The sequence below is a fragment of the Pistacia vera genome, unplaced genomic scaffold (assembly GCF_008641045.1).
Source record: "Pistacia vera cultivar Batoury unplaced genomic scaffold, PisVer_v2 Contig200, whole genome shotgun sequence".
NCBI classification, from domain to species: domain Eukaryota; kingdom Viridiplantae; phylum Streptophyta; class Magnoliopsida; order Sapindales; family Anacardiaceae; genus Pistacia; species Pistacia vera.
This window is the reverse complement of record NW_022196003.1, coordinates 361,505-413,800: the sequence shown is the minus strand read 5'-3', so window position 1 is coordinate 413,800 and position 52,296 is coordinate 361,505. Positions and strand designations below refer to the sequence as shown.

At 33.0% G+C, this 52,296-nt stretch overlaps 3 protein-coding genes across 4 annotated transcripts; 2 read left to right on the top strand and 1 right to left on the bottom strand.

The window, feature by feature from the left end:
- Positions 1-5,484: 5,484 nt before the first annotated feature.
- On the top strand, positions 5,485-10,371 carry LOC116128466 (disease resistance-like protein DSC1). Its single transcript, XM_031414188.1, has 8 exons — positions 5,485-5,822; positions 6,707-6,881; positions 7,114-7,332; positions 7,873-7,884; positions 7,974-8,154; positions 8,295-9,305; positions 9,481-10,107; positions 10,193-10,371. Exons 1-8 carry the CDS (start codon positions 5,485-5,487, stop codon positions 10,369-10,371), a joined length of 2,742 nt encoding a protein of 913 aa, XP_031270048.1.
- Positions 10,372-12,255: 1,884 nt separating this feature from the next.
- LOC116128635 lies at positions 12,256-12,880 on the top strand. The gene has a single exon (XM_031414391.1). It carries the CDS (start codon positions 12,428-12,430, stop codon positions 12,632-12,634), a length of 207 nt encoding a protein of 68 aa, XP_031270251.1. The 5' UTR covers positions 12,256-12,427; the 3' UTR covers positions 12,635-12,880.
- Positions 12,880-18,270, bottom strand: LOC116128634 (probable potassium transporter 13). Of its 2 annotated transcripts, XM_031414390.1 has the most exons (10): positions 18,071-18,270; positions 16,827-17,058; positions 16,482-16,730; positions 16,073-16,123; positions 15,554-15,814; positions 15,415-15,467; positions 14,992-15,106; positions 14,178-14,432; positions 13,829-14,091; positions 13,366-13,737 (listed from the first exon to the last, which is right to left on the bottom strand). In XM_031414390.1, exons 1-10 carry the CDS (start codon positions 18,110-18,112, stop codon positions 13,504-13,506), a joined length of 1,755 nt encoding a protein of 584 aa, XP_031270250.1. In that variant the 5' UTR covers positions 18,113-18,270; the 3' UTR covers positions 13,366-13,503. The 2 variants fall into 2 exon arrangements, with proteins under 2 accessions (XP_031270249.1, XP_031270250.1); XM_031414389.1 differs by having other exon boundaries at positions 12,880-14,091; positions 18,071-18,265.
- Between the last annotated feature and the right edge of the window lie 34,026 nt (positions 18,271-52,296).

Sequence of the window (52,296 nt, the reverse complement as noted above, 5' to 3'; positions counted from 1 at the left end):
CATTCAACAATTGATTACTCATTCTATTTCGCAAACGATGTTTCACAAAATTTATTGTTGAAAATCTTCTCACACTAGCAGTGGCAACGGGTATAATCAATACTAATTTCATCAACAAATAATGTATACAATTAAATCCATTTTTTCATAATACTTGTAAAACAATTAAAATTAACTCCCATTTAAATTAAACATTTTTTATAATAACTATAAAAATGGGTCGATTACAATGTAGTCCTAAGAACCCATCTTCTCCATTAAAAAAAAAAAAAAAAACAACACAATATCGGTCAATACATATTAGTGGTTCCAAGGCCAACTCCAAAATATCTTCTTAATTCTCTAACTTCAATATATCATCACAAATAAAAACAAATGCGATCAATTTGTGGTCCCAATGGCAACTTCATCTTCCTAAATCCTTATATATAATTTAACTTTAAACTTTCAAAATGAAAAAAATGCAAATATAAAATGTATTAATAGTACCTGACAAATTAAAGAAATTTAGAAGAAAACTACATTTACGGGGATAAAGAATTAGGAATTCAGAAGAAAATTGAAATCTAGATTGTTAAATCAATTATGAGCAATAGACAAAAAAAAAAAAAAAAAAGGGTCTAGAAAGTATACACTATGCAGCCTGAAAAGAAAAATGAGAGTTTAACTTATTTACTGAATGGGAGTTTTTTTTTTTTTGCAATTTACTTTTCATTTAGGGGCAAATTTGTAAATCTATTTCAAAAAATTTTAAAACCTCCTTGACGATCCCCCCGCGTGTATAATCACCGAGTAAACAAATAACACTTAAAATATAAACAATTTAATTTGTCAATTAAATTAATTTAGTTTGAAACCTAAAATAATGGGATACATATAATAGGTTTGGTTTAAAATTGGACAAAAAATACAAATTAAAATTGAGTGGTGTTACTCAACCCCCATTCAAACTCTTCGTAAGTTCCAAAACTTTTTAATGAGATTTTTAACTTTTGAAAATTCAATTAAGTTTACAAGGATAATTTATTAATTAAATCAGAGAAGAAGAAAAAAAAAAAAAACATAATTATATTAAATAGATTTCTCTTAGAATGTTAGGGTGTTTAAAAGTTTTAAGAACTAGGAAAACTTTTTTCAGAGTTTTTGATATTGAAAATCCCTTGTGTTAATTTAGGTATTTACAATATAATTTTTTAATTTAAAAAAAAAAAAACTAATGATAGGCTTAAAATGTGTTTATAACACCGCTCTTAAAATTTATAGATTGAATAACTCACGAGTCACAACCTATAAACAGTTATCCATTCCAACCTATTTGTAAAGAGCGGTGTTATTTGTGCTCCCACTAAAACTCTTAATAAGCCCCTATGTTAATTAAAATTTAATAAAAAATTTAAATTATAAATATCTCATGTTCAATTCCATAATTACCCATTCCATTAACATCCTTCCTCTCCATCTCCTTTCAAAATTCCTCATAACCATAAGAAGAATAAGTTTAGTGGGTTTTATTTGATTTTGCGGTAATTAGATTATGGTAAGAAATTTTAATCTTGACTCCTCACATACATCAATTTCTTAAAGATTTTTAAACATTTCCTTAATGTTGTAGTAAGAGTCTCAATGTTTTTTTGACCGACTCTTGCCTAAACAGAGTCAAAGTGTGTTGACTAAAGTCAACAAAGAAAAATTAGGAAAGGGTGATTGTTTTTCAAATTTATTATTTCGGAGAACAACTTTTTCACTTTTTATCATAAACTACCTTCAAAGTTTAAAATTGTACCTATTTTTGTTATTAAAATAAACCCTTAAAGTTTAAAAACTTCATCACAAATTACTGTTTGTATTAACTCTGTCACATAGTTTCGTTACGTCTACAAAATACTTCTATTTCAAAGCGGAAGTTATAATTTTCCCCTAACGCTTTTTTATAAGATCAAAGTTACTATTTCACTTTTCTATAGAATATTCTCTTAAACATTTTTTTTTTTTTTTTTTTTTTTGGGAAAAACCATGACAATATGAGAATGAGAACTAATTAAAGTGGATTTTATTGTGCTGATTACCCACACAAAATATTCTGCTGATATTTTCCAGGAAAATTGACATGGGCACGATTAGTAAAAATAAAAAAGAAAATAGTTGAGAATAAAATTTGATTAAAAATACAATTTGAATCCTTGATAAATTAATAATTAGAAAATGTAAATTTATTATTCTACATGTAGAAAAGTGTTAAACTATTATTTTTATTTTAAATTTTTAATCCTATATATATTAAGATTTGGAAGTAAATTCTTAGTAGATATAAATAGGATTTTGAGATATTATAGAAAATAAAAACAAAAATATGAAGAAAGTACCAATATGTTAAGAATATAAAACATTTTAATAACAAGTTTGAAATTCAACATGAATATCATTTCTAGTAACTCTAAAAACAGAAAAATTGTCAAAATGAAATTCAACATGAATATCGTGTCCTTTATTATTAAATCATAATAAAGAACATAAACTTGTCAAAATGAAATTGAAATATTATTTATAAAAAAATTAAAAATAGAAAATATAATGAAACAATGAATATTTAATTTTTTTTTTTTTAATCATCATATATAGTTGTCGCGGATCTACCTAACTCAACGAATATGTTCTTAAAATATTTAATAAATAATTTTTTTGACTTTTCAGATTAGAAATTTTTAAGCAAAAACATAATTTATTTGCATTATTGGAGCCCAACAGCAAATCCCTAAGATCCTTTCGGAAACACATCTAACGGCAAGTGAAATATTTGTGAAACTCGTCCTATAATCTTCTGATTTTTGCAGATTTTTAAAAATAATGAAATTGAAAAACCCTACAATCAAAACTAAGTTGGAGAAAAGAAAAAGTGATGCAAAGATTAAAATCATATATCCCTCATAGTTATGAGACTAACTTTAACATTCTTAGCTTCCAATGTTTTTTTTTTTTTTTCTAATTATATCATCAGTTTATCGTATCAAGAATGCTGGTCCAAATTTAAAAATAAATAAATAAATAAATAAACCCTACACTTATAAAGTTCTCATATAAAATATATACATTTAAATGATGCAATAAATATAAATAACAGTCACATAAATTCTCTCCATAATGGCCTTTATTATCTGGAAAATCCTATTAGTAAAAACGCGTATTATACGTGAATTGTATGACAGCCGTTAATTCGTGTAAAAAGTGTGTATACTTTTTATAAAATTTCCGTATAATTTGCGTATAATAAGGTTTTCCGTATAATCGCGAATTATCACGAATTTTGAAAGAAAAAAAAAATCTCACACCTCCAAAACGACATCGTTTGGTGGATTTATACAAATTAAACAGATCTGTTCAGTCATTCTTCTTCATTCTTCGACATCAGCAGTGCACCCAAACAACCATCATTCACCTTGAAAATGAACAAATCCATGAAAACATAAACTAATAGTGAGAGAGGGAAAATAAGAATGAAGAGAAGAAAGAAAAGATTAGAGAAGTGGCCCTCTAGAGTTTCTTAGTGGTTTCGAAAGTGATGAAGGTGGGGTGCTAGGGTTGTTAGATTTTGGATAGGGAAGTGTCATAGCAGTGTGAATTTGAAAGAATATTGGGGGTGGAGGATTTTGGTGGCGGGGTTTGGGAGAAGATAAAAGGGGTTGGGGCAATTCTTTTTTTTATATTTTTTTAAAAATTTGATTTTTTCTTAATTATTAAAATGGTTATTTATAATTTATACATTTTATTTATTTTATTTTATTTTTATAAACCTTAACTTTTCTTTTATTAATAACCTGATTTTAATAAAATATAATTTTTAATAGAAATTGAAGATAGGAGTTTAAGTGACTATTTCCAGTTAATGAGGTAATTAGTAATTACCATCTATTTGTATTTTAGGGCTGTAAGTAATATTAACTTTATAATAAATTTATGTAACTAGACTGACAAGATGTCTTTTAACCTTAAAACTAACGTAAGAATTTTAATATGGGTGGGAAAATGTAGATTCGCAAACTTTGGTTGAGAAAATGTCTTCGCCTATTAAAATATGTGACTCTCTATTATTTAATTGTAAAATAAAATTATTTCTTATATCAAATAAATAAATAACTATATAATCCAATTCTAACCAATAAATAATAACTTCAAAATAGTTTGTTAAGTACTAGATTAATTTAACCCTTTATCCCAAGGCCTGAAAAGCAAGAGCCTCTCACTTATCAGTAGCGTTAATTATCACATCTCATAACCCAATTCTATTATGACTTATGTTTGTTTAACTTGACACTATAGTTGAATCTTGGCTAAATATTATGTTTGAGTTTAAAGACTATAATTTAATATCAGTTATATATTGTGTATTTGTTATTAGTTATTGAATACTTTATATTTAAATGTTATGTTGATTTTAACCAGGTAGTCCATAAAAGTGTTAAAACTAAGATTGATATTGCCGTATTTTTCAAAACGTATTATTGATAATACACGATTAAACCCGTATATACCTATTATATTTTTTCCATATCTGAATTTATAGCTGAATTTTTATAAACTTTTTCACTCTTTACCGTATTATACCCATATAATCTCGTACTATTTTTTACAGTATCCTATTACTAATTAGGATCTGGTTAGCACTATTCCTCAGACTTTGTATACATAGAAGTTAGAAAACTCGAAATATATTATTAACAAAAAAAGGTTTAGCACGAGTGATATATTCTCTATAACTTTTTCTAGAAAACCTGGACAGTACGAGGATCAAAACTGATTAATTTATAAAAAAAAAGGTTTATTTTATTGTGCATTTGTGCTGATTACTCTGGCAAATATCTTTAGATACTTTCGAGGAAAATTCGGTACAATTTGTAAAGTAAAAAAAAAAAAATGTAATATTATATATACAATAATTTTATATAATATTTTTCATATAATATTACTGAAAAAATAATTGATTAGTTTTAAATTAAAATTAAAATTTTACATAATCACCTTTTATCATAATAAGAAATATTGTACGTTACATTATTTTCAATAAAACTGGAAAACTAAAAAATGAATGCCAACTGAGAGAAACTTCAGGAAGGCTTCTGATATTCTTTTTCTACTATTTTCCGCTTTTATATTTTCTTTGTTGAGCGTATAACTGAATAAAACTTTCTTCTTCTCTTTATTACTTTGAAAATTCTATAAAAGACGATTCCAAAACTTTCTTATCAGCAATCATTCATTAGAAACTCTAGGCCTGTTTTGTTTTAATTTTGAAAACTTGTTTCGTCTGCTTCGTTCTTGATTGATAATCGGTGGAAATCGATGCTGCTTCTTCTTTCACTGTTTCTTCCACACATCTTCGAGCGAAGCATCATGTTTTCCTTAGTTTCAGAGGCAAGGATACCCGCTACAGTTTCACCAGTCATCTCCATGAAGCTCTGAGTCGGAAAATGATTGCAACTTTCATCGACAATGACTCAGAGAGGAGATGAAATTTCACCATCTCTTCGGAATGCGATCGAAGTATCAAAGATTTTGGTTATCGTTTTCTCGAAAGGTTATGCGTCTTCGAGATGGTGCCTCGAAGAACTTGTGAAAATCCTGGAATGCAAGAACATGTATGGAGGGATCGTGATACCGGTTTTCTATCATGTTGATCCATCGGATATAAGGAATCGAACCGGGAAATTTGGAGATGGATTTGCTGAGCTTGAAGGACGATTTAAGGAGCAACCAGAGATGGTGCAGAGATGGAGGAGTGCTTTGAGTGAAGCAGCCAATCTTTCTGGCTGGCCTTTGAATGACAAGACGTAAGTTTCTTGTTTCTACTCTTTCATACTTTTCTTATTTCAGATTTTTTTCATTTGATTTGATGCCCAGCGTGGGCCAGTACCTTCACTGAAATTCAAAAAATGTCATTATCTAAAGGGTAATTTTATACTTACACACCAATTTATTAATTACTTTACTCATTGTTTATAAAATTACATATGATACACGTACTATACTTTATATTTACAAAGATCAGTAAAATGGTTAGTAAATTTGTGAGTAAGCATAATATTATTGTTATCTAAATTACATCCCCCCTTACTTGAATTCTTGGCTCAACCACAAGTCCAAACCAGTTATACATGAGGGTGAGCATGGGTAAAGGGTAGAACCGAAACCTAGGGTACCCACTCACTGATTTTGGGTAGGAACCGGAACCAGTCTCATTAGGGTCCGGTTCTGATTCTAAAAAATTAGAACCGAGAATTCTCGGGTACGTAAACATGAAACCGGGAATTCTTAGGTTCCTGGACTTGGAACCGGGAATTCTCAAGTATCCGAAACCAGAATCATAACCGAGGTTAGGGTAACAAGGTAGGGACTAAGACTAAATTGTAATTTTTGCAAACTATTGGGGAGTGTATTTATCATTTTTTTTAAGTAGGGGGTAAATGAAATTAACCAAGTACCCAGAACCGGAACTGAAACTTATGTTTTAGGTTTCGGTTCTAGGTTTCTAGGAACCAAAACCAGTCTGATTCCAAATCTTAGGAACATACCGATTCCGGTTCTATAAAAAAATACAGGATATCCAAAACCACTCACCCCTGGTTATACGATTCGAAATCAAAGTTCTTCATATTTAAATTTAAAACTACATTTCGGTTTACAAATATTTTTATTCTTTTTTAATATTTGATAGGTCAGAAGCTGAAATTGTGAATGACATTGTCGATGATATTTTGAGGAGATTGAGAAATGTTATGTGTCCGAGTGATAACAAGAACTTGGTTGGAGTAGAATCAACTATCGAAGAATTAATTGAGTTGTTATTGAGCAAAGATGTTTGCAACTTTGGGAATTTGGGGCACTCGGCGGTATAGGTAAAACAACTATGCTCGTGCTGTGTTCGATAAAATCGAATTGTTTTGAAGGATTCTACTTTGCTGAAAATGTTGGGAAGAATCAGAAATCCCTAATGGACTAGTTCCTTGCGAGAAAAACTTCTTTCTGCTATATTAGGGGATCAAAATCCCAACACAGGATGCTACATCACAAAAAAAAGGCTTGGTCTAATGAAGACTTTCATTGTTTTCGATGACGTAACAGATTTTCACAAATAGAAGATCTAATGAAGATATTAAAAGCATGGCTTCAGGAAGTCGAGTCATTATAACAACCAGAAATAAACAAGTGCTTGAGAACTGCAAAGTAGATAGAATCTACGAAGTTAAGAAATTATCTCATCCAGAAGATCTACATCTTTTTAGCCGATATGCTTTCAAACAAAATCTCATCCCAGAAGATTATTTGCGGCTCTCAAATAAGGTAGTAAATTATGTAAAGGTCTTCCATTAGCTCTAAAAGTGTTGGGTTCATCTCTAGTTAACAAGAGTGTAGAAGTTTGGGAAAGACAATAAGTAAACTAGAAGAAACTCCTCCTTTGAATATTTAAAGGTGTTAAAAGTAAGTTATGATGGACTGGATGGTGAGGAGCAGATATATTTTTAGATATTGCATGTTTTTTCAAATGGAAGGACCAAGATTGGTAATAAAAAATTTGAAGGCAAGTGACTAAAGGCAGAGTGTGGAATAAGTGTTCTCATTGATAAGTCTCTCGTAACTATATCATTAGACAATATGATAACAATGCATGATTTGCTTCAAGAAATGGGAAGGAAAATGTCCGTGAAGAAAAGGATATTCGCAGCGTAGTCGATTGTGGCATCCCAAGGATACTCATCATGTGTTGACAAAAAATATGGTGAGTCTGGTCAAAACTTAGCTTGGAATATGTCATTTTCATTTTCTTCATGCGTTATTTGAGGTTTATAAATGCTAACTATATGGTTTCATCTTGATTGTCAGGGAACTGAAGCGGTTCGAGGCATATGCATGGACATGTTTGAAATAAGAGATGTTCAATTAAATCCCTCACTTTCAAATATGCATAGTTTGAAATTCTTAAGGTCTATGGAGCTGTTCATAATAAGGTGCATGGGTTTCAAGGCCTGGAATTTGATTTCCCTGAGCTAAGAATATTTGTTGGCATAATTATCGGTGGAATCTTTGCCATGCAATTTAATCCCGAGAACCTTGTTGCACTTGAGATGCGCTATAGTAATCTTGAAGAACTTTGGAGTAGTCCAGGTATATGTATTTCATATAACAATCTTATGTTTGTATATATCAGATTTTCTAATTCGCATTAGTCCTTTTTTTTTTTTTTTTTTTTTTTGTTTGGGTGCAGGTTCTTGTTAATTTGAAATACATCGACCTGAGTTACTCAGTGCATCTACGTAAGATTGCGGACCTCTCACAGGCCCCGAATCTTGAGAGTTTGATTCTCGAAGGTTGTACAAGTTTGATTGAGATCATTTCCCCATCCACTCGGAAGCTCAATAAACTTGTTATTCTGAATCTAAGAAATTGCAAAAGCCTCCATGGTCTTCCACCGGGTATTCATCAATCAAATTCTCTTAGATTTGTCATTCTTTCAGGTTGCTCAAATCTCAAAACGGCTCCCAAGATCTCATGTAACACAGAACAACTTTGTCTGGATGGAACTGCAATAAAAGAATTTTCCTCTATGATTGAACGTCCTTCTAGACTAGTTCAATTCAGTCTTCAGAACTGTTCAAGGCTTGAAAGACTCCCAAGAAACTTTCATAAGTTTAAATCCCTCAAACATCTTTCTCTATCTTCTTGCTCAAATCTTGAGACTATTCCAGAGATCCCACGTAAGATAGAAGAGTTATATGTTGATGGAATTGCAATAGAAGAATTGCCCTCATCAATTGAGTCTCTATCCAATCTACAAACATTGAGTCTCAGGAATTGTTCAAGGCTCAAGAGTCTTCCAGATGGCATTTGTAAGCTAAAATCTCTCAAGTATCTGTCTCTCTCCGGTTGCTCAAACATCATGACAATTCCAAAGATCTCATGTAAGATGGAGCAATTACATTTAGATGAAACGGCAATAAAAGAATTGCCCTCGTTAATCGAGTATCTATCCAGTCTAGTCACTTTAAGTATAAAAAATTGTTCAAGTCTTGAGAATCTTCCGGACGAAATCTGTAACCTGACATCTCTCAAACATCTCTATATCTCTGGTTGTTCAAAACTCGACAGATTGCCTGATGACATCGGAAATCTGCAAAGTTTGGAGGTGTTTGAAGCTAATGGAATTGCTGCAACCAAATTACCATCATCCATGGAAAGTTTGAGCAACATTCGTGAATTATCTTTTGAGAGATGGAAAGGGCAAGAGCTTGTGCGTTCTCTTTCTCCTATGTTATCAGGTTTGAAGCTTTTNGGACATCGGAAATCTGCAAAGTTTGGAGGTGTTTGAAGCTAATGGAATTGCTGCAAGCAAAGTACCATCATCCATGGAAAGTTTGAGCAACATTCGTGAATTATCTTTTGAGAGATGGAAAGGGCAAGAGCTTGTGCGTTCTCTTTCTCCTATGTTATCAGGTTTGAAGCTTTTCAAGAAACTAAACCTGAATGACTGCAATATTACAGAATTACCCAACAGTCTTGGCGATTTATCCTTTTTGGAACATTTATATCTTTCTGGAAACAATTTTGAGAGCATTCCAGCAACAATCATCAACCTTTCGAAGCTATCTTCGCTCGACTTGAGCCACTGCAACATGCTTCAATCCTTACCAAACCTTCCTGGTGACATACAACTTCTGGTAGCAAATAGCTGCAAATCTCTGCAAACATTATCCGATTTGCCGATTCCAAGCCATGGCTATTTCAACGGTAATCTCAGCTTCATCAATTGCTTCAATCTGGACTGGAGAACGCTTACAAGAATTCTGGATTACGCTCTGTCAAATATGTATGAAAAGGCCACTTACACTCACAAGAGTCCTTTCAGTTACATGTGTTTCCGAGGAAGCGAAATTCCTGAGTGGTTTAACTTTCAAAGTACTGCATCATTTCTAGAGCTTCCGGCAGGCTCGTTGAATCATAATTTCATTGGCTTCACCTTCTGCACTGTGTTATCATTCCAGGATTATAAAGCTGGGACGTTGGTTGTTGAGTGCGAGTTGCTTCTGAAATGCGAAGATGGCTTGACGAAAATGGGGAGCGGCAGCTTTTTGGCTTGGAACAAAGAGTATGCGCCCTCCCATGTCGAGTTTGATTGGATATGATTGTCAAGTGAATGATAAATCAGAATGGGATGAATTCTCTGAGGCCATTATCAAGCTCAGTGTTACAAATGTAGAATGCGTGGTGAAGAAGTGTGGAGTCCGTTTATTGTTCAGCCAGGAGGAATCAATGAACGAATCCAGCTTATGTTTGCTCTCCGATGAAGATGAAGATGAAGATGAGCCACAGTCAAAGAGATTGTAACTTTTAGATTCCTTCCAAGGTGAATCCAGCTCAAGGTGAATAAGTCATAGCTCAGTTGAAGAAAAGAGAGCATGGTAGAAGAATTGTGGAGTTGTTTTTTATTTTTACAGAATCCTGCCTGACCACATGTTCTTTATAGCTTCATTCTTATTCTCAACTTTAATTTTTACATTTATTATAATCAATGATAATATACTTATAAATCAGCTTTGCATTACAAATAACGTGATGTATTAATATTAATTATATTATTGATATCTAGGCATACTAATATGATAGCACAAAATCCCACATCACCATAAATTTGAAGTATATATTTTATAAATTTAAATATATATTTGGTAATTGTAATTTACTCTCTCCCTTAATATCAACGTATCAGTTATGGTAATTATATTAACCAACAAGATTAACGTGCACTTGTTATAGAATTATTGAATAATACGAGATGATGTAATACAAAGTAAATATAAAAAAAAAATGAATTTAATAAAATGTTCAATAAAAAAAGATTAAAAAAAATTATGATAATAAAAAGATTAAAATTATTATAATATCAATTTATGTACAAAATATGTGTATAAAAAGTTCATTTATGAGCCACAAGTAAGGATATACTATGTAAATTTGCTTTTGAGGGAATTTCTTGACAGCCTCGAGGTTTTGTGAACCAATCAATCCCCAAAGTTTCAAAAACTAACATCAACACCCTAATATTTCCTTACATCTATATCAGCTTAAGTTTGACCAGATGTGACCAATGATTAGGAACTCGGCTCTTGTGACAACCCAGCCAGGGTCATGGTTTGACCGGTCTAACCGATTTGACCAATGGTTTCTTTCAATCCAATAGGTTTAAAATCTAGCAAACACACCCCTGTACATATTAGTCCCTTCAGGTTTGAAATCTAGCAAAAACATCCCTACAAACAAGTGACGATTAGCAGCCAATCGAACTTTAGGATGATGGGGGTTTTGGTGGGGAGATGCTGGTGAGGCAAATGGGGTGATTTTTGGCATTGATAACGATCAAAAAAAAAAAAAATCACAAAACCCTAAGAGTGGCCGACAACAATCGGCAAGCAATCAAGGTCGTGGATGTTGGGGTTTTTGGTGGAGAGATGTCGGTGATTTTAGGCACTAGAATCTGCCGGAATGAGGGAGAAAGTGTAGGAATGTGAGAGAGGGTGAGTGGAAGGAGCAAGGGGGTGTTTGTAATTTTAAGGACGATTTTCTACCTTTGGGATTAAACCGGTGAAGGCCTCTAATCCTAGTCTAACCGATTAACCGGCCAGGCCGGGCTGGGCCGTGCTCCTAATAAGTGCATGTGACTGAAAAAAAACAGATTTATAATATAAAAATTATTAGAATCCGGTGGCTTTCCACTTGTCATCTTCTCTTAAATATTTAATAAAATCATCATTAAGTATTTAATGCAGTTCTATATATGTTATGTTAAATTCTTTATTAAAGAGCTACTATCCTATAAATACATATCATTTTGATTTGTAATAGGTGCATTCCATTTTGTAAAAGCTTCATTCTTCCAACCTCGTTACAAGTAATCTCAAGTCATAAATTAATAGTACAATATCAATTTAGCCCCCCAATAGCCAATACAGCCCCACAATAGAGAAACTGCCTAATATATATATAATTTTTTTTTTTTTTTAAGAGCTTATGGACTAAAGGGTAGCTTGCTCAAACTTGAAGGGTTAAATTAATTAACCTGACTTTAATGGAAGAAACATGTGAAAATAATCATAAAGCATCTAAAAAATTCCAAGTTCATTTATTCAAGCCAGCTCATTATTCCCTTCAGTGCACGTACTTGATTCAATAGAACCCCACGCGTCACTACCCAATTGGCCCCACAAAAGTAGCCGTTAACCCTTAAACGTTAAGCCAACCGTTGTAATAATCATTTTCCAGAAAACACCCAACTCTCTCTTTATAAACACACATCCTTCATCTTCCTTCTTGCAACATTCACCCATCTCTCCATCTCTCTCTTTCTTCCTGCAGCAGATTTCTCAAGAATCTTGAAGATTTCAACATGGGTTTGGTGGTTGTGATATCTCTGCCATTCATTATCTTCTGCATATTGCTTGGTTTCGGTTGCTACTTCCTGGGAAGAGCCAAAGGGAGACGAGACCTCCAGGCAAACGCTCAGGTTTTCGGGGTTCCTGCTCCTCCACCAGGCTCAGCCCCATCTGCTTCTTCTCCCCCGCATTTCAAGCCTGACAATTCTGCAAATGTTTAAGCTTCGAAGTCCGCTTTCTGATTCTTTCATTCTTTTGTTTCCCTCTTCTGGGTTTGTAGAGAAGTAACTGTTTTGTGTGTGCCACTGAGACTTCATCTCTTTTTGTTTGCATAAAGTATAGAAAAGGCCTAAATCTGACATGTAATTTGATATCCTCTGGAATAAGATTGATCCAGTATATCTGTTTCATGTTTTGCTATACAAAATAATGTCTCATCGTGTACAGCTGCTTAGCAGCAGTGACAGGGCAGAACATAATAATGCATTTTATATATAACCAAAGAAAAGAATATAATTACAGTATGCCTAGTTCTTTTAGCTTCTTCATATTCCTACAATTGCAGCCATCAATAAATAAATAGACCTGTACGAGATCACCTATAGAGAGCGTAAAAACTGGAGTCAGGTTCTACGTAATCTAGTTAGTATTTACTTCAAATTGCAGTGAACCTGGACTGTTGCCCTACTTTCTGGTTTTCTGTGAGACTAGACTCGATAAGCCATTCCTACTTCTATGAGAGATGTGTGGGGTACCCCGAGTGCAGTTGCTGGACGCCGGCAGTTCCTTCTCAAGAACCCGTAGACAATGTTAATGACAAACTTCTTAATATATGAAGATGTGTCGGTTGCCAAAACACAAGTGTTGCCCATCATATATGCCAGTCCAGATTCCCTAGCATCCTCAAGTTCCTCCAGTTCCTTACTGCATACAACACCACGAAATCTTACTCTCTTCCGGTTAGTCCCTGTACCAGCTCCATTCCCTTGTCTTACACCACCTGCATCCCCCTCTGGGCTTGAATCAATCACAGTCATCAGCCCAGAAGTTCCAGTATCACAATCATCACCACTTCTGCGCAGAAACTCTGCTATGGTTTCAAGTAATTGATTCTCAAAAGCATGGGCATCCTTCCTGGCATCCTTATAACCATACCGGACAACACATTGAAAAAGACAAAACTGTGGTGGGCCGATGCGGCTAACAAGGAATCGCTGACTGACAGGAACTTTTGGAACTGTGAAGGACTCAATAGTAACAAATATGAGGATTTGGTGGAAGGCGGGGAAGTTGGTGACAAAGTGTGCAAACATTGGAGGGACCCCTGAGACCACATTGGAGTAGATTAAGCAAATGCCAGGAACACGAGTAACACCACAATGGGGTCCCAAGGTTAGAATCATATCCAAGCATACCTTGTTATGATTCTCAAATGAATGTTTCTTTATAGTTCCATAGTGCCAGATACACATAACAGAAAGAACTATGAGGGAAAATGTAAGAGGAAGCCAACCCCCCTTGTGGACTTTGGCAAAACAAGCAGCAACATACACCAATTCCAAGGATCCAAAAAAAACTACAAAAGCAAGAGCAGCCAAAACCCACCCCTTCCAAACCATAACAATAACAAGAAACATCAAGCAGGTGGTAACAAACATTACCGTGATGACCGCAAGACCTAGAAGAAAACAAATATGCTAAAACATTAACTTGATAGGAGATAGAGAAAGAAAAACAGAGCAAAGAAGAGCAGAAATATTGTACCATAAGCATTGCCTATCATTTCTGTGTCTCTGAAGCCAACAACAACAGCAATGCACAGAACCATCAAGATCCAGTTCACCTCTGGTATATAGATCTGCCCATGTATCTGGCCTGATGTGTGGATTATTTTGACACGAGGGAAGCACCTCAGTGCTCTACATTGGCTGATTATGGAGAAAGTAGCAGAAATAATTGCCTGACTTGCCACTACTGTTGCAAGGGTGGCAACGACAAATACTGGCCAAAATACAACCTCTGAAAAAAGAAAAGAAATACCATGAGAAGATACCCAGCAGAAATGCTGCTGCATCCCGGATAGAAAACTGAGTCAGTGATTGCTTTCGCCAACCATTCCAAATCAATAGCAAAGTAACTAATGATACAAGTTTATCCATTGTAGTAGCTTCTAAGTATGAATAGGGTACATTTAAGGCTACTAGAAGACTGTGATAAATATTTCTTTCACTTGTCCCTCTAGTTAACCCATCAAAGAAATGGCTACTCAACAAACACATACACCAAAACTATTAATTAGAGATTCTGCCTGAAGACTTTCGTGCCACTGATAATTTACAGTAAGAAACTCAAATTTCTCTCAATAGACCAATCTCATCATATTCTTAGCCAGAGAAAGCTGAAGATAGATTTACAAAACTGAGCCTGCAGTAGGGCCCACCATGGCTATCCTATGTCATTAAAAAATGAGTCAATGGTAATATATGCTGCGAAAGCAGATCGATATGTTTCTAGCCTTACTACAGTTACACCCAATTTAAGTTAAGCTCATATTTTCCTTGAAAATGTAAAAATTTACCAGGGATGGTTTTAAAGAAGCTTCTCTCGAGGTCCTCTGTATGCTTGGTGTAATAAGCAGCCTCACCCATATAGGCAATAATTAAACATGGGTAAACAACAGCAGTAAATGCAATCTGTGAGGTAAAAAAACATTGTTAAAGGAATTCTAAAAATCCGAAACAATCAAGGATAACTATAGCAAATGCATTCTCCCAATCAAAATCTAAATGCTAGAAGAAATAAAAATGAAACCTATTCTACTGGATATGGGTAAAAATTTTCTTTTAAAACACTAAACTAACAAATAGATAGAAGTATTCATGTAGAAAGTATGCATTCTAAATTTCACATAGATTATCCAATTAGAAAATACCATGTATGGGTCATTTTTTTTCCATCTTCAAAGTTTTAGAAACTAGAATAAATAGAAATGAGAGCTCACCCTAATAGAAAGCTGAGAAAAATGACCAAGATCAGCAAACATGGCCTCTGCACCTGATGAGCGAAGACTGATTTTCAGTATTTATCATAAAACTAGACTTGAATTGAACATGAGGTACCAAGATGCAAAACCAACAAACCTGTAATGCATAGAACAACTCCTCCAAGAGATCTCCATCCATCTTTTCCAGCCTTTTTGAAAAAGATATATACATAGTATGGTGAAAGAGCTTTGAAAATGCCTGGGTTCCAATGTATTATGTTGTATAAACCAACCAGACTAATGCATAAGAGCCAAGCTAACAAGATAGGAGCAAAAACAAAGCCAACTCTATGCGTCCCAAAATGTTGAAGTGCAAATAGCCCCACCAAAATCAGGCAAGCAATCAATACAGTATAATCTGCATGATAAAACAACATTAGCGAAGAGCCACTAGTAAATAATGACAGAAAATATTTTCATAATATTAGCTCATTCTAGAGGAAATTATATGAACTTGTTTTAGTTTAATAAGCAAAAAACTCCATAAGAATTTCTATTGAAACAGTGCACATAAACATATTACACCTCTAAGAAGTAGTAAATTGATAAACTACGCATAAAAATTAGAAAAATTGAGAACCTTCTAAAAGGAGAACAAAATGCTACTTTCACTTACTCTCATGTAGTCCCTTAGCCTTCACTTTTATGCCATTAACTGCAGAAAGGACTGCACACATGAAAAAAAAAAAGAAAAAATTAAAAGGGCATTACTCATTTATCCCATCACATTAAGAAATTCCTCACTCTCTCTCAGTACGCGCGCATGCATTAAATGCGTCAAGTAAGAGAAAGTTGTGCAATTCACACACACACACACACACACACACACACTGTATATGCATTAAATGCGTCAAGTAAGAGAAAGTTGTGCAATTCTTGGAAGCTAATACATCATGCAATAGCTAAAACACATCATATCCAATTTGATAGGGATCTATGGACAGAATCATAGCATAATGTTGTGTACCATAATCAATCTGCAACTTCACATGGAAAATATATGTAATATAGAAAAGAAATAATACCAGACATTGATGGAGTTAGAATGCCATCGCCAATAACCATGCTGGTTCCCAGAAGCACGACCAGTAGCAATAGAAGTCGCGAATTGTGATGTTTCTCAAAGAACTCCTTTATAAGCAAGCTTCCCCTCGTCTCCCTTAGGGGTGTTTCAGAATTGTAAGGAGAATACTCATCAGGTGTTGCATGAGGAGCACTTGAAAGACACAGCTTTGTGCGCCGACAAAGCAATGAATACAATGCAAAAGTTCCGCCTGCAGGAACGAGGCCCCTTCAGGAATCCAAAAACATGCAGACATATATATCTTTGAATAAATAAGGTGATAAATATGCAGGTCTTTTGGGAGCACCTTCACCATTGTCATCTGCTCCTAAGACAATTATAATGTACTTGCAGAGAGGGATTAGGGTCAAAGTCCAGAAAACCAAAGAAAGTACCCCAAGAATTACATCATCTTCCTCATGAGACCTCAACTTTCCCGAAAATGTGCTCTGGTAAACATATATCGGTGATATGCTCAAGTCTCCATACACAACACCAAAACTCTGGTATGCTAAGAGTAGAGTACTCTTATAAAATTTCTGCAAGTAAAACAAAAGCCTCAAACAAGTTACGATTTTTACCATCACTGCAGTACCAAAACTACTCATGAACTCACATTATGAACATGAACATGCCAAATAGCATCACACATACACATAATTACAAAAGCACTAAAGCAAAAGGAGAACAAAATGATACCGGCCCTCATCACTGGAAAATTCAATAACAGTTTCCAACAACATATCAATGTTAAATTTATTACTAAACTGATAATCATAATTCATGATCATATCCGTTCTTACTTCTTCTATCATATCACCCGAGTATCGAAACCACTTAGAAACTCACACATTGCAAACGCCCCACAAAAAATTCCAAAGTCAGATCACATATGCATATTCACAAAAGCACAAAACCAAAGTGGGCACTATAAGCTATTAGCCCAGTAAAGTTACTGTACAATTCACTAACATTTACCAATATCATATCAACTTTAGAAAATGTTACTAAACTGTTAATCAAGCTTCCTACGTCATTTAAAGTAAAAAGTGAGCATATTAACTCAGATCACACATACACATCATTACAAAAGCACTAAAGCAAGATAATCACAATACAGTACCAGCCCAGTTACGTTACTGGACAATTCAATAATACAGTGCCAGCCCAGTAATGTTACCGGAAAATTCATTGGTAATCACACTTTTTATCTCATTTAAACTGAAACGTGAGCATATTAAATCACATTCCGTCATTTATTCCACAATCACAATGCCAAAACCGTTAATTCCGGTAACGTTACAGTGATTCACATCCCCGTACGTTAACATTTCCACATAAAAATCCACACATGAAAGAACAAAACACCACACCATATCTAACAACCCATAAAACAAAAACAAAAACATAACCCGGAAATTTCAACCAAAAAAAAATCACTCCCTTGTGTGAAATTAGACCACAAAACAAAACAAAACAAAAAAAAGAAAAGAAAAACCAATATAAAGAATCATTCTAATAATCATATAAACGAAAAAAAATAAAAATTACCAGACGAGAGTCGGGGGGTGGGGTGGCGTTTTCGGGATCCATAAAAGAGTAAGAGTAAGACAAATGGCGAGGTGCTTGCAAAAGTGGAGCTAGAAGCAGAGTGAAAGGAAGAAAAAGAAGAAATGAAAGATAATAAAAATGTGAAATTTAAAAGAGCAATTTTCTAATTAAATGCGAAGAAAAAGAAGAAGAAGAAGGAGAAGAAGAGTGCTTTATTTAGTGAGAGAGAGAGAATTTGCGTTTATGGATTTTATAGAATGAGTTACAAAGCTTGGTCAAACAAGTTATTTCTTCTTTTTTTTTTTTGACCAAAAAGTAATAATTTTTTTTAATATTATATTATATAATCGTATTATTTATCAAATCAACTCGTTTATAAGAAATTTTAATTTTGTTGATATAAAATGTAAATAATAATATTTTCTGTTAAATTTCTTTCTTTTACGAAACCGAATTCAATAAATTAAAGAATATTACTAGTCATACATTATTTCTATTTCTTCATTTATAGGTGCAAATGTTAATATATTTTTTTATTTTTCATTTTAATTTTCAACTTTATAGTTACGTGATACTTGAAATTTTATTTTTTTAATGTTATTTTATTATTTATCATAAGAGCTTGTCATTTACTAATCTATAATTTTGATAAAATATAGTATCATTATTGACAAATAACACATTACTTAAAATGAGAAATTTGAGATATTAATTCGATGTAAAATAATAATATTTGATTTATTAATGGTAAGAAATATCTATGAATATTAAAGAAATACCCAAAATCTTCGAACTAAAATTATAGAATGAAAATTAGTTTTTTTTTTTGGATAATTTTTTCTTTATTCCTTATCTTTGATTCTCTTTTAAACTTTTTAAAATTTTGTATTTCGTAGTTTTATTGTTTAAGATTAGGGAATTCGCAGACTTGGTATTTTATTAATTTGAAATTTAATTATAGAAATAAATTAAAGAAGAAGATTAAAATTTGTGAGATTTTATTAAAAAAAAAAATTTGAGTAATTATTTTAAGAAATTGAGTTCATATATATTTTAGACCAAATAATTTGTTTGAAAGTATCTTTCAAAAATAGTTTTATTTCCCATAATATAAATAGTGAAAACATGATTATCATTAATACTTGGATAGTTTTAAAAGAATTAAGTAAGAAAAAATGCCTAAAATATTTAAAATAATTTTCAAGTCTAATACTATTTTCTAGATAAATAATTTTCTAACTATTATTTCTTGCATATTAGATAGTTTATTATTTTTTTTAATAAATGATAAAATAAATTATTGAAAATAATAAATCTTCATTTTCAAGAAATATCCATATTGGGTGATATTTGGAGAAGTCAAAGATTATATTAATTAATGTAAATACTCTTAAAGCAGAAAGAATATTCTAAAATTAGAACAATAAATTTTATATTTTCACATAAGATATTGTTTCTATAATTAAAAAAGTAATTAATAAATTTAATAGTAATGGCCTTTGATGGCTTTGTATTGGCATTACCTTTTGAAGTTGAAGCAATCCAAAAATAATTAAATAAATAAAAGAGAAGCTCTTACTTTAATGATATGAATTAAATAACACTAAGCAATGGTGAAGGTCACGTGGCTTGCTATCAAACTATAAGTCTTGCCTTACCCATAAATAAATATTTTAAATTTTCGCCTTATAGAAGTTTCAAAGAGCTTCATTTGTGCCCATTTATTTTTTATCATGTGGGTTTTTTTTCAAAAAATTTATAATATAAATTTCAATATTATTATACAGAAAATGTTAAATGGGTAATATTGAATTTTATTTGAAATATGATAAATGATTGGGTTATCAAGACACTAATTTATAGTTATTTATATTTTACAATCTGATAATTCAAAATGTGATAAAATAACACGTAAAAGAATAACAATATAGTTAAATCTCAATAAATTAATATTATTAGGACCATGAAAATTTATTGATTAATCGATATATCATTGAATTGTATAAATTAATAGATTATTAATTTTTCGAAACATTCTTTATTTATTTATTTATTTTTTAAAACATTAAACTTAATGTAGGTACATATTATGTACAATTAAGATGAAGTTGAAGACAATAGTTCTGTACTAGAGCCTGTCTCGCACAAAGATGCACCCAAAGCAATAATCAAATTGCATAATTTTCTCCTGTAATATGAGAACACTATACTAGATCTTCTTAATGCACTAAGAAAAGCTAAAAATGATGTCAAAAAAGACATCAATTCCAAGAGGAAATAAGTAACATTGGAATCATATTTTTCAAAAGCATCCTAATTGAGTCAATTTTATATATTAAGTAATGCTTATGTGTTTTTTTTTTTAATATATTATCTTATAAATTTAATGAATTATTAATTTACTACATTGGTCCCAAAAAGGGACTGACAAAAAATATTATTTAATCGAGATTTAATTTACCGTATTTAACTTTTTCTTCAAAACCATTGCATTGTAATGAAACATTAGTTTATATATAAAAAGGAAAAATTGACCTAATCTAACTAATAAATTATGACATAATTTGTTAGATTAATTACAAGAAATATAATTACACATTAAGGTTATCTAAAGTGAGTAGTTTACTAACTAAAATATTTTATGTGGTGATGAAAGTCCTTTCAAGTTACCATTGTGTGGTTTGGTTGGTTGGTTTTTTTCTTTTTTTTCAATAAACAATATTTAGATTATGGAAATAGTCTAATCTTATTGCATAAGTTAGCACCATGCCCGTAAGATCAAAACGTCTTAGGAGAATCCGTCTCTATTGAGTCTGAGATGGGCATATGACTGAAATTTGTTTGGTATAAGTTAACCATTTGACACAAATTATAACAGTTCTAAAACGGTTAATGACAAAAATTTACAACTATTTATTTAATATTTCTTGTTGTTTAACAAAAATGTTAATGGTTTATTCAAAATATTAATTTTACTCATAAAACGGACACGTTTAACTAACAATACGTTATTTAAGAGGGGCAGTGTTAATTTCTCAAAATTAAAAGGACAAAAAAAATATTTTTATATCAAACCTCAAAGGTGACTCATAATAACTCTTTAAAAATTCTAAAAATTAAACAACTAACCAATCAACTATCTCATACGAGGGGAACTACGTAACTCTAATTTTTAAACTATGACACATGTACAACCCATCAAAATCAGATACATAATCTTTGACTTTTCCAGTTTGCATAAATAGCAAAAAATATTAAATTATGTTGAAAGGTTGAACATGAAACCGACCATGAAACGCATTTATCTTATCTCATACGGAATATACTTATAAAACATAAGAGTATCATAACTTGATTGACTTTTATTTTTGATGATGTCAATTTATTTGGACTTTCTTGATTCTATAAATTATAAGATTATGATTTGGGTTTATTTCATGAATGATATATATAAAAGATTGATAAAATTCAAGCGTCTCGATATATATTTCGAATTTAAGTCTATTAAATACCCTATATTAAAAAAATATTGACAGTTTTACAAAGAGTTGTAATGATTCTTGAACGTATTTAACGGTTTTCAAAAATATTAGAACGCTTAATGTTTATTGATCCATTAGAGATTTACATGACCATCAAAATTTGTTGTTACAAGTTTATTATTCCCATCAATATTTTTTTCTTTTTTAAAGAGTGAACGACTTTTTCCCACAACAACACTTTCCACCTAAAAAGTTTCAAAATACCACTTTCCTACCCAACATTTATATTTCTTTAGTACCCAAAATACACTTAACTTTTTTAACTGACATTCGACGAGTTACTAGGAGTTAGTGTAAGAGGGTTTTTGTAGAGTGGAGGCCGGTGGATCGAATGGTGGTGACCAATTGAATATTCGTTGTCAGAATCAGTAAAAAATTAGACAAAAATAAGAAACTCTAACTTTGCGGTGATTGACAATCGGTAATAAATCAGATCTCGTGGGAAATAGATTTTGTAGAGAGGAGACCAAAAGTTCAAATGGTGGTACCAAAAAGAGTTTTCGCTATCGGAATTGAGTTTGGGTAGTACCAAAGCGTTAACTTTTGATGAAAAAGTAGTATTTTGAAACTTTTTTGGGTGGGAAAGTATCATTAAGGCAAACTGTAGGTGATAAAAAGTCATTTACTCTTTCAAAAAAAGTTACTATTAACAAATATTTTATTAAAAATTTATCATAATAATCTTATAAAATCAAAGATAAACTCTTAAAATTTAATAGATATATGAAAAATACATGAATATCTTCAAAACACTATACAAAATCTTATATAAAAATATCATGACTTGATGATAATATATGTTATGAATTCACGCGTTTAGACTTTTTGGATATATTTTATACAGATACCAAAAACAAAAAAAAAAAAAAAAAAAAAAAAAAAAAAAAAAAAAAAAAAAAAAAAAAAAAAAAAAAAAACACTTGGACAGGTAGTTAACCCAAAAAAAAAAAAAAAAAAAATCAAAATCTTCGAAGATGTGACAAAAATTGGACTTTTTTAATTTAATTAATGGGAAGCCACATTGACAAATGTTAGTGGCGTCGCAATGACACATATTGAAGATCTTTGAACAATTAATTTAATTAATCAATTAACTCAAAAATTTAATAACTCGATCACGATCACAGTCTCTGTTTCTCCATTTTTTTTTTCTAATTATTTACTAAATATAACTCTAGCAAGTAAGGTAGGGAGAAATAGAGAGATAATATAAAAAATAATAGAGATGAAAATGACTTTATAATAATATTCTATTTAAAGAGATAAAGAGTTTAAAATAAATAAAAATGACAATGACTTGGCAGTATTCCTTCTGCAAAATTTACCTTTTTGGGCTTTTTAAATTAACAAAGCTTTGGTTTGTGTAACTTTCTTCTAATTCCTTTTATCTTTTTCTCGTTTTATAAAGTATGTGCATATGTCATGTTAATATTAGGTTACAGTTGCGTCTTTCATGGCAATTTCACAGTAATTCTTTTATACATATTATAATAAGATATTGTTTAAATAATATTATAAAAATATTATTAATGGGTAATACAATTATTAAATAGGATAGTATTTGATTATAATTTATGTCTTTTTATGAAAATTGATAAGTTTATGGTAATTAATTTCCCTTCTTTAAAAAAAAAAAAAAAAAAAAATCAACATTCATAAAAAATTAGAGGTGGGCAAGGCCCAAGCCCAGTCGGTCCCAGGCCTGGGCCCTCAAGGATTGAGCCCATTTTGGGACCAGTCCTTGAGGGACCAGGCCCAAATCTTGAAAGACCATCCTAGGCCCATGAGTTTTTCTAGGGTCCAAACTGGTCCTAGGACCGATTATGGGCCCATAGGAACAGTCCCAGGATCGGTCCTATGGGCCTAGAAATTTTTTATTTTATTTTTTTGTAAAATTACATTTTAAACTTTAAATTTATTACTTTTTTATTATAGGGGGGTTTTTGATATTTTCTAGGGGTTTATGTAATTTGGGGGGTTTTAAAAATTAACGGGCTCGAGCCGTGGAGGAGGGATCAGCTTTGGCCTGGTCCCTCCTCCCTTGGGCTTGGTCCGGTCCTAGGACCCGGTTTTGGGCCCGGGCTAAATTCCCACCTCTAAAATCATCATAGTTGTTAACATGGTTAGAAAATTACTAAATCCAAGGAAGAAAATGTTGATTTCATGTAATTACATTGATTGTATTACTATTTCTTACATTTGCAAACTTGTATAAATTGAACACAATACAAAACTAAAATATACAAAAAATATTTTTTCTCATATTCATCTTCTAGGCATTCCGGATGTATTAAATATTAATATATATAATTTCTAGATTTTAACCCACCTTAACAGAAATATTAATGACTAAAAATATTAATGTGTAACTAGGTTTTATTTTAGCTGATTCTAACAGAAATTTTTGGATCCACCCCCTTCCTGGCATCTCTGATTTCTCTGCCGCTCTTGCCTCTCTCACCATACCCTTGACATAATTACTTGTTGAAAATTGGTATCGGATTGGGTTTGTTTCGAGATGCTTTTACATTGAAAAGAGCAAGGAATACTGTGGTTTCTTTGATTAATAATCTCAGAGCTTCCTGTTTATTGATAGATAGTGCAACTGATGACAAATTCGTTAAAATGAGCAACACGATGCATAGTGTTGCTGTGTCGATTGCCGAGGATGGGGGAAAGGTTTATGTTAAAATTCCAGAAGGAGCTAACTCTAGAGAAGTACTGGAAAGTACAATGTCCAAAGAAGATTTAACCCATTTGTCTGTAATTAATGGGGATATCAATGAGCTTCCTGAAAGGTTGGAATGTCCAAACCTGATTCTACTTTTGCTGCTAACCAAAGATCAAGATGGCTCTCTAAAAATCCCAAACAACTTCTTTCAAGGGGTGAAAGAACTACAAGTTTTATACAATAAAACTTTTCTATAATGATACTCTATATAGGATTAAACTCTATATTGTCATAAAAAATTCTAGTCTCAATTTGGGATAGTTATAAATAAGAATAAACTTCACATTGTAATAAGTTATAATTTTTCTAATTTCCGTCTTAAGGAAAGTTGCCTCTACACAGTAATAATTATCTGTATAGTACCAAAAAATATATGTTATGTTACATTAAGGATTTAAGATAAAATAAAATATTTATCTAAAGTTGTTTGAGATAATAATTTATATTTTAGAATTGTTACCACATTTTTTACCTTGTTAGTATTTAATAATTTGCTAGCATGGACACTTTCTTATTGAAGCCAAAATATGTTTAGCTTCTGAAGCATGTTTAGAGCTTCATGATATGAAACTTTTTGTATTTCTGTACTATCATCTTCAAGATTATTTCTTTTATATTCTTGTCTAATTGTAGCAATGATTTCTTTTTCGGTTAAAGCATACACGATTTGTTGCTTATTTAGATGATCGAGGAAGACATTAATATCTATTCGATTAGTGTAGTGAAATTGTCGAATCTGATCACTCAATTTTGTAATGACTCTTTTATTTTCTTGTTGAATCTAATCACTCAATTTTGCAATGACTTTTTAATTTTTCTCATCCACTTCATTTGCAACTTGCAATTCATCGAAATCTAGGGTCCTAATTTTGCAATGCTTAAAACCATTGGCAATTGTCTGTGGCTTTACATCAATTGACTATGTATCAACTGCATTTATAGTTCCATCAATAACACTTATCTTTACTGGTTCTAAGACACGATCTTCTATCTATTTCAAAAGTAGGCAATTGAAGCGCTGAATTGAAATCCTAATACTACTAAAATATGAATTAAAATCCTAATACTGTACTACTAAAACATAAATTAAAAAATAAGAAATCAAAACTATAATTTTTGTAATTACACCTCAAGTTATAACCTTCTTATAGTAATAAAATTAGTTGGTCACCATTATGACTATGAGAGGATGTTTGGATGACATCAACATACCAAAACCTTCTCTTATTTCTTGCCTAAAGAAACTCCGAGCATTGTGTTTGAAGGAATGCCGTCTAGCTGATGTAGGAATAATCGGAGAGCTAAAGGAATTGATAATTCTGAAATTTGAGTTTTGTGATTTTGAAGTGTTGCCTGGAGAAATTGGAGATTTGACCAAGTTAAAGCCGCTGGATTTGAGTAATTGTCCAAAACTCAAACAAATCAAACCAAATGTCTTATCACGCCTGTCCCGATTGGAACAACTATATGTGGCTAATAGCTTTCGTCAATGGCAGGGTGAAGCTAGTCTTACTGAGTTGAAGTAATTGCCTCACCTCAACTCTTTATACATACATATTCCGGACCCCAAGATGCCACGGAATTTGTTCGACCCTGAAAAGGTAGAAAGGTACAAAATACTTGTCGGAATAAAATGGAAATGGGATGGTAAATATACAACTTCAAGAACGTTGAAACTCAACAATAGTCACAGTTTCAGGAGTTCTGGGATCGAGATTCTGTTTGAGAAAGTTGAAGATCTCAACTTAGATCAACTGGATGGCGTTGAAGATGTAGTTGAAGTCTCCATTCTGAGAAAGGTTTCCCAGAATTAAAGCATCTTTGTGGGGGGGGGGGGGGGGGGGGGGGGGGGGGGGGGGGTGTGCGTGGTGGTGGGGTGGAAGATCTTTTATATATTTTTAACTCGGAGACAGTTCATTGTCACGCTGCCTTTCCTGTGTGTCGCTGTATATCCGTAGATTGATGAAGTTGAAAACAATGTGATGAGTTAGAGCATGTCTTCTCTATCTCCATGGCGAAAAACCTTTCACATCTCCAAAAAGTCGAAGTCACTGATTGCAAGAACCTGAAAAAGATTTTAGGTGATGAGGAAATTGAAGAGTCAACAGACCATGCTAATCAAAAGGTATGTCAATTTTTTAATACATTTCTGAGTTTGTTTACAGAACAAGAATTGTGTCTGCAGGTTGTGTTCCCAAAAAATTTAAGGTTGATTGTGAAGGGATGTCAAGTTCTGAAATTTCTGTTTCCATCTTCTGTTGTTGAATTCCACTCCTTGAATGCAATTCACATTGACCATTGTCGGAGTTTGAAGACATTCCTCTCCAAGAAAGAACCTGAAGAAATAAACTTAAGAATGACCCTATTGATATTCATCCTCTCTTTGATGAAAAGGTTATTTTTTTGCCACTAATTACTAAATCACTTTCTCAATTTTGTTGCCTATTTATATTCTGCTTTGTGTTGTACAGGTTGCATGTTCAAGCTTAGAGGAGAGCATATGGCACAATCAACTCCAGGCAGATTCTTTTTGCAAATTAATGGTGTTGAGAGTTGAATTTTGTGGAAAATTAACTGGTTCTGTTCCATCCGATACTATCGGAAGTTTATCAAAGAATCTGCAAAGACTTCACACCTTTCAAAATCTATAATTTGTAAAGGTAACAGAATATTGGAGTATGAAAAACCTCTTTCTAATCTCTATAGCTTCAGGTCCCCGCCAACTTAAAGAGCTTTTTTTTTTTTTAATATATTATCTTATAAATTTAACGAATTATTAGTTTTCTACATTAATTAGTTCAACAAGAGACTGACCAAAAAATATTATTTAATTGAGGTTTAATTTACCCTATTTAACTTTTTCTTCAAAATCCTTGTATTGTAACAAAACATTAGTTTATATATAAAAAGGAAAAATTGACGTAATCTAACTAATAAATTATGACATAATTTGTTAGATTAATCACAATAAATATAATTCCACATTAAGGTTAACTAAAAGTGTTTATTTGGTAAGAGTAGTTTACTAACTAAAATATTTTATGTGGTGATGAAAGTCCTTTCAAGTTAGCATTGTGTGGTTTGGTTGGTTTTTTTTTTTCTTTCTTTTCAATAAACAATATTTAGATTATGGAAATAGTCCAATCTTAGTGCATAAGTTAGCACCATTCCCTTACGATCAAAATGTCTTAGGAGAATCCGTCTCTATTGAGTCCGAGATGGGCATATGACTTAAATTTGTTCGGTATAAGACAACTTTATAAAAAAATAGTTAACCATTTGACAAAAATTATAGCACTACTAAAACGGTTAATTGTTTCACAAAAATTTATAATTATTTGTCCAACACTTCTCTTCATTTAACAAAAATGTTAATGATTTATTCAAAATATCTACTTTATCCATAAAACCGATACATTTAACTAACAATAACGTAATTTAAGAGGGGTAGTGTTAATTTCTCAAAATTAAGAGGAAAAAAAAAAAAAAAACATTTTTATATCAAACCTCAAAGGTGACTCATAATGACCCTTTAAAAATTCTAAAAATTAAACAACTAACCAGTCAACTATCTCATAAGAGGGGAATTACGTAACTCTAATTTTTAAACTGTGACAGAACCCATCAAAATCAGATACATAATCTTTGACTTTTCCAGTTTGCATAAATAGCAAAAAATATTAAATTATGTTGAAAGGTTGAACGTGAAACCGACCATAAAAGCATGTATCTTATCTCATATGGAACACTCATAAAACTTAAGAATATTTTTGTTGTTGTCAATTTATTTGGACTTTCTTGATACTATAAATTATAAGATCATGATTTGTGTTTATTTCATAAATGATTGTGCATAAGATTGATAAATTTCAAGTGCCTTGATATATTTCTAATTTAAATCTATCAAATACCCCATATCAAAAAAAAAAAAAAAAAAAAAAATTTTATAGTTTTACAAAGAGTTGTAATGATTCTCAAACATATTTAACAGTTTTCAAAAATATTAGAACATTTAATATTTATCGATCTATTAAAGATTTACATGACCGTCAAATTTTGTTGTTACAAGTTTATTATTCCTATCAATTTTTTTTTTTTTTTTTTTAAAGAGTAAACAACTTTTCCCACCCAAGGTTTGCCTTAATGGCACTTTTCCACCCAAGAAGTTTCAAAGTATCACTTTCTCACCCAATGTTTATATTCCATTAATACCTAGAATACATTTCACTTTCTCAGTCAGTGTTCGATGAGTTACAAAGAGCCAGGATAAGAGGGTTTTTGTAGAGTGGAAGCCGATGGATCGAATGGTGATGATTGATTGAATATTCACCGTCAGAAGCAGTCAGAAATCAGACAAAAATAGGAAATCCTAACTTTGCTGTGACAGGCAATCGACGAGAAATCAAATGCCCATGTGAAAGAGTTTTTATAAAGAAGAGACCGAAAGTTCAAATGGTGGTGACAAAGAGAGTTTTCGCTATCGGAATCGGTTTTCGGTAGCAATAGAGTATTAACTTTGCGTGAAAAAATAATATGGTAAAACTTTTTTGTTAGAAAGTGTTATTAAGGCAAACCTTAGATAGTAAAAAGTCGTTTACTCTTTAAACAAAGTTACTATTAACAAATATTTTATTAGAAATTTATGATAATAATCTTATCAAATCAAAGATAAACTCTTAAAATGTAATAGATTTATGAAAAATACATCGATATCTTCAAAACACTATACAAAATCTTATATAAAAATATCATAACCTGATTTATATATATGTGACGAATTCACGTGTTTAGACTTTTTGGATATAAGATTACCAAAAAAAAAAAAAAAAAAAAAAAAAATCATCCTTTGACCGGCTAGTTAACCCAAAAATTAAATAAATAAAGAAAAACAATAATATCAAAATCTTTGAAGTTGTGACAAAAATTAGACTTTCTTAAATTTAATTAATAGGAAGCCACAATGACAAATGTTAGTGGTGTCCCAATGACACGTATTGAAGATTTTGAACATTTAATTTAATTAATTAATTAACTCAAAAATTAATAACTCAATCACGATCACAATCTCTCTTTCTCATTTTTTTTTTCTTCTAATTATTTACTAAATATAAATCTAGCAAGTAGGTAGGGAGAAATAGAGAGATAATATAAAAAATAATAGGTATGAAAATGAATTTATAATAATATACTATTTAAAGAGATAAAGAGTTTAAAATAAATAAAAATGATAATGACTTGACAAGATTCCTTTACAAAATTTATCCTTTTTTGGCTTTTTAAATTAATTAAGCTTTTGTTTGTGCAACTTTTTTCTAATTCCTTTTATCGTTTTCTCGTTTATAAAGTATGTGCATATGTCATGTTAGTATTAAGTTACAATTACGGTCTTTCATGACAATTTCACAGTGATGTAATTCTTTTATATATATTAATATTATAATAAGATATTGCTTAAATAATATTGCAAAATAATATTATTAAGGTGTCAATACAATTATTAAATAAGATAATATCATTACAATTTATGGTAATTAATTCCCCTTCCTTTTTTTACCAAAAAAAAAAATCGACAAAACCTCTCCATGTTTCATAAATTCATAAAAAATCATCATAGTTGTTAACATCGTTAGAGAATTATTAAATCTAATGAAGGAAATGATTATTTTATCCTACACTTATTACTTTAATTTTGTGGTGTTATAATAACATAGAATATAAGACAAATGGTTTTTTTTTTTTAATTTGTTAACTTGAGGATTGTTTAGCCATAGTCTTATTTTGTATCTTTAAACATAAAACTTCAACCATGATATCAGAGTTTGAGATGGCAATAGTGGCAGAAATGAAGCCTAAGTATGCTAGAGAGATATGAGAAGAAAAGAAAAATTGTATTTTATGTATATTATGTATATCCAAGCTTTGTACAATGCTCAGTTTATACAAGAGTGTGAAAGTAATAAAGGAAATACAGTAAATTGTAATTACATGAATTTAGGGAGGAAATTAGGGAAACGTAATTACTAGAATCCTGTAATGAGATTGCTGAAATCATGTGGCTGGAATTAAGACGTAATCTCAACATTCCATAATTCATCACTCCTCCTCAAGCTTGTGGTTTGTATATGTAAAAAACGTCAAGCTTATTAAGTAAATGTGAATGTTGTCTGTTGCATAAAGGTTTTGTAAAGATGTCTACTTGTTGATCTGTAGTACAAATGTGCATAGTCTTGATTATCCCTTTCTGAATTTTTTCCCTAATGAAGTGACAATCAATTTCTATGTGTTTTGTTCTTTCGTGGAATACCAGATTTGCTGCAATGCCATTTGCAGCTTTGTTATCACAATACAAGTGAACAGGTTTCCCTACTTGCACTTCCAGATCTTTTAGTAATCCAAGAACCCAAGTGATCTCACAAGTAGCTTTGGCCATAGCTATATACTCGGCCTCTGCTAATGAAAGTGATGTTCTCGACTGTTTCTTTGTCTTTCAAGAAATTAATGCACCTCTAAGTTTAACACAGAAACCGCTGAGTGACCTCCTTGTCATCAGACATGTGGCCCAATTAGAATCGTAGTATTCTGTGATGTTCAAATCCCTATCTCGAGGCAAAGTAAACCTAAGCCAAGACATCCTTCTAAATACCTTAGTACCTTTATTTTTGCATCCATGTGAGATTGTTTTGGCCCATGTATGAATTGGCTAAGGATGTGTACTACGTAACTAATATTCGGTCATGTCATGGTGAGTCAACCCATAAGTCTTTGATATTGTGAGGGATCTGCCAGTGGAGGATCTATTTCTAAAGGGGATGTCTCATTATCATACTCTTGAGTAGTAAGTTTGGAGTTTTGTTCAACTGAAATGACACTTGGCTTGCATATTGATAGTCCAGAGTATGATATGAGTTTAGAACATGTTTTTGTTGACTGAGAGATATTCCTGTTGGAGATTATGCAATTTCTATTTTGAAGAAATATTTTGGTTCCCCTAAATCATTGATATGAAAGTTCCTATTGAGATGTTGAGACATCCCACATCGCTTGGGAAGGAGGGGCCTGAGCTAGTTAAATTCTAGGGGAACCCCCTAATAGTTAAGACGCGTTTTTGGCTTGAGCAAGAGTTCTTGGGCCTGAAAACAAAACAGTGAGGGGATGGGCTTTGGAGTCAGACCACCCAGGATGCCAAAGCGGATAATATCTTTACTACTGGCGGTGGGCCAAGGTGCTACAATCGGTATCAGAGTCAATCCCAATCGGAAGTGTGTAGATAGTTAAGAGATCTCGCCTAGCCCAAGAGGGATCGTAGCAAGGACACTGGATCTTGAGGGGGGGAGATTGAGACATCCCACATCGCTTGGGAAGGAGGGGCCTAAGCTAGTTAAATATTAGGGGAACCCCCCAATAGTTAAGACGCGTTTTGGGCTTGAGCAAGGATTCTTGGGCCTGAAAACAAAACTGTGAGGGGTTAGGCTTCAGAGTTGGACCACCCAGGCTGTCAAAGTGGACAATATCTTGACTATGTTGGGCTGACAGTGGGCCGGGGTGCTACAGATGTTATTTCAAAACTCTGATGGCTGTTTCGTCATTCCCTATGATTAGGATGTCATCGACATAAATAACAAGAGCAATGAATGAGTTACATTTCCTCCTAGAAAAGAGTGCATAATCATTCTTGGATTGAGTAAAGCCAATTCTTATGAGAGCTTCGGTAAATTTTCATTCCATTGTCTGGAAGCTTGCTTTAGTCAACATAAATAATAAGAGCAATGAATGAGTTACCTTTCCTCTTGGAAAAGAGTGCATAATCATTTTTGGATTGAGTAAAGCCAATGCTTGTGAGAGCTTGGGTAAATTTTGTTAGGATATGTGCACTAGAGCCAATAATATTAGACTCTTGTAATATTATAGTGAATATCAATAAAGGCATAAATTCTATATCATAGCATTCATATATATAAACCTTTATTGGTTGGATATTATTGAAAGGCTAAGTGCGCTTATGAACATAGGATTTCACCGGTTCTAGAGAACCAGATAGGAAGAAAAGACCTAGAGGATTCTTTTGAAGCAGCATGACTAAACTCACAGATTTGTCTTGAAAACTTTTTATCATAGGTAGTTGGAGTACCAAACCGGTCTAACCTCTTTCTACGGTAAGTGCCATCGCCTTTTTCACTCTGGATTTGACCTCAATTCCCAACTACATGCTTTGATTCTTCATTTTTGTTTATTTGACTTGGTTCCAGCCTCGGTGGTCCTACAACGGTTTACTTTACCATACCAATTAGCATTCTTTTTCTTCGAACCTTTTTCCTATCTCTGAAGTGTATCGGCTGCTCCCCGTCGGTATAGGTCTAAGGGCGTTTTGTTCCCTATCTCTTAATAGCACAAAACAAGATATATGGTCAAAAATGGGTTTGTGCCGTAGGTGTTGAACGATCTACTCTACACAAGTGTGGGCTTACAGGGCTAGGGCTCATAAACCCTTTCTTTCAGTCATCAATAGGCCTTGCCCTAGTCGGTCACTTTTCCGGGCTAGGATTCATAAGTGGAAGTCATAAAAAAGAGATGTTTCTCTTTGCACCTCAGATCAAGAGGAAGGGTAGCTTGTCAAGTTGGCCTTTGATTTATAAAGAAAATATATAATAATAATAATAATAATAATAATAATAATAATAATAATAATAATAATAATAATAATAATAATAATAAGATTCATTGTCTTTTAACCGGCTGTTCTTCTTTGTCAACGCTATTAAAGACCTATCCTTAGAGAGTTTGAATCATGACGAAGGAATTAAATGTTATAAAGCTTAATTTTGAGAACCCTATGATCACATATAAAGACCATTCTATAATTGTTTGTAGCCCTAGTATTAATATGACAAAGTACATAGATTATACGGTAAGACTATCATAGCGTTGAATGACACTACCGAAAGATAGTGACAGTTTTCACATGTCAAAGTTGTTTGGTGACAATCTAGTGAGACGCATGGGTGCTTGTTAATGACAAGTTCACTGGACTGACCCACCAAAGAATTCCACATAGATGATAACCCTAGTGTCTATGTAATATATCCTCTAATGGATGGTGGTGCATGTGATCCTTGGACTTGAAATCACCAGAGCGTCGTGTGTAATTATTGGTGTAATTTGACACTAGCTTAACGTAGTCCTATTTAGGGTTATCAGTACGGTAGTCATTGGTTGCATCAAGAACTACACTATGCCTATGATAGATCAACAAAGGATTCATCACTCCTAGGTACAGAAGAAATTATCTTGCTGAGTTATTCAGTTAGTAACTATGACCACAAAATCTATGGCCATAGTGGAATTGAGTCGGTGCTTAAATCCAATTTTATATGGTCATTGAATTCGATAATCGAATACAAATGTATCAAGGCAAATTGATTGAAGTTGGTACTCCTTCTGTACATCAAACCTTGATGAGATAAATAATGATGAAGGGATTTGAATTGCACGGTGACCATACTGTTGAATGGTTGCAACTTCGTTGAATCTTTATTTGTCGGGTAATCATGATGTCTTGCTAGAGGCAAATCTTGATTGGTGTACGTAGCATTAACTAGTTGATACTTAATTATGGATCTGGTCACTACCAACAAAATAAAGAGTCTACGTGTCACACACATTAAAAGAAGTTTAAGAAGAAAAATGAAATGAAGGGTAATTTTGTCTTTGGACAAAAAAGGCGTTTTGGTAATTTTGTTGTGCGATTAAATTCATTGAGGTCGTCGCCAATATTCATATTGAAGTTAATTTAGAAAAATTGTAATTATATTAATATTAATATGATACATTAATGTTAATATGGAATATATTTAATTAATTTAATACATTTAATTCCTTTATTAAATATATAAATAAATATAATTTTATATTTATTTGGATTACATTGGAAAGCTATTCCAAATAGGAATAGTGATATTCCTATTCCTAGTGAGGGATATTTTATCCCTCACTATATAAAGAAGAGAATAGGAGAAAAGGAAATAATTAGTTCATTATTCACTCCACCCAAAAACCTTAGTTGACGCCACTTAGAGAGAGAAATTATTTTCCTCTCAATTTCGGTTTTTTCTCTTAGGGCAAACAAATTAATCTAGCAATTGATTTGTTTGTGATTCCATCTTGCTTTTGTGTGGATACTAATTTGCTCGATTCTACACTCGAATCGTCTTATGAAGTTCAAATCCTAATCCGATTGAAGAAGCCATCAACGAAGGTATTGAGTTTAACCTTGAATGGATTTTATGGTTGTATTATATCAATACTGATTTTGGGATTGGAGTTTTTGTTGAATAAATTTAAAAAAAAAAATCCACGTTATTCAATGCAAAATCCAACATTGGTATCAGAGCTTGGATTTGATATATACAATCCGTTGTTTATAACATGATCGTTGAATTGTCAGATTGCATGTTTTAGGGTTTGCTATTAACATGTTTTAATTTGCAATTGATTAAAACTGTTTTAATTTTTTCGATAATGAGAATTGATTTAATTAGGGTTTTGAAAAACCCTAAAAAAAATTGGTGGCTGAATGTGGGTTGCGCGTTGCCACGTGTGTGCACATCCACTATCCCCAGGCTGCACATGGTTGCGCGTAGTCTTCTATTATGGCTACACGCCCTGTTGTGGCTGCGTGTTGTCCCTAGGTTGCGTGTGGCTGCATGCAACCCCCTATTGTGGCTACGTGCGATTGACCCAGGCTATGTGTTGTTACGCGCAGCTCCTTGATGGCTGCACACAGGCTGTGCGCAACCTGCCTTGCCATGGCTGCACGTTGCAGCACACGGCTACCCTTTCCTAGTTGCACGTTGCAGCACATGGCCTGCCTTGACAGGCTCTTGGTCATGCGCTTAAGCACGTGGACCTGCCTGATGTTGCTACACGCTGCTATGCCTACTGTTGCGTGCGTCTACGTATGGCACTGCCTAATGTTGCATGAGTTCGCGTGCACTTGCCCACGGCCTGCTACTAGCCTTGCGAGCTTGCGCTCAACCCTAACCATGGCCTTCATCAGGCCATGCGTACATGACAGGCCAAGTGCGTAGCCGCCCGTGAGTTTTTGGCTACATGTTAATGCGCGCAGCCTAATGGGAGCAGTCCATTTTCAGGCTGCTGGGATTTTTCCATTGTTGCAGGGCACAACCCGTTTGATAGGATTTTTCCCGCGAGCTTTCATGTGGAAATCAAAGGGTAGGTCTCTCACGTTGTTGCGAGAGAATGGCGTTTTGGGGATTCTAAAGTTAGCGTTTTGAACTTTTTCACCAAGCCATCATAAAAGGGAACAGTTGTTGCTGTTTTGGATTGGTCAGTTCATGTTTTCACTAGATGGGGACAAAACTACAAATTTTGCAAGCTTAGGGACCAATTAAAATTCTGCAAAATTAAAAGGGGTAACTGAATTTTACTTGATAAATTCAAATTTAAGTTTGTTGAATAATATGCTATGTTTGATTATGCATACTGTTCGGTACTTGGCCACTGACCTTAGGTTATTTTTTAAATTATTTTGGGATTGAATGCTTGTAATTTAATTTTGTTAAATAGGACCTATATGTCCTGCCTATCTCTTCACTCTCAATGTTTTCTCTTCTAAACTAAATCCCCTCGAATGTAACTCGAGGTTTCTATTTTATTTAATGTAAATTAGAATAGGAATTGATTATTCATTGTTGTAAAGAAGATGAACCGAAGGCATGAAGCTATCCCGAAGACTTTTGTAAAAGTTTTCTAATAATTTGCATGAACCTAGGTTGTCCTACCAATTCCTCAAAGCTCGAGGAATTTGGTTTTAGATTGGCCATGTACCAACACGTTTACTTTATTATCATATAAAGCATGCTAAGGTTGAATGTTTTAACATGCCAGACTATAACATGCTAATAAGATAATAAAATTGGTGAGACAATAAATAAATAAATAAAAAACCCTCGTTAAGATATTAAGTCACAAATAACCACATGCCTTCCATTACTATGAGATTAATCAACCATTGTTTGTTGTGGCCTTGTTCACCCTCGTGAAGGGTACACTTTTATCAGTGGAAGATTAGTCATGCATTGGAGTTTTCCTTAATAGTGATGTGTTTGACTTAACTTGGTGTATTTTGCTTGTTCACCTCTACGAAGGTTGATAAATACACTAGAGGCATAGTAGAGAACTACATTCGATTGATGCACAAGGTGACATGTAGTGTCCAACTTGAAATACCATCGAGCAACAGCTACATAACCAATGTAGTAGCAAGGATGAAAAGTCAAAGTATTGAGGAAGATACTTGTAAGCCTACCTAAGCATATGAAACTTGATGTAAAACAAAAGAAGCATTTTAGAATATGCAGAGTACTTTCAAAGGAATTATCAGTCTTAAAATGAAATTGCATTGGAGAAGAATGTAAAGAAAACTTTCGGCCAATGCAAGGGGACAAGCGGCCAACAAGATGCTTTTTGGTTTTACCTTTTTGGAAAAGTTTATTCCAAACTTTCTTGGGACCATCGACAAGGCAAACAAACTTTCCAGTACATTATATGAATAAGTGACAAGTGTCATGGACCACAAATAATATCTCAAAAGAGAATAAAAATTAGTTCAATGAAAACAAAATGCAACACGTGTTGTGCTAAAATATCTACCAAATGCGTGTGACTACTCAGACTTTGAAGTGTCCACAAGATATAACAGAAAACAAAATTAATTGAAATTGGTTACTTCGATAGAAAATGAACTAGAAATGATTATGTAATAATTAAAGTGAAGGGCTAATGCCATGACTATCACTAGAATCATAAGTTGACAAATAACTTACAATTTTGCATGTGTTATTGTTAAGGAAGAAAAGGAGAGATGGTGGCGAAACACTAAAACCTTTCAATTGTGATAATATAGAAACCCTAAATGTTTGGAAATTGAAATTTCAGAAGAATTGTTGACAGTGTTCCGCTCCACCTTTTTATTTTATTTTTATTTTTTTGAACTGTGAACAGTAGACATATTAATACGGCAAGCTCTTAAGCGCTATTGCAGCAGAAGAAGAAATTTGGCACTTCATTATCCTCGGCATTTTCTATATTCTGTCTACAGAATGCTATTGTTTCTAAAAGCTCTCATCTACTTACTAAGCCATGTGTGAAAGTTGAGATTGAAGTGGATTATAAAAGATTCTCTTCACCATTTTCTTTTTGTTCTCCTGTTCTTCAGTTGACATCTCTTCTAATTAAAAGTCTGCACTGCTTGTTTCTATTAAAGTGCACCAGCAAGTTACATTTAATTGTACTAGTTGCAATGTAAAACATATTTTGTTTGGTGTATGATATATCTTATCTACTTAAATTGAAAATTGGGGAAGTGTAGAAGTCAATTCTTCGAAATTCTGGAGTGAAGCATGAAGTTGGAAGTGTACTAGTTGCAACGTAAAACATATTTTTTTTTTATGTTTCACTAGCATTGAGATGTTAATTTTTTCTTAGTTATGTTAACCTGATTGTGTGGTAACATCTTTTGAATAAATAAATTGTATAAGACGGGCATCTAGCATTTGATAGCTGGTTGCAAAGCATCCTTGCAAAATTAATCTTTTTGCGATGTTACTTGCCCTTCTAGATTCAAGCTGCATTCCGTATAGATGAGATCCGAAGGACCCCTCCAACTCCGCTAGATGAAATGAGGGAAGGAATGAGCTACTTCATGAAACAATCTGGCGGGGTGTCCCTAAATTCTTGCGCCGTGTTGATACAGCTTTGAAAAACATAGGGATCAATGAGCGTGTTCCTTACAACGCCCCACTTATTCAGTTTTCTTCCTGGATGGGCGATGATCATGATGGTATGATCTTTCACAATAGCTATATGTTGTTCAAAGAGCTTTTTCACTGATTTGTTCTTTGAATAACAGGATGTTGGGCAGGCAGTCCTGGAAAGTTATTCCAGAATACTTGAAAGTTTGGCCTGCACAGTCTTGACTGGAATCGAAGATGTACTCTATGCTGATTATGCCACTAAAAATCCAACAGAAGCAAATGATACAAGAAATCCTTTAATAGATAATGAACGGACAGGAACAAAATGTTTAACAGAACACAACACTTCAGATTCAAAGATACAAACACTGTTAGATTTTATGGGTTGGGATGCGGATCAAGGTGAGAATGAAGAAAGGAAGGACCCAGAATATCAATCAGATGAACCTGCCAAAGAAGGTGAAGGAAAATTTACACACAAACTTGCACACATAGTGACTCAGAAGAGGATTTCTTACCTTGAAAGCTTAAGTGGTCTAAGAAGTCCGGCGGCACGCCATTGAGTAATAATCATAGGGGGAGAATGTAAACCATCAAAGAAAGAAAAACTGAAACCAGAAAGAGAGATAAGTGATGTAAAAGGAAACACAAGAAAGAGTGAGAAAGCCTGACCTTCAAATGTAAACCTAGGACGCAAAAGGGGAACCCTCATGAGTTCTGAACTTGTGATAATTAACTTATTCTCATTTTGTTTCTTTTGTAAATACCAAAGAATGAGTAAAACTGTTGTTTTCATATGTGAGTTTTTTTCTTGTACAAGGGCTCTTTTAGCAGATATATAGCTACTGAAATATGTTTCAGTGATTACTTTCATCTTGGATTACTCCAAGCTTGTTGTAATCATCATTTGTGATTATGTTTGAGTGTTGTATGCTTTCTGGTTATTTGTTATTTGTTTTTCTGTTCATTTCTTTCTTTCAATTGACTTAATAACAAGAAGTTATCAGTAGCAGAATTTTAAGCACATACTTCTATACTTTATAATGCTCATGTTTCAGGACAATCAATATGTAGGAGTAATTCCCAGTTTAGAACACGGCATGGCTATGAACAATTTTGATTTAGGATGAAGTTGGCTAATTGTTACATCCTAAACATGATAAGATGCAATAAATAATACAAGAAATTTCGTAATCCTTGTGCTCATGGTACAAGTACTAAATTGCATTCTTGATGAACTACCTCTAGGATGCATGGTTTTTTATCTTTCCATTTTCTACGACATTCATTGTAATCTCCGGGTACTCGGAAATCCGGATACAATTGCCATCTCCAGGTAAGCATGGGCCTTATTCACATTGTTTTAGTAGTCACAATATGACACCTGATTATCTTTAGTTAAATGCCTCTTTTGTTAAATTACGATTGCCTACTAAATAAATTGCCGAACCATTACAATATACCAATCAATTTGTATTATTCGGAACCATTGTAATATGATAAACCATTGTTATTATCTTTAAAAAATCCACCATTTAAAGTACTTTTGCCTATTAAAAAAAATATTCTGAGCAATGTTTAATTTTTATCATCACACATATTTTGGTTTCCCTTATTTCTCAGTTTCTACTAAATAGTAAGTAGTAAATTTGTTATAACTTACTCAATAAAAATCCAATTAATGAGAGGTTTGAATATTTGGAAACTAGAAAGTCAAGTCTTTAATTTGATATATTATACGCTAAATTTTGATAACTATAGACTTGCTGTCAAACCATTCATTTTATCATCACACATATTTCAGTTTTCCCTATTTCTTGGTTTCTACTAAATAGTCAATAGTAAATCAACTATAAGTTGCTCAATAAAAATATAATTGATAAGAGGTTTGAATATTTGAAAACTAAACAGATAGGTCTTTAGTTTCATATATTATACGCTAAATTTAGATAACTATAGACCTTCTGTCAAACCATTCATTTTATTATCACACACATTTTGGTTTCTCTTGTTTCTCAGTTTCCACAAAACAATCAGTAGTAAATTGGTCATAACTTGCTCAATAAAAATCCAATTGATGAGAGGTTTGAATATTTGGAAACTAGATAGATGGGTTTTTAATTTGATATATTATACGCTAAATTTGGATAACTATAGACCTATTGCCAAACCATTCATTTTATCATTACACACATTTCAGTTTCCCCTGTTTCTTGGTTTCTACTGAATAGTCAATAGTAAATTGGTCATAATTTGCTCAATAAAAATATAATTGATGAGAGGTTTGAATATTTGGAAACTAGACAAACATGAATTTAATTTGATATATTATATGATGAATTTGGCTAATTGTAGACTCACTGCCAAACCATTCATTTTATCATCACACACATTTCGGTTTCCCCTATTTCTCGGTTTCCACTGAACAGTTAGTAGTAAATTGGTCATAATTTACTCAATAAACATCCAATGGATAAGAGGTTTGAATATTTGGAAACTACACAAACAAGTATATGCTAAATTTGGATAACTATAGATCCGCTGCCAAACCATTTATTTTATCATCACACACATTTCAGTTTCCTCTGTTTCTTGGTTTCACTGAATAGTCAGTAGTAAATTGGTCATAACTTGCTCAATAAAACTGCAATTGATGAGTGATTTGAATCGTTGGAAACTAGATAGTTGGGACTTTAATTTGATATATTATACGTTGAATTTGGATAACTGTAGACCATTCCAATTATGGTTGAACCACACTTAAAAGAAATGACAAGTTATTTAAAACAATGTAAAATATTATTAATTTTGTAGGTCATATCATTTATAAATAAAATAAATGAGGCAGATGTCGAACTATAACTTAAAATAAATAAGAGACCATCTTTCAAATAAAAATATACCTAAACATAAAATATAAGTATAATATAGGAAACAAATGAAATTGCCTACTATTGAATTGTAATAACCCAGATGCCGAACAATAAATTCATCTATGGGATTGTATGAAGTCCGTTGTTGAACCATCATCCATAATTATAATTGGTCAAGGTCTACTTCTGTCCAAAATCTCACTACAAACCATCAATTTGCCTATAGAATGGAAATAAGCCAGATGTTGAACCATATTTTATCCATAATTGTAATAGAACAAGGATTCCTTGAGTTCAAAATCTCACAACCAAACACTTAATCTGACTATAAAAATGCATCTGGGGATGACCAATATAGGAACAATTGAGATTGTCAAGTTCGATCATGATTGTGCTATAGAATTATGATAGATCAAGGTATCCTTGAGTTCAACATCTCACTGCTAAACCATTAATTTGACTATACTTGTGCTACAAAAGTGTAATAACCAAGTCACCAGACCATAATTTATACAAAATTGTAATAGCACAAGGTCTCCTTAAATTCAAAACCTCACTTCCGAACCATAACTTTTTGTACTGTTGAATTATAATAAGCCAGATGCCAAACGATAAATTCAACTATAAAATTGTAATAAGCCATTAGCCGAGCCATAATTTATTCATAATTGTAATAGATCAAAGGTCTCCTTGAGTTCAAAATCTCAATGCCGAACCCTAATGTTTTATACTAATGAATTGTAATAAACCAGATGATGAACCAAAAATTCGACTATAAAATTGTGAGCTATTAAGCAGAGAATGAGATGAAGACTCACTTTTGTAATACGCAGCGTTTTAGACAAAGTCTTAAAATGCTGCATTTTATTCTACTCACTTAAAACACTACGTATTAAATACTCTGTTTTACATTATATAAAAGCAGATTTGTAATAGCTTCGTTAGTAGTTGAAAATAACAGAACAAGATTCAGTTACTCAGTCACGTATTCTCTTTTCTTTCTTCTTGATTCTTCTTTAATTTTTCTTCAACTACACAAATCCTTTCATGGTATCAAAGCCCTAGACACGAGTCTATGGTAAATCCAAACTCTGATTTAGCTAGTTCATCCTCAGTTTTAGGAACAATGGACTCCATTTTTACGAATTGTGTAGCTACAGTTGCTACTCCTACTTTACCTTCGATTTCAGTCAAGCTGTTGGAGAGGAATTATACATTTTGGAAGTCGCAAATTCTGCCAGCGTTAACCTCTCATGGATCGGATGGCTTTGTTACAGGAGAGAAAGCTTGTCCTTCAATGTTTTTGATAGAAAAGTCAGATGAATCAAGGGAAACGGTAAAGAAACCAACCCTAACTATTTTACTTGGAAGAAATTTGATCAGTTCCTTGTTGGTTGGTTATTTTCCACTATCTCTCAATCAATGTTTAGGCACGTAGCCAAATGCAATACTGCCTATGAAATCTGGAATATTTTGGAATTGCATTTTCAATCAGTTTCTAAAGCTAGGATGCTACATTTAAGAAATTTACTACAAACTACTAAGGAAGATTCATGTAGTATTAGTGAATATGTACTGAAAATGAAAGAATTGGGGGATGAGTTGGTGTCAAGTGGAGTGAATATAAATGATGAAGAGCTATTGTTGTACATTCTTGATGGGTTAGGACCAAAATATGATGCAGTGGTTGCTAACCTTACTTCCAATAGTAGTAATACTACATTACAAAAGGCTCAGTTTCTACTTCATAAGCATGAGATGCGACTTGAGAGACAACATAATGCCTACAATTGTATTCATGATCAGCTTGGTTCAGCTTTTGTAGTTTCTAAACAAGGATTCAATCAAGGAAGCACTGATGTGTCTTTGGTATCTCAGAACAAAAGTTTACAACCTGTATCAGATATGAATAGAGTGAGTGGAAGTGTGAATTTTTCAAATCAGACCTTCATGCCATCTAATGTACCATTGTCTTCTAATATGTCAATGCACTCCTTTGCACCAATGGGCTCTAATGTGTCTAATATGCCTCAGCTTGTTGGAAATCCCATGCTCAAGGAAGTCCCAAGCCTGAATTTTCTTTACCTTACCAATCTCAGTTTATACTAGCAAATAATTTGTTTAGTAATTTTGACTCTGGCATGTTTCAGTATAATCCATATATGATGAGAAATAGGGGTAGAGGTAAAGGCTATTTTAGGCCTAAACTAATCTGCCAAGTCTGTGGTAAAGGAGGACATTCTGCGGTACAGTGCTATCACAGGTTTGATCAAGGATTTCAAGGTTTTCCTGTACCTGTTATGAGTCCCTTAATGCCATCTCATAATAGTCAGAATCTTGGACAATCAAGTGAAACAACTCAAGCTATGTTTGCGGCAAAGAATCTGCCTAGACAGACAATGCAACAATCACCTTCCACTTACTTGAATTCTTCAGGTTTTCAAGAGAGTTCTCTATAATGTCAAGGTTTTCAAAACATTCAGGGCTCTAGTTCAACAAACTTTCAGAATGGTTGTTCAAGTCTTATAGGATCTAATCATGATTATGCAGAACATGTTGTTTCAGGTGTTTCAGGACAGCTTAATCAATTGTCCTTAACTACTCCACAAACTGTTAATGACCAAACCTGGTATGCGGATTCCGGAGCCACAAATCATATGACAGCTGATGCCACCAATATGCTCCTTAAAAACAATTATCAAGGTGGCTCCACGATTCAGGTTGGGAATGGTCAATCTGTCCCTGTTAGACACACAGGTGAGTCCTTTTTATTTTCTAAGTCATCTTCAAGGTTATTGCATCTTAGAAACATGTTATGTGTTCCACATATAGCTAAGAATTTGCTGAGTATATCTCAAATAACCAAAGATAATGGTGTAATTGTTGAGTTTTGTTCTGATCAATGTCTTGTTAAGGATAAACTTTCCAAAGAAGTACTGCTTCAAGGCTTCCTGAAGAATGGTTTATATCAACTTCAACTCTCACTTCCTAGTATGGCTTCTCCTTCACCTGGTTCTAGTACTAAAGCATATGATGTAAACTGTCATGTTGCTGTTTTAGCCAACCCTGATATTCCCTCTAGTAATAATAGTAGTTTACATGTTGAGAATCACAATAGTAGTCATAACTGTATGAATAAAGATTGTTTGGATGTTGCTGTTAGTCTTCCAAATCTGTGGCATGCTCAGTTGGGGCACCACAGGAGAAAACTTTAAAGTTGATACTGAATAAAGTTTCTGTATGTGATTCTGATAAGAATAAAGACTTGAATTTTTGTGAAGCTTGCCAATTTGGCAAAATGCATCAGATTTCTTTTCCTGCCTTTAATCTTCAAACTAATGGTCCACTTGAATTGGTGCATTCTGACTTATGGGGACCTGCACCAGTTTCTTCTTCAGAGGGGTTTCGATACTATATGTTGTTTGTAGATGACTATAGTAGGTACATGTGGATTTATCCATTGAAGTTAAAATCTGAATTCATTCCTATGTTGAAAATCAGTTGAATGCTAAATTGAAGTGTTTGCAAACTGATTAGGGAGGTGAGTTTAGACTTTTTGCTAGTTATCTTCAACAACATGGTATCCATTTTAGGCACCCTTGTCCATACTTACACCAGTAGAATGGAAGAATAGAGAGGAGACATAGGATTATCACTGAATTTGGGTTGACTTTACTAGCACATGCTGGCATGCCTCTTTGTCTATGGTGGCAAGCATTTAACACAACAACTTTGCTTGTCAATAGGCTGCCTTCAGCTCCAATTGCAAATCTGTCTCCTTTTCAGAAGTTGTTTAAGCAAGAAGCAACTTATACTGATCTCAAGGTCTTCGGATGTTGCTGTTATCCTTTTATCAGACCATACCAGTGGCATAAACTATCATATCACACTGAAAGATGTGTGTTTATAGGTTACAACAATGCTCATAAAGGATACAAGTGCCTTTCAGCTTTAGGGAAGGTTTATATTGTTCGGCAATGCAAATTTAATGAAACCACTTTTCCTTTTAAAGATGGATTTAACTGTTTTCTTTTCAAAGATTCTGATGTTGCAGGCTCAAGTTCAAGTCTAAAGACTACTGTAACAAGGGATGTTTCATCATGGACTCTTAACCATTGCAACAGCTTAAGCTCTAGTTCAGATTGTTCTCCTAATGATTCAGCAAAACTCTGTAGAGAAACCACCAATGTCTCTGTTAGACCGATCGTCACAGTCTAAAAATTAAACCTAAATACCGTAGTAGCGGTAAGCAGGATCGAATCCACAGGGAGCAAGACTAACAACCTAATGTATTTTAAGTAGCGAAAATGAAATTGGCAATGGATTAATGAAACTAAATAGACTAAATGCAAATAATGAAATAGTGCAATTAAAACTAATAAAAACTTTATAATAAAAATGTTGCCGTTACGGTTTTGGTTCGACACGAGATCGACTCACACAATTCTCCTCCACCCTCTACGATCCCCTAAACCTACAAGGCAAGGTAAATCAATGAAATGGTTTCCCGACACTCTAGGTATAATCTATCCTGTCTCACCCGATCACTCAAGTTCGATTGGTTAAAGACTATCATTGAACGTCGATAAACGCTACAAGGCAATACCACTAGTTGGTACGCGATTAACAAATACAATTTGTCAACACGTAATATCCAATCAACCAACTTCACAATAAACGCAACAATAGTAGAAATTAAATTAAATCCGAACACAACTCAATTACAATCGATGCGAAGTAATGAAAAGCAATATTCATCATTTAATTATTCCAAACCAACGTTTATCATTCAGCAAGTTCTATGAAAACATTAAATCATAATAGACAACAATATTCATCACAAGTTATGGTCAAATCATATTAAAGTATCGAAATCAATCATGAAACGAAAACAAATATAATCCGAAGCACAATACTACCAAATGTCCTATAATTGGGCTCATCCAACTAGTCGAGAGCTGATAAGGAGAGTCATGGAGTCAATCCCGATCTCGCCTATGCCGTAACAGACAACCGGGAGCTTAGCCGCTCATGGTAGTGATGACGGAAGCCGAAACGATGGAAACAGAGCTGACCATGGCGGAGAGGAGGTAACCGACAGTGATATGATGCGAAGAAGGGGCGAAAATGACCAACGGACAGCCCAGAATACGAACAGCCGCACTTCGCCGGAAAACGTTAATTTTTCGGCGGGTCTTCCAGAAAATGGTGGCGGAAATGGGATCCGAAGGTACCGATGGAAAGCTCTGGTGATGGGGAGTTCAGATCAGGTCCTAGGGAGGTGAGAATTTGTCGGAAATGAGCAGGATCTGGCCTGGAAGATAAAGAGTCGCGGCGGCTAAATCGCGGATTCCGGCGGTTTTTGCGGCGGCTAAAGCTAGGGAAGTGTAGATCCGGCTGTGGGGAAGGGAGATCGACCCTTGGGGAACTGGAACGTCGTCAAAAAATGGCCAAAACTGGCCGGGACGATGAAGAGTCGCGATGGTGGAAGATGAAACGCCGCGGCTGCTTCCATGATTTGCGGTGGTGGTCCGGGACGATGGGATGATGGTGACCGGTGCACGAGGAAGCCGAAGAGTCGCCGGAGGTGGAAGACGAAGGGTCGCCGGAAAACGTTATGGATGGCAGCCTCCCTGTTCACGCAATCTGCATTTTTCTTTTATAGAACAATTTGTAAAATTTTAGTGTAGTCCCTGCATAATTTAAAAGTGACAAAATCAGCCCCTTAAAACATGACATTTTACCCCCTAAACAGCATAAATGAGACAAAATCACCCTTAATCCATAAACCACAACCCAATATCAACTCATATACTTTCCAAAATCATTCCAAACACGTTAAATTCATAAGAAAAATATTAGGAAGCGATTTTCGTGAATAAATTCATAAATTCTTTAATTGTCTCAATATACTTCAATTTAATCACAAATGGGGTATTTTTATCACCAAAATAGAGTCACTTTCATGACTCTAACAGTCTCCACTAATACTATGCCTACTTCATCAACATCTCCCTTCACTTCTCATGATATTCCCACTGGAAGCAAACCTATGTCCCCTGACTTCTATTCACCTGGAATACAATTGGAGGTGATGCTGCCTTCTACAAAAGAAAACGTGCCTGGTGCTAATCACGATGTCAGTTCATCTTCAGTGCCTCATTCCACTTCTGATGCAGTTCCAACCACTGCTGTGTTGTCTACAACTATCTCAAATGGTTCTTCAGATCCTTGTTCTCTTGGATTACAGCTTGAAGTAGTGCTGCCCTTTCCAAAGAAAATCACAACTGCTAATCATCATCCTATGATGACTAGGTCTAAAACTTCACAAGCTTCAACAAGCCACACTATCGGTCAGGCTTATTTAACCACTCAGCCTCTTTAAACCAAAAACAGCTGCTAAAGCTCTTACCATTCCAGAATGGAAAACAGCAATGGAAGAAGAATTTCAGGCTCTTCTTCGCAACAACACCTGGGAACTAGTTCCTTCTACTTCAGGAATGAATTCAATAGGCTGCAAATAGGTTTTTAAAACCAAGTTAAAACCTGATGGCTCACTGTAGAAGTACAAGGCCCAATTGGTAGCCAAGGGGTTTCAACAAACCCCAGGCCTTGACTACTTCAATACATTTTCTCCCGTAGTTAAACCAACCACAATCAGGATAATACTATCACTAGCTGTTCACAATCAGTGGGAAATTCAACAACTAGGCATTAATAATGCTTTCTTAAATGGTGAGCTAACGTAATCTATTTTCATGATACAGCCTGAAGGTTTTTCTGATTTGCAATTTCCTCATCATGTTTGCAAGCTCAACAAAGCTTTGTATGGACTCAAGCAAGCCCCTAGAGCATGGTTTGACAAGCTAAAGAATTCTCTGACTGATTGGGGCTTTATTAGCCTTATCTCAAATACTAGTCTGTTTTACTTCAAACAAGGAACCCAAATCATCTACTTACTTGTATATGTGGATAATATACTCATTACCGGTACTAATTCATCCTTGATTGCTCAGATTATGGCAGATCTCAACAAGAAGTTTGCTTTGAAGGCTTTTGGTACATTGAATTATTTCCTTGGATTTGAGGTTGACAGAAATAGTTCAGGGTTACTACTCACTCAGTTTAAGTGTGCTCAGGATCTACTTCTAAAAGCTAGAATGGCAGATTGCAAACCTTGCAATACTCTCATGGCAACAGGGACTAAATTAGGCAAAGAAGATAGTGCTCCTTTTGATCAGCCCTCAGTTTATAGAAGCATTGTAGGGGGTTTACAATACTTAACTCTTTCACGACCTGACTTAGCTTTTGCCGTAAACAGACTAAGCCAATTCTTACAGTACCCCACAGTTGCTCATTGGACAACGTGTAAACGAGTTCTCAGGTACATTAAGGGCACTGGTCAACATGTTTTAATCTTTACAAGAAACCAGAATTTTCTCTTAGAAGGATTTATAGATGCTGACTGGGCAAATGACATGACTGACAGATGTTCAACTACTGGATACAACATCTATCTTGGGGGGAAATCTGGTTCAATGGTCCTCTCGCAAGCAGAAGGTTGTTGCCTTTTCTTCAACAGAGGCAGAATATAGAGCCTTAAGTCAGGCAACTACAGAGTTGGTATGGATTCAGAATCTCTTCAAAGAACTTGGAATTCCTATAAATAAAATTCCTGTACTATGGTGTGACAACATGAGTGCAGGAGCTCTCTCTTCAAATCCCGTCTTCCATGCCCAGACGAAACATATTGAAATAGATGTTCATTATGTGCAGGAGTTGGTTACTGATAAGAAGTTGTGTGTCCAATATGTAGCTTCAGAGTATCAAATTGCTGATGCTCTTACAAAAGCCTTGCCTGGACAAAGGTTTAATACTCTTAGAGAAAAGCTAAATGTGACTGACTCTCTAGAACGGCCAAGTTAGTCTGGTTTGTGAGACATTTTAGCAGAGAATGAAATGCAGAGAAGTCTGTTTTAAGGGAAGATATTAAGCAGAGAATGGAATGAAGAGAAGTCTGTTTTGAGGGAAGATATTAAGCAGAGAATGAGATGAAGACTCACTTTTGTAATACGCAGCATTTTAGACAAAGTCTTAAAACGCTGCATTTTATTCTACTCACTTAAAACACTGCGTTTTAAGTACTTCGTTTTACATTATATAAAAGCAGATTTGTAATAGCTTCATTAGTAGTTGAAAATAACAGAACAAGATTCAGTTACCCAGTCACGTATTCTCTCTTCTTTCTTCTTGATTCTTCTTTAATTTTTCTTCAACTACACAAATCCTTTCGCACCGAGTTGCCAAACCATAAGTTATCCATTATTGTAATAGATCAAGGTTTGCGTTTGTTCTATTTCACTCTGCCGAACCGTTAATTTGACTATAACATGGTAATAAGTCAAATGTCGAACCATGATTGATCTATGATTGTAATAGATCAAGATCTCATTCAGTTCACAATCTCACTGCCCAACCACAATTTTTTTTTACCGTTAAGAAATCTACTAATTATCGTTACTATTACCTATTAAACAAATATGCTGAACAATTTTTAATTGTAATAAGGCAGTTGCCGAACCATAATTCAAAATAAAATGTAAAATGATTCTTACTGTCTAATAATGACATCTCATATTGTTTTTATCTTTAACAAATCCACCAATCACTATTAATATTGGCCATTCAAAAAAATATGCTAAACAATTGTTAATTTTAGTAAACAAGATGCCGAACTATATCTTAAACGAAAACGAAAAATTGTTCTTACTAATCAAATATATTAACTACTTAAGAAATATAAAATTGCATGAAAATGACGTTGGATATTGTTATAACTTTAAGAAATCCATTGATCTATTATAGTTTACTTTCACATTGTCCGAAGAGTTTTTTTTACATTCTTAAATCAATGTATTATTAACTACTTAATAAATATAATATTGCATTTTTTTACATGTGGCTTAATATAATTAGTGTTTGTCGTTAATATAATGTTGTTTAGGAAGTGTTTCAAACACAAGCAATAAACATACGAACGGACACGCAACACAAGGGAATATGCATTTGTTGCAGAGGAACTGAAAAATCTTAAGGAAAATAAAAAGAAACCCCATTTATATCATCCAAACCTACTTGACAAAATGAAAAACCAATGTACAAATTTCTTTAATAATAAAAATATATTAAATAAATTTCACTTTAAGTTATTGATTGCTCAGTATTAAATTGACTACTTGATTCTCTATATGCTACTTTATTTTGCTTTCAATTTTAATCTTTACCAAATCCAACAACCCCATAATATTACCTATGGAATGCTTACCAGTTGTTATGGCTGAATATAAGTGGTTTTTGTCATTACCATAAAGCTGTTTACAAATTGTTTCAAAAACATCTAATAAACATACCTGCGTTTTCTGCCTATATAAAACATGTAACTCTACAGTAGATATCAACAAATTAAAACAGTCAATACTTCAAACAAACGAAGTATCAAAACCACTTTCATAAACAACTATATTATATATAAACAACAATACTTGAAATACAAGTAAAAAACTTAACTGCACAACGCACAGGCCTTCAATCTAGTTTATTGTATATATGCATGAAAGACTCATCCGTGTCGTGCCTATAGAGCCATGTTAGATTGTTAATATCAGAATTGTGTCTGGATTGATTGGCACAATTTATTGTTTGTATTTAGGCCGTCATTCAAGGAGGTAAAATTAAATTTTCCAATAAAATAGAGTGATGCTATTGATACTTACGTTTTATCTTTCAACACCTCACTTCTAGGTCTACCCCATCAAAATGTCTTAGTATATGCAAGTATCTTTATAAACCTCACTTACTTCCAAACATACCATTTTATTTATTTTTTTAATATATTTTATGCTTTTTTATTTTGAATGTAATGTTCAAAGATGAAATCCATTTACATGTGTTTTTGCTTCCAAGATTGTAAGAATGATAATTGAATGCATTGAATTAACTTACAAATTTTGGAGAAGTGCAGAAAAAGAAAAAGAAAAAAGAAAAAATTAAAAAGAAAAATAATAAAACTAAGAAGTTAGTGCTTCCATAATCTTGATCAAACTCTTTCAATTGCACAAATTTTATCTTTATTATTTGAAAATAAATTTAAGGTTTATTGAATTAGGGTTTATTATTGAAAAATGAAATAAAATTTTTAGATATGTATAACTCTTTTATGTCTTATTTAGTGATTTCATAAGAGATAATACTGTAATTAAAAATTTAATAATAACTGGGATCTAAAGAGAGAAAATATGGGTGGCTCATAGATTACTCAATAAAAAAATATTTTAAAATTTAACGCTTAATCAATTATTATATAAAAAAAAGGTTTAAATTTAAATATTTTAAAATGTCAAACACAAATGTGCCAATCCAAATAAGTTCATTTTGCGATAAGCCGAGCCCATTTGCGTTTGGGCTTGGGCCATATTCGACTCTTTTGTGCCATGCTTATTTTATTGGGGTAGTGATTCTTTTTATCAATAGCCTTAATTTTAATTTTAATTTTTTTACAATTTAAGCGTCAAATAAAATTACTATAACAGTTAACAGAGAATATTGATTCTCAATATACTTCAATTTTTAATTTGGTTTATTTATACTAAATCTTTATTATTGCATAAATTCTTAACCCTAAATTTAGGTATCTTTGAAAATTTTAATATGTAGTAGATCTTTGTTTGTTTAATCAAATATACATTTAAGCGCTAATAATTAAGCCCCTAAGGTATGATATAATAACAAAGCTCCCTTTGAGGTTTTCGAAATAGCAAAAATCCAGCTACTGTTAATAAACTATTAGTGAGTCATTAAAATTTACATAGTTATGAGCTAATAAATATTATCAAATTACCTTGATATCGTTTATTTTAACATTCAAAAGTTAACAGTAGAAGGATTTCTATTATTTTTAAAACCTTAGGGGATATTTGTCATTGTAACATATCTCGGGGGATTAATGTTATTAACTCAATATTTAATTTAAAACTATGGAGAAAATGATATCAACTTATTGGTATTAGAATAACAAACAAAAGAATAAATAAATAAATAAAAATCCAAAAACCTTATCACCTCGCGCTAATGAAAAACCTAATTTATATCGTGTGTGAAGGATAACCTTCTTTCTTTCCATTCTGTCTCAAATGGAAGATCTCTTTTACAAAATTCTAACCCTAAATTTAGGTATCCTTGAAAATTTTTTTATGTACTAGATCTTCAAAGGGAGTTTTGCCATTGTAGGTCTGCTTTTAAGAAAATGATC

What these genes read in the sequence shown, in the direction of transcription:
- LOC116128466 (XM_031414188.1), top strand. Translation starts at nt 5,485, where the DNA reads ATGACTCAGAGAGGAGATGAAATTTCACCATCTCTTCGGAATGCGATC. An exon ending in GGAATTTGGGGCACTCGGCG is followed by an intron (nt 6,882 to 7,113) that starts GTATAGGTAAAA and finishes ATGACGTAACAG; the next exon opens with ATTTTCACAAATAGAAGATC. An exon ending in CTTGACGAAAATGGGGAGCG is followed by an intron (nt 10,108 to 10,192) that starts GCAGCTTTTTGG and finishes ATGATAAATCAG; the next exon opens with AATGGGATGAATTCTCTGAG.
- LOC116128635 (XM_031414391.1), top strand. Translation starts at nt 12,428, where the DNA reads ATGGGTTTGGTGGTTGTGATATCTCTGCCATTCATTATCTTCTGCATA.
- LOC116128634 (XM_031414389.1), bottom strand. Translation starts at nt 18,112, where the DNA reads ATGGATCCCGAAAACGCCACCCCACCCCCCGACTCTCGTCTG. An exon ending in AGCAGATGACAATGGTGAAG is followed by an intron (nt 16,731 to 16,826) that starts GTGCTCCCAAAA and finishes TCGTTCCTGCAG; the next exon opens with GCGGAACTTTTGCATTGTAT. An exon ending in CTTCTTTAAAACCATCCCTG is followed by an intron (nt 14,433 to 14,991) that starts GTAAATTTTTAC and finishes TTCTTTTTTCAG; the next exon opens with AGGTTGTATTTTGGCCAGTA.